The following is a 70,926-nucleotide window of genomic DNA, read 5'->3' on the forward strand; positions in this document are numbered from 1 at the left end:
AGAAAATGAGAGATAATTACAGCTAGAGCTTGGCAATTGCATTTGGTGGAAACGCCATCAGAGTATTTGGAAATGGCTAGAATTCAATTTCAAATGAGGCGCCTTGAACATGAGAAGGAATTGGAACTGTTTGAATTATGATGAAAAGTAGAAATAAAAGAAAAGGAAATGAAGAAGAAAGAAAGAAAAAGAGAGAAGAAAAGAAGAGAGTTTCAACTTCAAAAGTTAGTAATTAGAGAGGAAAGTTGACATGTGGGATATAGTAGGCTGGATAAGGAGGATAGTGAGGATGAGCAACCCCATAGTAGCCAAAGGCCTGATGGAGATCTATTTAAATAAACCCAGGAATTATCTAAATTTGATGAGAAGAATGGGGGAGCCTTTTTAATTTCATTTGAGAAAGTGGCTAAACAAATGCAGTGCCCAGTGACCATGTGGATTTAGTTGATTCAAACAAAGCTGATAGGCATTTGCATCCCTATCGGAGGTGGTATCTGAGGAGGAGGAGGAGGTGAAGAAAGCCATCTGAAGGGCACATGAGCTTGTGCCAGAAGCCGACAGACAGTGTTTCAGGAATCTAAAATAGCGTCCATGGTTAAATGCACATTGAGTTTGAAAGAATCAAACAAAGTAATTTTGAAAAGTGGGGAAGGGTATTAACAACAGAGCAAAGCTAGAGCACTGTTAGAGAGATTCTTGTTTTGGAGAAGTTCAACAATTCACTTCCTGCAGTCATGACAACTCGTGTGGAAGAGCAGAGAGTTACAATGGCAAGATTAGAAGCTGAAATGGTTGATGATAATGATTTGGTTCAGAAATCAAAGGCTGGTTTCTGTGAGGGATTGAGAAGAATGTGCGAGATCTTCTTAAAACATATCCCTGTGAGAGTAAGGTTTATTGGCATAGGCCAGGAGTAGCAGGTAAAGTGGTTACAACATTAAGAGGCACAGGAGCATGTAATTCTTTTATGCTGAAACATGAGCAGCTATGTCATTCAGAAGGACTATTGGAGAGATGAGAAGTGCTCCATTATGTAACGTGTGGTTGGAGTGTCCAGTGGAAACATCAACAGATTTATTCCACAATGGGGAAGGAGGCCTTGAGCTTGGTGTTGGCGTTACAAAATTTCAGCATTTCAATTGCCAATAACATACCTGAGACAAATCTTTATCACTGATCGTGACCCCTTAAAGTTTGTGGAGAAGTTTAGGGAGACGAATACCAGTCTGTTTCGATTGAGCTGATTATTGCTGCTATTCAATTTGAAATTATACCGGTGATAGGGCGAGAAACCTAAGATTTGACACTTTGTTGAGACTTGGATGACGAATGACAAAGGCATTCTGTGGCAGGAGTAAAATGACTGAAATCGAATCGAGTTGTGAAAATTTGTATGCTCAGAGTCAGTGTAATATATATGCATTTCAGTCTACTAATAGAGGAAGATTAGCAGGTCTAAAATTAATCCATTTTTGTATATTGATGGATCACTTTATTAAAGGTGAGTTGTGAGTTTACTATCACTGTAAAGAGGTTATGTTCTCTTAGGTTGTTTTTGAAGAGAGGTTATAAAGGCAGAGGTGCAGAACTGCTGTCTGAACACAGTTTAAGTAAATAACTGAGGAGGCCTTTAGGTTTTATTAAATGGTGGTAACAATCGAAGGGCAATTGCCAGCTCTCCCAGACCAGGTTTTCTCGTTTTGTTTTTATCTGCAGCATTCAGAAGCTGTTGGGGATCGTCGAAGGGTTGGAAGTATCAATACATGATCCCCAGCTGCTTTTCTCTCTGAGATCTCTGTTCATGTTGTTTCCTCCTGGATCAGAAAATTGCATGTAAGAATCTGTATTTGAATATATCTTTGTGCCAAGCAGTGTATAACAAGAAGGTACAGTATCTATTGTTTGTGTAAGTTTTCCAACATATAAGCTATCCCAAAATGTTCTTTTCTTCGATTGGATTTTAAACAAAACGTTTGAATAGATTATATTTTTCTTCATGTCGAGAGGTTTGATCAGTCACAACATATCTGAAACGCAAACTTCACATCTATGTTTAAAATAAGAATAGGTTTGGGTCTAAGCGGCCTTCTTAAAATATTTTGCGGGGATCTGGTCTGGTCCACAACACTTGCAGCCGAGGGGTTTCTGACTGACTCCTGTAATTGAAAATTTAGTGGAGTAGCTGGGGATGGTTTGCTGGAGGATGTGCTATGAGCTGCCTCAGACATTCAGGGACACCTGAGGATTTGGTGAGCCAACTCTGGATAGAGCATGGGGGCTGTAGTTACAACATCTGAGCCTGCAACATGAACAACAAATGAAGCAGAGGCTGCAGAGAAGGGAAACTCTGAAACCACGGAGTGAGTATGTGTGGGGAAAATGATCTGCTGTATCCACCCCAAGTATTCCATGAACAGCTTCCCAAGCTCCACTTAACCCAGGAGCAGATAGTGAGGGTACCCTGACTGAACAAGGAGCTGGTCACAGAGTGGTGTCACCTCCTTTAACACATCCTGCAGCTTCACACCAGGGGGAGGATGGTGCTGCCAGTGCCTATTAGGGTCACTGTTTCATTCAGCTTCTATGATCCATAATTTTCTAGGCAGAACTAGGTGACATATCCATCATTTCCCAGTATCTCAACATTGATGTCACCATTCGGTGATGGAGGGTATATATATGTTGGATGAGGTAAATACATTGTTTCTCCCACAGCAGGGAGCTGCCGGGTGTATTCAGTATAGTGGTATTCCCGATGGTGTGCATGGCATCTGCAGAATACCCATGTCAATGGGGAGAGGTAGAGGAACTGAAGGAGCTCTCTCTCTCTCTCTCTCTCTGTTAATGTTACAGTTTGCCCATGCACAGTATATCATGTTGGTGAATACCCACTGTCCTGGCAGCAGTCATGGTCTCTTCATTCAGAAGCAGTCAGACATTCCCATCGTCATTGGGTCTCCACGTAGAAAGAAATGAATATATCTCAGATCAAGGCCGTCCCCTTGATGTACGTTTCAAAATATCATTCCCACCACCAATCAACCACATCAAAGTATTCCATGTGTACGGAGAGCAATTGGGTCACTTGGAGTGTCTGGGAGCAGATGATCAGGAATGGAGCAAAACCTCCCATGTCTGAACGGGTCTGAGTGAACCCCCTAGTACACAGTATCAATAAGTCCTAAACTCCCTCTCCATTTCAGTAACATATTGCTTTCTGTTATTCCAGTAAATGAAATGACAGGTTATATCATATTGAATTCCACCTGCCAAACTATTATCTATTGCCTTTACCTCTCTGAATTTATTTGCAGACTCTCCACCCTCTCTTGATAATTTATTCTCTTGCTTACCACAGCGACATCACCAAACTCAGCATCTGTATATCTGTTCCATCCTCCTGATCATTAATATAGACTGTAAATAGTTGAGAACCAAGTACTGGTTACTCTGTGACCCTACTGGTTACGTTCTGTCTCACTGATTGAGACTGATTTATCCTGAGTGCCTGCTCCTGTATGATACCCAGTCCTTCCCCATTCATATGCAACACAGTCGAAGGGTTGAAAAAGAACAAGGAGCATCTGTGAGGAATCCAACCCCTCGATGAGGCTGATGTCAACGCGCCCTCTGTTCGACATTCTTGCCATCTCTCTATCCTAAACCTCTGGTCTCTTATTGTAGATTGTGCCACATGAAAAAAAAATCCACTCCATATCTACACATTCAATTATTTTTAGCGTTTCACAGACCTCAATGAGATCTCCTTTCATTCTTATAAACTGGAGAGTATAGCCCTAAACTGCTCAATTTCTCCTCATAAGACAAACACTTCAAATAAGGAATCAATCTGATGAAGCTCTTCTGAATTGCCTCCAATGGAAATACCTCATTCTGCAGGACATCCAAAGTGTACTCCAGTTGCAGCCTCACTAATGCCTTGCATAGCTACACCAACACTCCCTACCTTTCTACTCTATCCTTTTACAAATAAACACTGAAATTATGCTTGCATTTCTCATTACTTGAAGTACCCGCAGGCAGGTTTTCTGTGATATGCAAGCAGACACCCAGATCCCTCTGCACCTAAGCACTTTGAACTTTCTCTCCATTTAGATAATAATTTGTCTTTCTATTATCCTGGCCAACTTGAATAGCCCCATATTTATTCACTTTAATTTTCCTTGCTAAATGTTGGCCCATTCACCCAACCTATCCATATAGTTTTAAATTCTCTTGCATCATCATTCCGAAGTAACTTCCCACCGATGTTAGTGTCATCTCAAAATGTGGCATCGTATTTTCTATCCCATCAACCGAGTACAGTAATACCATCGATCGCAAATGGTTGAAGAATGAGTACTGAAATCAATGGCACCCCACAAATTGCATTTGGCAAAATAAAAGGACACATTTATTCCATGTGACTGCATTTTGTTGATTAACCAATCTTCCATCCGAGCTAATAAATTACCCCTAAACCCATGTTGTCTGATCTTACCATTTACTCTTTGGAGAAGTGACATATCTGATGCCTTCAGGAAGACCAGATATGTTCCATCTCCCACGATCCACCTTGTTTGTGACATCTTCAAATAACTCAAGCAAACAATTCAAACTTGTAAAACCTTTGTAAAACCATGTTGACTCTGACGGATTGTAGTTTAACTTTGCAAATGTCCTGAACAATGGACTCTAACAATTAGCCTTCAATTATAATAGTTTATTGTTACACTTTAGTCCCTAATGTATTCCATTATTATGGGTTCTTCCCTTTCCTCAGCCTTTACATTTTCTTTGAATTCCTGTTTAACAGGCACAAGGCTTTAAAAGGTCTGCTCCAATTGCTGTGAAAGAGCCATGTGTGGCTGAATGGACTCATCATCCTGCTGGTGTACAATATCGATGGGCTGACATCTTTCTGGAATTCCCATTTTGTCATCTCCAAGGCCAGAATGACCTCCGCAAGTTGATGCTTTAGAAGATTGGGAGACTATGGAATCTTCCTGTTGCTGTGTAACATTTTGAGAGGCTGATGCGTCTTCTCATACTTCTCCATAACAGGTGGATATACTGAATGGTCTCCTCATGTATACCGGAGATGGGACCGAGAGATTGATTGGTCTTCTCTTGTTCCCATACAACAGACACGTGTCTAAATTACCTCTTCCTTTCTCATGAAAGAACTCTCAGATAGTTTTTTTTATCCTTATCCAATTCCCTTGCAATACGCTAGTTAGGTCTGAATGGCCTCCTGTTATCCCTGTGTAACAATCTCCAGTCACTGTGTGACCTCTTCCAGTTCCTATGTTACAGACTTGAGGCGGCTGAATGGACTGATCCTGTTGCTGTTTAACAGGATACTGGTGCATCATGGCCTACTGTTATAGGCTCGAGTGGCTGATTGGCCTCCTTCTGTAAATGTATATCAGGCTCCAGGGGCTGAATAGCCTCGTCCTGTTTTGATGTAACCGGCTCGAAGGCCTGAATATTCTCCTGTTGTTCCTGTGTAACAGGCTGGAGAACGGAATGGTTCCTCCACTATCTGCGTAATTCGCTTCATTTGTTGACTCCTTCTGTCATCTATGTTCAAATAAGTTCATCTTTAATTTTTGTAATCTCCAATGGCTACTGGGTCAACCTGTTCATCGTTTCGGTATAAGCTAGCACCTTCATTGAAGGAATCATTTGAGGGAACCATCTCTGAGCTGCTTCCAATGTAACAACATCCTTTCTTCATTGAAGAGATTAAATCTGTACACACTACTCTAGATGTCATCTCACTAAGAACCTGTACAGCAGCAGCAACACTTTACTAGCCTTTTGTAAGGTTCCCACCCAGGTTAGAGCTGTCTCAGCTCTCTGGGGGAAACAAAGCATTGCTGGACGATCAATTTCCTTCTCTATTCCATCAGTATAATGGGAACTCTGGAAAAATTAAAGTTTGAGAAGATCAAAAATGATGTGGCGAGATGATCTCAACTATTAATCTACCCAGAGCCCATGTCGCTCACATTCGACAGAATCGAGTAAGGTGGAGTGCAAAAACAGCAAGGAGGAGCAAACATTGATGGGAGTTATATATCAAAGTGAAAGCTGCAATACAAATATTGGACATGTTATAAAACAGGAAATGAGATATACACATTTGTGGGTACTTCAGTTATAATGTACTGTTTAAATTATATCTAAACTGTGTTAACCCAATTGAATGCTAATGCTGGGTAAACTGGATTTCATAACCACGTGTGAGAAGGTTTACATGAACATTATGTCGAGCACTGAGCTCGAGATCAGGTTATTTAGGAATTGGTGTTGGGTGATCAGAAGAGCTAATTGTAAATTTTGCTGTCAAGGACCTTTTGGGAACAATGACCACAATGTATTAGTTTTCTTTTATGCTGTTTGAGTACACGACAGTTTTTGTTTTATTTGAAGTAACCGTTATAAATCTGAGTCATGCCAGCCATGAAGGTGTGAGGAGAATGTGGGGCCTACAGATGCTGGAGATCAGAGTCGAAGTGTGTGGTGCTGGAAAAGCACAGTCAGGCAGCATACTAAGAGTAGATAAATCGATTTTTCGGGCATAAGCCCTTCATCAGGAATGAAGCTTCTGGGCCAAGGGGGCTGAGAGATAAATGGGAAGGGGGTGCGGCAGGGGAGAGGTAGCTGGGATTGTGATATGTAGATGAAGGTGGGGTTGAAAGTGATAGGTGACGAAGGGAGACAGAATGCCTCATCTACTGCATCCATTAAACCCAATGTGGTCTTCTCTACATTGGTGATGCAGGAGGTCAACTTTTGGATCATTTCAGAGAATATCTCTAGGACAGCCACATTGAATAAATCCATCATCTTGTGGCTGAGCACTTTAACTCCCCCTCCCACTTTGCCAAGTACATGAGGATCCTGGGCCTGCTCCATCGCCAAATCCACGCCACCAGAAGCCTGGAGGAAGAAAGCCTCCTCTTCTGCCTTGGGACCCTCCAACCACAGGGGATCATAATGGATTTCCCCATTTCCCCATTTTCCCTAATCCCACCTTATCCTACTCCAAACTTCCAAATCAGCACCGCCCTTTTGAACATTCCTATGTGGCCACCTTCCTCCCCATCAGTCTGTTCCACCCTCCTTCCTCTCTGACGATCACTTTCAACCCCACCTTCATCACCTATTAGATGAAAGGAGGCAGCTTAGAAAAATGCCAAGTGTTGCAGTAAGCCAGTGGATTCAGAGAAATGTCGGACCCAGCAAAGGATGATCAAGAGACTGAGAAGAAAATCAAAAAGAGAAAAAGCGTGCAAACGAAAAAAAAACATAAAGACTGCTAAAAAGCGTCTATCGATGTATGAAAAAGATAAAAACAAGGTCAATGTGGAGCAGTTGGTGCGTGTTCAGGATAATTTATTGCAGAGAACAGAGAAATGGCAGGGAAAAGAAACCGTTTCTTTGCATCTATCTTCATGGAAGAATGTCCAGAAATTCTTCCAGAAATACCAAGTGACAATGGGACTTGTGTAAGTAACGTCTAAGATCATTCTTGTCAGTGTTGGGGTCATCTTTGAAAAGAAAGCTGGATTGAGTATTTATAAATCTGACAGACTAGATGCACATCATACAAGAATTTCAGAGGAAGCAGCAATAGACATGTTGATTGCATTGCGGATTTTCACTTTATTTTCCGACACATTCCCGAAAGGCATTTAGCCAATCTGGATAAGGCAAAGCTTATAAATATTGTCCAATAGTTTAAGAAAGGATTAATTTGGAGAATGGTGAACTACAGACCAGTTATCTTGTCATCCGCAGTCAGGTATCTCTTGGACTCGATTACAAAGAACATGCTACTATATATTTAGAAGGTAATAACATAACTGGAGAGTGTGAGAATGTACCAATGGAAGGAAAACCAGAAGTGTCAACCATTATTTGGAGTGGTTTGAAGATGATTCTTGTGGACATAGGCAATGAGGAACCATTGGATCACGTATAGTTGGATATTCATGAGCTTTTTTTAAAATAACTCACATAGCAAGTTCATAAGAAAGATTAAAGCGAGAGGTATTGGGAACAACATATGCAAATGGGAAAGTAAAAATTAGGTTTACATTCATGTGAATGTAATTGGAAGATAGAGGATGTCGTGCACCAGTTGCATCGAGCGTTGGTGAGACTAAACTTAGAATATTGTGTATCGTTCAGAGTCCCAATCTAAGAAAGAATATACTGATTACAGAGGAACTGCAAAGGTATTGTCCAGATTTATCCGTAAAATGACAAGATTGTCTGATGGGGAACCTCAGCCTGTAATCTCGAGTTTCAAAACATGAAAGTTGATTGTGGTGAATCTTAGAAACATCGAAAGGACTGAATAACAGAGGGACATGAAGAAGTACAAGTAGACGAGATAAGGGAGAATCCCACGATATTCCACACGGCAAGGAAAACAGAATAATCAGCAAACAGTTAGTGTCCATTAGAAACCAAGTGGCAATCTGTGTGTCAAGCTGCAGAACATTGATGGATTGTTACATGAGACTTTCACAACTATTTTACTTGGAAGAAGGAGGAGGCAGTTACAGAATTCAAGAAGATGGACTGGGAAGCTCTTGAACAGATTGATGTAAAACATGAGAAAGGATTTGAGGCTTTGTTCTGGACAAATTTGGACCAATCTCCATGTCTGAATGAGTTGTATCACAGGCGGCTGTTGGGGTCGAAGGCAGCTGTTGGGGTCGAAGGAGGAAAGACCCTGACTGAATATTTTAATTAGAATCTGACCATAGGGGAGGTGCCAGAGAACTGGAGAACTGCTAATATGATTCCACTTCACAGTAAGGGTGGGAGAGATAGACCAGGGAACTATAGACGAGTGAGTATTAGATCACTGTTCAGGAAACTACTGGAGAATAGGGAATGAAAATATCGAACTCCAATCAGAGCCACAAGGTTTGATCAGGGATAATTATCATGACTTTATCAGAAGGAAGTCACATCCAATGAATTTGATTGAATTAGTTTGAGGAGGTTGATTATTTAGTTTTGTAGGAAGGCCTTTGACAAATTTCCACCTGGGAAACTGAAAAATAAAGTGAAATCTCACAATATGGTGGATAACTTGACAAGTTACAATGAAAATTGTCTTAGTGGCAGGAGACAGAGGGTGGTCGGAGAAGGCTGTTTGTGTGACTGGAGACCAGTAGCACCTGGTGTATCACAGGGATCAGTGCTGTGTCCCTTATTGTGTGTGTTATTCATAACAAAATATAGATGTGAATGTGGAGGGGGCTAGGTGGAGAGGTGGGGGAGGTGTGATAAGTAAGTGTATGTTTGACATAAAGATTGGCTGGGTGGTTCGCAGTGAGGAGGAAGGCCTTAAGTTACAGGAAGATGCAGAAGGAATGGTCAGATGGGCAGATCAATGGCAGATAGAATGTAACCCTGATAAATATGAGGTGATGCACTTTGGGAGAAGGAACCAGGCAGGGGAGGACACAATGAATGGCAGCACACTGGGAAGGTCAGATTTTGCTTCTCCACACATCCCTGAATGTGACTGGACAGGTTCAGGCTTAAAAATGTGTTGCTGGAAAAGCGCAGCAGGTCAGGCAACATCAAAGGAGCGGGAGAATCGATGTTTCGGGCAGATTCCTGAAGAAGGCTTATGCCCGAAACGTTGATTCTGCTACTCCTTTGATGCTGCCTGACCTGCTGCGCTTTTCGAGCAACACATTTTTAAAGGCCTGATCTCCAGCATCTGCAGTCCTCACTTTCTCCTTGTAGAAATTAAGAGCAATACAGGGCTTTGGTTCGGACAAAATGGAATACTGTGTGTAACTCCGGGAACCACGTTCCAGGAAGGATGTGATTGTACTGGAGAGGGTGCAGAGGTGATTCACCAGGATGTTCCCTGGGATGGAGCATATCAGCTATGGAGAGAGGCTGGATAAGCTCGGGTTGTTTCCTTTGGATCAGAGAAAGCTGAGGAGTCAGTGATTCAGAAGGATAAGATTATAAGGGACATGGACAGGGTGGATAGACAGCAGCTGTTCCTTTTAGTGAGAGGGTCAAGAACAAAGGAGCACACTTTTAAAGTGAAGAGTTTGCGGTTCAGAGATGATTTAAACATTTTTTCACCTCGAGGTGTGGGGTTCAGCGATTTTTTCCTGAGAGGGGAATGATCACCTCACAATCGTTAAAAAGCACTTGGACGAGCAATTGGAAGTGTCATAACATTCCAGGCTATGGGCCTGGTGTAGGAAAGTGGGACTAGTATAGATCGTGCTGTATTTCTGTCGGCACAGAGTCTATGCCCCTGTGAGTGTATGGTGTGGAAGGTCAATTATTGAGCAGTTTAAGGCAAGAATTGATGAGTTTCTGAAGAGTTATATTCAAAAGGGTTATATGAGTGAACTGTATTTGCTTGTTAAATTACATCAATGTTAGAAATATGAGAAAACAAGTGCAGTTTCCTTCCTGTTTGAAACCAGAGAATGGAAAATGGGGAACAGGGAAATGGCAGAAGTTTGAAGCCACTACTTTTGTTCTGTCTTCACAAAACTTTCTAACAATACAAGGAAAACCGAGTCTGGTGTGGGAAAATGATAGAGTACATGAAACATAGAACATAGTAGGTAAATGGTTTAGCAGAAATTATTGTGGCTGAAAGTAATGGTCATAGACAACACTAACATAGATTTATGAAATGGGAATTATGCTTGAGAAACAAACTGGGAGACAAATGAAAGAGAAGCAATGATGTAAAACATTATGATTTTTAGAAAAATGTTGGTAAAGCTCCAAGCCCAATTTGCAAAATCAAATCTGAGTGGATTGGAGCGAATATATGGCCATTTTCTTGAATGGGACAGCTGGCAGGGAACAGTGAATCGAAATAAACAGACTCGTCAAGCAACAGCCTGACATTTTCTGAAAGGTTTGGTTCTGTGAGTATGACTATGTCCCAGACACCCCATTACCTTCCCCAGATATCTCCTGTCTCATCAGCAGGACGGACACAGCAGAAGTTGCGGTAGAGTGGGATATAGTCGGAAAGGAATTGCTCTTGGAGTCTTCAACAGTGACTCTGTATCCCATGAAGTCTCATGGCATTAGTTTGCACATGGGAAAGGAAACTTCCTGCTGATTACCATGTACCAGCCTCTCTCAACTGATGAATCAGTACTCCTCCATGCTGACCAACACTTGGAGGAAGCACTGAGGGTAGCACGTACGCAAGATGGACTCTGGGTGGGGAAATTCAATGTTCACCACCAACAGTATCTCAGCTACAGCATTACAGATCGAGCTGGCCGGGTCCTAAAGGATATAACTGGCGGCAGGTGGTGAAGGAACCAACAAGAGGAAAATACATACTTGACCACAGGCTTACTAATCTGCCAGTTGCAGAAGTATCTGTCCATGACAGTATCGGTAAGAGTGACCACCGCATAGTCATTGTGGAGACAAAGTCACACCTGCATATTGAGAATAACCACCACCATTTTGGGTGGTACTATCACGGTGTTTAATAGGGCAGACTTCGAACAGATCTAGCAGCTCACATCTGGATGTCCATAAGGTGTTGTGGGTCATCAATTGCAGTGGAATTGTACTCCCACATAACCTCATGGCCTGGCATATCCCCCTCGCAACCATTGCCATCAATCCAGAGGATCAACATTGGTTCAGTGGAGTGTGCAGGATGGCAGGAGCAGCACCAGGCAAACCTGACAATGAGGTGTCAGCCTGGTGAAGCCAGCAATCAGGACTACTTGTGCGCCAAACAGCATAAGCAGTAAGTGATAGATAGAGCTAAGTGATCCCACAAGCAATGGTTCAGATCTAAGCTCTGCAGCCCTTCTTCATCTTGTCGAGAAACGTTGGGGGCAATTAAACAATTCACTGGAGGAAGAGATTCCACAAATAACCCTTTCCTCCATGATGGAAGAGCCCAGCCCTTCAGTGTATAAGATAAGGCTGATTCATTCGCAACAATCTTCAGTCAGAAGTGCTGAGTGGATGATCCATTTCAGCCCCCTCCAGTGGTCCTCAGCAATTCAGTTACCAGTCATCAACCAATTTGGTTCAGTCCACACGATATCCAGAAACGATTGGAGATACTGGATACTCCATAGGGTCCATACTCTGACAACATTCTGGCAATAGTACTGAACATTTATTCTCCATAACTTGCCATTCCCCGAGCCAAACTGTTTCAATACAGTTACAACAATGGCTTTTCCTCATTATGTGGAAAATTACCCTAAGTATCTCCTGTATATAAAAAGGAGAACAAATCCACTCCGGCCAATTACCACCCCATCAGTCTCCTCTCGATCATCAGTAAAGTGGTGGAAGGTGTCAGTGCTTTTAAGCAGCATCTGCTCAGCAATACCCTGGTCAATGACGCCCAGTTTGGGCTCCACCAGGGCCACTCAGCTCCTGACCTCATTACCGTGGTTCAAACATGGACAAAAGAGCTGAATTCCAGAGATAGGGTGAGAGTTACAGCCCTTTATGTCAAGGCTGTATTCGACCCTGTGTGGTATCAAGGGGCCTTAGCAACACTGGAATCAATGGGTATCAGAGGGAAACTCCCCGCTGGTTAGAATCATACCTGACACGTAGGAAGGTGGTCATGGTTGATAAAGGTCAGTCAAGTCAGCTCCGAATCTGTAGGAGTCCCTCGAACAGTGACCGAAAACTTCTTCAGGGCTGCTTCATCAATGACCTTCCCTCCATTTTAAGGTCAGAAGTGGGGATGTTCACCAATGATTGTACAATGTTCTGCAACATTTGTGGCTCCTCAGATACTGAAGCAGTCCATGTTCAAACACGACAAGATCTGAACAGTATCCAGGCTGACAAGTGGCAAGTATTATTCAGGCCACACGAATGCCAGACCATGACCATCACCAATAAAATACAATCTTACCTGCCCCTTTCCATTCAATTGTGTTGCTATCACTGAATCCCCAGTATCAAATTCCTGGTGGGTAATCATTGCTCAGAAACTCACTGGTCTCGCCACATGAACACAGTAACTATCAGAGCAGGTCAGAAGCTCGGAATACTGCGGCGAGTAACTCACGTCCTGACTTCCAAAAGTCTGTCCATCGTCTACAATGCATAAGTCAGAAGTGTAATAGGAGACTCCCAATTTGCCTGGTTGAGTGCAGCCCCAACAACACTCAAGAACCTTAATACCATCCAGGACAAAGCAGCCAGTTTGTCTGTCCCTTCATCCACAATGCTCCACCATCAACACTCAGCATCAGCAGCAGCAGTGTTTTACTATCTACATGCTGCCATGAAATGATTCACCAAAGATGTTCAGATACCATCTTCCCAACTCACGACCATGTCTATGTAGAAGGACAAGGGCTACAGATTTATGGGAATACCATCATCTTCAGGTTCCACTCCAAGCCATTCACCATCCTGACTTGGAAATATATCACCGCTCCTTCACAGTCACTGGGTCAGAATCCTGGGATTCCCTCCCTAATGACATTGGAGGTCAACCATAGCAGATGGACTGCAGCGTTCAACAAGGCAGCTCACCAGCACCTTCTCAAGGGCAATGAGGAGCAGGAAATAAATGCTGGCCCAGCCAGTGACTCCCAGATTCACGAAATAAATAAATAGAAATTAACAGAGGAAGTTTGCTGAGGTGTCACAGGGATCGGTGCTTGGGGCCCAGCTGTTCACAACGCCCTTTAAACATTTGGTTACTGGAATCAGATACAATATATCCCAGCCTGCTGACAGCACTAACGGATGTGGGATTGTGAGTGGGTGAGGAGGTTATAAAAAAGCACCGAGAAGACTAAGACAAGTGGAGTGAATGGGTAAATACGTGACAGATGGAGAACAATGTGGATAGAGGTGACGGTGTGCTCTTTGGTGGAAACGATAAATTGGCAGCCTACCATTTGAAAGGGATTGGTTGAAACATGTTGATCTACAAAGGGGCGTATGTTCCTGTTTGTTGTTTCCTTCTGCATAAACCTCTGAGTCCCCTGCAGTGCAATGAGTTCTGTAACCAGAAGTCAATACTGGGCATGGAGACTGGCACACTGCCCAGTGTATACAGACCCACCAAGTGGGGAGCTGTAACATTAAAAAGGATCCGCATCTCCCTGTACACCAGTCGCTGAAAGTAATATTGCAGAAACAGAAAGCAGTGAGGAAGATAAATGAAGTGTTGACCTTCATTTCAGGGGGATGTGAGTCCAGAAGTAAGGGTGTCTTACTGCAGCTGTACAGGGCCTGGTGAGATATCATCCCGAACATTGTGCAGTATTGTGTGTAGTTTTGGTCTCCTTACCTAATAAAGGGCAAACCTGACATTGATGGAGAGCAGTGAAGGATGACCAGACTGATCTCTGGGATGACGGGCTTGTTGTGGGAGCAGGGATTGGGGAGACTGGCTAAGTATTCCACGGTGTTTAGGAAATGAGTGGAGATCACAGTGAAATATACAAAACTCTGACAGGGTGAGTCAGATTGGAAGCAGGTCACTCTGCATTGAGATGAGAATAAATGTCTGCACTCGCAGGCTGGTGAACCTGGAGAATTCGCTCGCACCTGGAAACCGAGACATTGATTATAGATAAGGATTTAGAGACAGTAAAGGGATGGTGGGAGAGCAGGAGTACGGTGTGGAAATGAAGGGCCAACTATCATTACAATGAATTGGGTAGCAAACTCGATAGACCAAATGTACTACTGCACCGCCTATTTTATAGCTTCCCAAGGTTACTCACATTAACGGATATGTATATCGTGTGGGGTAAGTGCATTGAGGAGATTTTTTCCATGAACTAGCATGGGGAAAGCTCAATGTGTTGAATGACGTACTCCTTTCCCGCTGTTTCTGTGCAGTCTGTGGGAAAGCTCTGTAAATGCTGTCGCAAGCTCTCAGATGTTAGGAAGGAGGTTTCTGAAGAGTCGACAGGACTGTGTTCCGATTCCCTTTTCCGACACTGATGCAGAGGCCGGGTGTTCTGTCCGGTTTCATCCTTTCAGTCCTCGGAGTAGTTTGATACAAATGACTGCCCTTGCTTGGGGTTCAGAGACGATTGAAATGTTTATCACATGTCAGGGTCTTTGGAGTCAGTTTTAGTCCAGCCCAGGAAATCATTGGAGATTCACTTCCTAAAAGTACATTGGAGAAGGAAATTCTGTTTATATCGATATTGGCTTCAAAGTCACTATTCCTGACACCAGATTTTAGATCTCGATATTTTATTAATTGTTTTTAACTTCCACCAGCTGCCAGAGCATGAGCCTGGTCTGGATTAGTAATTCAGTGACATTACCACAACAGCACCATCTCCACATGGGGACCTATTAGAAACCACACTCAGCTGGTTATTTCTCTGCTGTTTGCCAGCTCTGTCAAAAAGAACTCCCACCAATTTGACTGTCGTGATGGGTCTGAGGGGGTGGTAATTGATCAGGTTGGAATTATTCCCCTCTTAGGGAGCGGGACACAGCTGAGTAATTTTCCACACTGCCAGGGAGATGTCGGAGTTGGAACTGGAATGAAACAGTTTCCCCAGGGACACAGCTTGTTGTGCAGCACAAGTCTTCAGTCCTATTGGAGAAATGGTGTCAGGGCCCATTGCCTGTGTCATATCTACTCTGTTCAGCTGTTTCTTCATGTCACGTGCAGCAATTGAAATCGGTTGAAGACTGACATCTGTGATTCTGTGGGCACCATGATGAGGGTGAGGTGTATAATCGACTCAATACTTCTGGCAGAGGATGCTGCAGATGAAACATCCTTCTCTTTTACACTGATGTGCAGGTCTGTTCCATTATTTAGGATGGGAATGTTTGTGGAGCCCTCTCCTCCAGTCATTTGTTTAATCGTCCATCACCATTTTATAACTGAACGTGACAGGACTGCAGGGCTTCGTTGAGATCTGTTGGTCAAGTCTGGTAGCTTTAATGAGTTAGCATCAGGTTAAAGTTCATGTGAATCTGACTCTGACATGTTCATCCACACTCGTCACTGAGCCATAGATGGTGTTGATGGTAATGACAGACGGGAGTGTTACCCTGGCAAAAAGTTACAGGTTGTGGTTGAATGAAGGTCTGCTTCTCCTGCTGCTGTGGTCTACAGCACTACATGAATATGCAGTTTCGAGCTGCAATATCTGCAATGCAATTCTGCTGTCTGTTCCCCAAGTCTCACTGAGACCCATTCACCCATCAGCCCTGCACTCAGTGACCTAACCTGGTTTCTGATGTGGAAATACTTTCATTTTCAAACTCTCATTCTGCTGAGGGTCTGTCTCCCCGGGTCTTGCTTCCAATCTGACACATTCCACAAAAGCATTTAACTGATCTTAATGCAAATGTTTAATTCACCTGAATACTTTTCCTTGAGAAATACCATCTTCTGTGTTTAAAGTGAATGTGTTTCCTCTGTTTCTCTCCCTGACGATGATTAAGAGCTCTGTAGTGTCAGTGATGCCAGCGTTATGTAGTTTCAGAGGCAACGAATTCTCTGGATTCCCAATCATCTTCACCACATTGTATGTTTTATCTTTTGGTTTGATGCCTTATCACTCATGGCTGCCTTGTTCTCCCATGGGTATGTTTCATCTTCTTGGGGTTGCATTTCTGGTATTATCTTTCGAATTATCCCCAGAACCTCCTCCCGTTGCTGCTCCATGGTCTTTCCTGCTCAGCTCCCCTTCCAATTAACTCTGGCCAGCTCCTCCCGCATGTCTTTGTAGTTACATTGCTTAATTATAACCACATTACATCTTGAAGAGAGCGTTAGATATAAACTGAAAGAAGGGGTTTTGGGAGATGGGACACGAAGAATAATTGGTGGATTTCTTAACTAGATGCAAAGGGAGAACGAGAGAGAGGATATAGATCTGGAGATGTGGAAAATGAGAAAACTACATGATCGAAAGAAGTAGATGAACATTCCCCAATGGTTTGGCAATGCCTGTGTGCTGTGGTCCTTGGTACAGTGCGTGTACAACAGAGTAATATGTTCAAATGCTGAGTCTGATGCCAGAATATTTATCTCCCATGATATGACAGACACTCGCTTTGGAAAGAACCCAACAGGCCAATATATTGAAGGGGATTAACTGAAATAACTTGGGACACTAGAATCAAAAATTTGGAGCACTCATCCTGGTAAGATTGAGAGAGTAGAGTAGGGAATTCCAGAAAAGGAGGGAACGTTGAGAGGATCAAATCATGTTTTAATGTTTTATCAATTTTATACATCATGTGCATCATTTTTCGTTAACTGTGTTTCTGTTGTTCATTTACAATGTGTTGTGCACGTGTGAAAAATGCTACTTAACTTCACACAAACATTGATTAAACAGTGTGTATAAAATCACTTTTCAAACATTGAAACTGTCCTGTTGTCGTGTTATGAGGATACATGAACACCAACTGGCCACCAAAAGACATGACGCACGATCACTATGTTCCATACATACAGACAAAGAAAGGCACCACTTTGACTGGGACAAAGCACACACACATACTAAGACATGCAAGGACCTTCTTAGAGGAATGACGTTCTAACCAGAAGTCCATCAATAGACACATCAATTTAGATCCTGTCTACATTTTCTTGTTAAAATAACCGGAAATGACATCACCCACTTTAAGAAACCAACACCTCTAAATAGAGAGGTGGGACATACCACCAGAGCGTCAGCAGATACTCTCACTGATGATGTCACCTAGTCATGGTGACGAAACTTCTGAAAACAAACCTTCAAGCTCAGCGAGCTAACTTGCACAGATATGAATTGTTATTTGTTGTTTATTAGTGGAATTTAGGAGTTCTCTGTCGCTCACGTTTTAACAGATTATGATGTGAGGTGAGCTTTTCTAGGTGTGTGATTTTAATTAACAGAGGGGTGCGACATTGATGTCATGACAGTTTGGGGCCTTGCCGTGTGGCACTTGGACCGACTTGAACAAATTTGAGATACAACAGGTCCCAGCAAATTCCAACTCATTGGAATTAGTGACTTTGATCTTCAAATAAAACCAGTGGGAAAATTCGTTTAATTTTGTTACTTGTGGTTAAGTAAATCAAAAGTGAGGGAAATGGCTTTTAACATTACTAAAGAGGTTCCCAAATTTTCCAAGGAAGTTTAGAAAGACAGAAGGAGGACATTTTTTAGAATTAGCAAATAGGTTGGAATTGGGTTTAACCAGGGAGAAAAGGGAAGCTGAAATTGTAATGGAGTTGGTTAAGCACTTTGATGTATCAGAGAAATAGGGAACTGCAGTGGAGTTATAAAAACTTAAATTGCAAATGTGGCAACTGGAGATAGAAAATAACTAAAGGGAAGGAAATAGAGAGAAGAAAGAGAAAGAGAAGAAAAAGAAAGAGAGAGAGGATTTGAAATGCAGAAGTTGGGAATTAGACAAGCAAGTTAAGTTAACAGGATGGAGATGAAGGGAGAACATAGGGATGTATACAACTATGTTAATAACTTGCCATATTTCGGTGACAAAAATGTCAAAACCTTTTTTATTTCATTTGAAAAAATGGCTAGGCAGATGACGTGTCCAGTGAACTTGTGGCTAATGCTAGTTCAGACTAAGCTGGTGGGCACAGCTGGTGAGGTATGTGCAGCGCTATCAGATGAGGGATCAAGAGATTATCAAGATGTTAAATTGGCTATTTTGATTGGTTATGAATTGGTACTAGCAGCATATAGACAGAAGTTCAGAAAAATAGAGACGGAACCATGTCAGACTTATATTGAGTTTGAAAGAAGTAACCAGTCATTTTGACAAGTGGGTGCTGGCCTTAAAAATGGATAAGACCTGTGAGGCTTGAAGGGAGATTAATTTGCTGGAGAAGTTAAAAGACTTACTTCCAGAGATAGTAAGAATTCATGTGAATGTACCGAAAGTTCAAGAAGTGAGAAGCACGGCAGAAAGGGCAGGTAAATATGCACTGTGGCATGAGATGATATTTAGCTTCTGGCAGGAGTTGCATCCTGTGAGGGATAGAAATTGGGAGAAGGGAAGATCACACATTACAAAGCGAACAGTAGCGCACAATACTTTACCACAGGTGAAAGAAGAAGCCCAAGGGGGTTGAAAGGTGGTGAAAGGCCTCAGGTGTTCTCACTATAAGGGAGTGTAACACATAAAATTACAATGCTGGTGGTTTAAGAAGGGCACTGGGAAAAGGTGGTTCCACTGCACTAAGCGGGGACACACCGTGATGGGAGTTGAATGAAGGCACTTTGGGGAAAGCTGTGGCAGAAGAGGTTAAGCCCAGTGGCATTAGTGAAACTGGTAAAGGAGACCCCAAGTAGAGCCGAAGAGCTGCAGGAGAGTGCACAGCCTAGGCAAGGGCTGGGTATGGAGGCAGTGCCTGATCTCTGAAAGAATTCATCTCTGTAGATAAAGTTTACTCAGAAACAACAGGGGGAGAAGAACAAGAAGTTATAATTTTGTGAGGTACGGGATCTGCTCAGTCTCTAATAGTTGAGAAGTGAGGCGCCAGAAAAGCACAACAGATCAGGCAGCATCCAAACAGCAGGACAATCGAATATCAGGCAGAAACCCATCGTCAGGAATGTGGTTGGGGGACAATGGGACTGAAAGATAAATACGAGGGGAGTAGCTGTGCTGGTGGGAGGGTCACTGGGAAGGCAATAAGAAGATGTAGGTGGGAGTAATAGTGATATGTTGGAGGGTAGGGTGGAGTCGATAGGGGGAAAGGAAGATGGTTAGTTAGGGCAGTCCAAGAGGGCAGTGCTAGTTTGAACGTTTGGATCTGGGAGAGGTTGGTGGAGGGGAGATTTGGAATTTGGTGAAGTCAACTTTGATGCTGTACAGTTTGAGGGTTCCAGCTGTCCTCCCACCGATAGGTGTCCTATCACCCTCCTATCGGACCTATCACCATCACATCCCACCTGCATCTACCTATTGCCTTCCAAGCTCCCTTCCACACAGCTCCACCCCACCCTTCTATTTATTTCTCAACCTCCTTCCTCCTCCCTTACCCCCCACTTTCCTGATGAAGGATTTATACCTGAAACGTTAGCTCTCCTGCCCCTCGGATGCTGCCGACGTGTTGTGCTTTTTCCAGCCCCACACTTTACAACTCTCACCTCCAGCATCTGCAGCCCTCACTTTCTCTCACCCTCTAATAGTAAGAGATGAAAGATTTTTTCACTCTTTCTGGCATGATAATCAAGAGCGTGTTAATTTATGGAATGGGGACAGAAATTAATCATTCCCTTGTGTTACATCAGGATGGAATGCCAAATCAAGATTAGGGAAGTAACAGTGACAGTGAGTAACAGAGTATCAGTTCCAGGAATACAGTTTGTTCTTGTGAACGATTTAGCAGGAGGCGAGGAGTGAGACGCACCCCTTGTGGTGGAGAAGCGAACAGAAGTCTACGGAATTGGGGTGTTAAAAGACAAATACCGAGGAATCTTTCCAGAGTGTGTAGTAACAAGATCCCACTGTCATAAGTTACAGCAGGAAGTAAAACCGAAAGAAAAAGACAAATGAGTTGATGTGCAGTGAACTGACCCCCTGTTTGATGTAACGGTGCAGGATAAACCTGAACAGGCAGAGGATCAGGCAGAGGGGTTTTATCCAGAAAGGCTCAAGGACATACAACAGATATATACACACACACAGAAAAGGAATCAGAATATATTGTTGAATGTTATAAACTTAAAGATAGAATCATAAAATTAAAATGGAGCCCCCGATAGGTTACTGCAGAAGGGAAATGGGCCGAAGTACACCAGAATGTGTTAGCAGTAACGTACAGTGTTATGGCTAGCACATAAACTAATTGCAGGCGGTCACTTAGGTGTACAGAAGACTCAGGCTAAGGTACAGAAGCATTTCCACTGGCCTGGAATGCACAAGGACGTGTTTTTTTTGTACATGATATACATCCCAAATGGTAGGTAAGTAACAGGCAGGAATAAAACCAGCACCTTTCGTGCCAATTACTGCATTCGAAGAACATTTCACGTGGGTTATGATTAATTGTGTAGCTCCACTTCCTAACATAGAAGTGGAAAACTATATTTGCTGACCATAATGAATATGTCCACCAGATTTCCAGACGAAATTCCATTACGGAATGTTAAGATAAAAATGGAGGTGGAGGGGTTGGTAGCTTTCTTTACTCGCTGTGGGCTAGGCAGTAAGATTGAGTCAGACGAAAGATCTCATTTTACCGCTCAGCTGTTTAAGGAAGTCATGGATAGCTTCAACATGCCGCAGTTTAAATCAAGTGCGTCCCATCCTGAATCCCAGGGAGTCTTTGAAAGTTAGCATCAGACGCTGAAGACCATGTTAACAGCGTACTGTTATGATGACCCGAATGATTGGAATAAAGGTGTCCCATTATATTGTTGCCATTAGAGATGCCCGAAATAAATCTACTCACTTTACTTCCTTTGAGTTAATATTCGTACATGAAGTGAGAGGTCCGTTGAAATTAATAAAATATAAATTGACAGGACCAAAGTCGGAAATCTCACACTTGGATTCTGTGTGTGAGGTGAAGGAGAGAGTAAATGGAGTAGGTGAGTTTGCTAAATACTATATCTGAATAGTATCTGAAGAGCACAACATAGAGTGAAGCAGGTGGCAGTTAAAAACTCTGAAACTTTGAGGATATCCCGTGGGGATGACGTATTAGTATTGCCACCAGGGGTAGGTAATTACTTCAAAGCCAGGTTTAGCGGCCCCTTTCAAATTAAAAAAAATGTGGAGTCAGTTCAGCGATCTAGTAAAGATACTGGAGATGACAAAAATTTAATCGAGTATTTTATATGGATGAATAATGCTCCAGACACATTTATGACTCAGGAACAGAGCTGTGGCCAGATGAACAAATTGTGTAGTTTATCTGTATGATGTGGTGATATTTAGCAAGTGATTAAAAGCTCACATGTTACAGTTGACAGATCATGTTGAACAAGAAGCAAACTTGGTAATAAACTTAAAGAAAACAGAATTCGCGAAGGCAGAGGTGACGTTCTTGGGACATTACATTGGACATGGGAGGTTGACCCCATGGAACACAAAGTCGAAGGGCTTTGAGGGATTTCCACAACCATCCTCGAAGAAAGAAATGCTTCGATTTTTGGAACTGAGTGGATTCTATCAGAAGTTTGTTCCAAACTTCAGCACCACTGATGGATTTACTAAAGAAGAACACAGAATTGTGATGGACAGAACAATGCCAGGAGGCATTTGAGAATTTTAAAGCAGGATTAATCACCCGTTTTAGCTACACCAAATATTCTGAAACCCATTGAAAATTGTGTTTGATGCTCGGGATATCGGGGTCAGAGATGTATTGATACAGAAAGATGAGGATGGAACTGAATGGCTATTTGGCTACTTGTCGAAAAAACTCAATATCCACTAGAACAAAGATACAAAATCTCCATTATTGAACAAGAATGATTATGTTTCGCACTGGCCTGACAATAATTTAACGTGTATATGACAAACAAATTGTCGGAGATGGTTTTGGACAATGACAAATCTCTCGCATTTTTGGAATATTTAAAGACCAGAATATGAGACTATTTCATTGGAGTTTTACCTTCCTGACTTTAAACTTACAAAAGGTACATGCTGCGGCTCCTACAATGTGATAGCAGATGTGTTATCGCGGATTTAAAGGAAAAAGTGTAGATAAGATTTACCTTATTCCAGTGTTATAATGGTGTGCAGAATTAATATGAATGATATAACTGAGATAAATACTTTTGTATTTCATAAAATTGGGATTTAAAATTAGAGGAGAAGAAATGTAGTCATCTTTTCATTCTGCTGGTTCACTTTATTTTCTGAAGCGGGGAGATGTTGTGAAGCCAAAAATATGTAGAGTACTTTAAAACAGAACGGGTTTTGCCGAATAGAAATTAAAGCCACAGATGCTAGCTAAAGGTCAAACTGTTCCACATGTTACCATTAGCTGAGAAATGGATAACTGAGTTTTGGTTGCTGTTTTGACAGCCATTCAAATGCAACCAAAGAGTTTAAATAACGCTCAGTAAACCAGAAGCCAATGGAATTTGAATATTATTATTTGGACACCTGGTAAGCAACCAAATTATGGGAATTACTATATCATGGGGAGTATACATACCCAGCATTTTGAACACTGGAGGGAGAGCTATTGCCATCCAACAGCAGAGCAACTGCTGTAGAGCTGCAGTGCTAACTGGCCATCCCAAACACTCTCTATCAAAGACACATGTTTATCTAAACCTACATGCAATAATAAAATGACCCGGGGAGATCAGCAGCTGAATGAGTGAGCACAGTGGGGAAGATAGAGACTGTGTGCTCTCGAGATTGTAATGTTTTATATGTGGGCTGTTGGAACAGCATATATTTACAGAGTTGGAGTCAGATATTAAGTAGCTAAGAAAAGAGGGGCTTGTATTTGTCAATAGTTGTTGTTTATTGTTCACTATTAAAGTTAAGAAACAAACTTGTTAATTTTTGTTTAAATAGTGGAATATAGGAGATCGGTGTCACTCATATTTTAACAGATTACGAGGTGAGGCGAGCTTTTGTGGGTGTTTGGTTTCTATTAACAGAGGGGTTCATCTTCACCTTGTAAATGTCCATCCACATTAGCCCCATTTCCCTGCAGTTGGCCCATATCCTTCCAGTCCTTTCCTATCGACATTTTTATCCAAATGCATTGAAATGTTGTTAATGTTGTTAATGTACACCCCCCGCCGCCCCACCACCAACTACATCTGCTGGCAGCTCATCCATGTTCCAGCACTCTGTGTAAAGAAGTGACCACTCAGGTTCCCTTTTATTCCTTCCCCTCTAACCTTAAACTGATCCCCTCTAATCCTCGATTCTGTACACCTTTGAAAAAGACTGAGAGCATTAACTCTATCCATACCCCTCATGATTTTATACAGCTCTATAAGGACTCCCTCAGTCTCTTACACGCTAAAGAAAAGGTCCTAGCTTGTCCAACCTCTCCCTATAACTTAGACCATTGGGTCCTGGCAACGTCTTTGTCAATTTCTTCTGCACTCTTTCTAATTTCATAACATCCTCCCTATAACAAGGTTATAAAAACTGAATACAATACTCCAAGTGCGGCCTTACCAAAGTCCTGTGTAACTGCAACATAAATTCCCAACTTCTATCCTCAGTGTCCTGACTGATGAAGGCCAATGTGCCAAAAGCCTTCTTCACTGCCCTGTCAACCTGTGACTCTACTCTTAGAGAACCGTGCCCGTGAAAACCAAGGTCTCTCTGCACACTGCACCCCTTAAGACCCTCCCATTCACCGTGAAACTCCTACCTTGATTTGAGTTTCCAAAATGCAAGACCTCACACATCTATATTAAATTCCATTTGCCATTTCTCGGCCCACTTCCCCACCTGATTAAGGTCCTGCTGCAATTTCTGATAAACTTCCTCACTGATCACGCTACCACTTATTTTAGTATCATCTGCAAACTTACTAATCATGCCTTGTACATTCTCAACCAAATCATAGATAACAAACAGCAATGGACACAGCCTTCAGTCTGACCATCATCCTTCCACTAAACCCTCTGCTTCTGATCATCAACCCAACTGTGTATCCGATTGGACAGTTCCCCCAGCATTCCACGTGATGGAACCTTCCAGAGCAGCCTGCCATGTGGAACCTTATCAAAGGCCTTACTGAAATACATAGAGACTAAATTTACAGCTCTGTCCTCGTAAACCTTCTTGGTCACTTCATCAAAGAACTCTAACAAATTTGGGAAGCATGATCTCCCACTCACAAGTCTATGCTGACTGCTCCGAATCAAACCCTGTGTAAGTAATGGGTGCAGTCAATGGTATGCTGTCCTTCATTGTAAGATGATTCGAGTACGTGAGTAAAGCCATCTTCCTGCTGTTGTAGAGCCTTGTTGAGAGAGCATTTGGGGCACTCTCTACAGATTTGATCTCCTTTGTAAGGAATGATCTCCTTCCCACAGATACAGATGGCAGTATCATGAGGGTAGAGTGAAGAACCTGAGAGTTTAATCTGCAGAGCTGTAAAATCTGAAATGGTGACGCTGAAACACGAGGTGTAGCAGGTATATTTCCAAAAGACACATTGATAGGGTGAGAAATTCCATACTTTACTCAGGATTGATTGATCTGATTTATTGTCACGTGTACCTCAGTACAGGGAAACACTTTATTTATGAGCAGTGGAGGCAGATCATAGTAAGCAAGGCCAGGCAGATCATAGTTTGGAAATAGACTTGGACAGAGTAAGGCACACAGGTTACACTGAACAGGACGTGCACTCGACAAGATCAACATGAGAAAGATCAGCGTTATTTGAACACAGAGAGTCGATTCATCAGTCTAACGTGACTTTCCTAATAGTTTATATGCCTAAATTAACTCTCCCCATGTTATTGTGCTGTTGGCGTGTGAACCCGCACTGAACGCCATGTTGTTCACAATCCCTAACATCAGCCATAATACCTTCGATCTGAAACAGGTAACCATTCCCACCAGCTTCCACCCTGCATAGAAAAAGGCTGGCTTCTCAGAGATGGAAGGTGCCTTCTTGAGACTTCACACAAGACATAATCCTTCCCTCCTCAACACTAGAAAACCACGTTAAAGTCCCACGTGTGTATCATGAGCAACGGAGCCAGGAGGAACAACGTGGAGCAGTCTGTCTGTGCAGCCTCTGCCCCACTTGTTCATCATGTTAGACCATCAATCTGGAGACAGTGAGGACTGCCGATGCTGGAGATTGTAGTAGACAGTAGATTGCTGGAAAAGTACAGGTGGTCAGGCAGCTCCGAGGAGCAGGAGAATCCACGTTTTGGGCATAAGCCATTCATCAGGAATCAGCATCAATTACCTCATTCTGTCCCTTTGCAAGTGCGTTGATGGGGGAATGGCCTCCTCCTGTTCCTGTGTAAGAGACTGAAGGAGCTGAATGGCCTCATCCTGTTGCTGTGGAAGTGGCTTTAGGGGCTGAATGGCCTCCTCCTGTTCCTGTGTAAGAGACTCAAGGGACTGACTGGCTTCTTCCTCTTCCGATTGGACAGGACCAAGGGCCTGATTGGGTTACCCCTGGTTCCTGTTTGACAGCTCAATGTACTGACAAGTGTGATGGTGCTGCAGGCTTTGAGAGGTTATTTTGTCCTGGTTTCTTTTCAGAGAGAGATTGAATGATCGTTACCAAACTGGTTAGTTAAGACCACTGAGTAAACAGCTAGGGAGGTCTTGGGTTTATTTTAATGCAGCCTGAATGGGTGTGGCCACCTCTCACAGGTTAGGATCTCTGGGTTTTGGTTTCTCAGTAACATCAGAAACTATTGGGGTCTGCACAGAGTTGGAATCTTCAGTGACTATCACCTGGGTGCTACTCTCTCTGAATTTTCTCTTGGTGCTGTTTTTAATTCCCGGATTAGAGAAATGTTTGTGACGATCTGTGTCTGAATTTTCCTTTCTGCCAGAGGCTGTGTTTTTGGGATTTTCCTATATTGGTACAGTTCATTCGTAATAGTTCCTTGATTTGTTATTCTGTTAACTTGTCTAATGGAATTATGATTTTCTAAATTCCTCTTTCTTTGCTTTCATTTTATCTTTCCCGTTTCAATAAATAGTGTTTAGCTTCACACCGAGTAGTTTGACCTGTCACATTGCATCTGGAACAGTAACTTTATATTCCCTTTAAAATAAAAAAAATAGAGTCTAGGTGACCGCCTTCAAATATTTTCGAGGGGCTCTGGTGTGGTCCATCACACTAGACTCCTTCTCTTCCTGAGTAATAGACTGGAGGCACTGAATGGGCTGTCCCTGTTCTTCTCCAATAGTGTCAATGGGCTGAATGCTTCCTCATATTCCTGTGAATCCAGCGTGAGGTGCTGAATGAACTCTTATTTCACTGTGGAAATGTGCAGTGTCAGGCAGTGCTGGTAGATGAATGTTACGGACCATTTAATGGCACAAGTCTCAATGGAGTCTGGGTCTTGCTGCACATGGACACAGACCAGCTCAGGAGCTGAGGGGGTATCAAAATGTTCTGAACATTGTGGAATGTTCGGTGACCATCCCCAGTTCTGATCTTATGTTGCGGAGGGTGGGGGTGGGGAGACATTGATGAAGCAGCTGAAGATGTTTGTGAAGGGGAAGCTACCCTGAGGATCTCCCACAAAGGTGACCCAGGACTGAGATGGTGAACATCTTCCTTTGTGCCATGTTTAACCCCAAACACTGGAGAGGTTACTCTGATTCCCATTAAGTTCAGTTTTGTTCAGCTCCTTGATGTCAACAGAACTCAATCACTGCCTTGATATTAGGGCAGGTCATTTTTACCTGAACCCTTGTTTCAACCTCTTTTGTCCATATCAATAGGCCATGATATAGGAGCAGCAAGTGTTTTCTTCAAACAGGTGGGATTGAATGTCAGGATTTCTCTCCTCAAGGGTGTTCGGGGAGTGAGATGTCTGAACGTATTTGAAGAGGAGGGAGATGGATATTGACCTGTCAGAGAGTTCAGGGCGATGAGGAATTGGGTATGAAAGAGGATTTGAGACCAAGAGCAGATCAGTCATGATCTTAGTGAAGGGCAAGGCAGGCTTGGGGAGTGAACGATCTGTTCCTGTTCCTGATGTTCTCACATTCTGTTATTGGAAAGTTAGTGGGTGTTATTTTCATGAATGTGCAATTACTGAATATTGCAGTCAGGGAGACCAGAGGATTTTGTGAGCCAACTCTGGTTGAGGTATGGGGGCTGTATTCACAGTGAATCTGGATCTACAACATGACCAACAAATGAAGCACAAGTTGCAGAGAGGGGAAGCTCTGTGAAGAGAGATGAGAGGCCTCTTTCATACCTGTGCCTGGATTTTCCAATTACACTTCCCAAATCACTTCAAAGCATGTGTGACAGTATTGAGAGGCTGAATGGTCTCCTCTGTTTCTGTGCACCAGATTATAGGCCTCCAACTGTCCCTGTCTAGCAGGTATGAGGGACTGAATGGAACACAGGAACATGGGACTGAGGAACAGGAGTGAGATACTTTGAGCCTTCTCCACCAGGCACTAAGATTGTGGCTGATCAGGTTGGGGTCTCAGCCCCACTTTCCTGTCTATATCCCAATATCCGTGACTCACTTCTCTGTCAAATATTTAACTGATGCAGCTTTCAATCAATGTGAACATAGAGGCACAATAAACTTCCACTGAAGAGAATTCCCACTTGAAAGGTCCTTTAAGAATTATTCAACATCCTTCTTATAGAACCAGAGAGTCATGCAGAATGGAAACAGACCCGTTAGTCCGATCTGTTCACTCCGATCAGATATCAAATCTGATCCAGTCCCATTTGCCAGCATTTGGTAAATATCCCTCCTCTTTCAGATACTTTTTAAATGTGCGATTGTAACCGCCTTCAGCACTTCCTCTGACAGCACTTTCTGTACACACACCACTCTCTGTGTCAAACATTTATCTTCAGGTCCCTTCTAAATCATTCGCCCTCTCCCCTTCAACTAATGCCCTCTTTTCTGGACTCCGCTATCCTGGGGAGCAGAACGTGGCTGTTCAGAATATCCATGCCCCTGATGGTTTTATTAACCTCTATAATGTCACCCTTCAGCCTCTGACACTCCAGGAGAAAGCACCTCAACCTAATCAACCTCTCCTTAAAGCTCAAACCTCCAGTCCTGGAACATCTGGGTAAGTTATTTCTGCAAAAAAACCGAGTTGTACGCAGTATTCTTAAAGTGGCCTCACAACGTCCCGTACAGATACAACATCCCACCACAATTCCTATACTCAATACTCTGACTGATTAAGGCAAATGTGCCAAATGTGTTCTGCACCACTCTGTCTACCTGCGAGTCCACATTCAAGGAACAATATACCTGCAGTCCTATGTCCCTTTGTTCTACAACAAACCCCAGGACCTTATCATTATGTGTATAATTCCTGCCCTGGTGTGCGTTCACAAAATGCAAAACCTCGTATTTATCTAAATTGAACTTGCCCCTTTGTCCCATCTAATTGTGGTCTTGTTGTACTCTGAGATAACCTACTACACCACCTTTCTGATGTCATCTATAAATTTACTAACTATGGCCCCAATATTCACATCTAAATCCTTTACATAAATGATGAAATGCAGTGAACTCAGTACTGATTCTTGCAGCACATTGCTGCTCACAAGCCTCCAGGCTGAAACATATCCCTCTTCCTTCAAGCCAATTGTGACTAGCTTCCTCTGTATCTGATGTGACTGAAACGTACTAATCTGTCTACCAATCAGAATGAAATACTAGCTATGAAGAGAGGCTGAGTAAGTTCGGTTTATTTTCACTAGATAAAAGGAGATTGAGGGGGGACCTGATTGAGGTTTACAAAATCGTGAAGGGTGTAGCCAGGGTGGATAGAGACGGGCTTTTTCCCAGGGTTAAGGATTCCATAACGAGAGGTCGTGCTTTCAAAGTGAGAGGAGGAAAGTTTAAGGGGGATACACGCGGTAAGTACGTCACACAGAGGGTGGTGGGCATTTGGAACACATTGCCTGCAGAGGTGGGAGGGGCAGGCACGGTCGATTCATTTAAGATGCATCTGGACAGATGTATGAGTAGGTGGGGAGTAGAGGGATACAGATGGTTAGGAATAGACCGACAGATTTAGACAGTACATTTGGATCGGCTCAGGCTTGGAGGGCGAAGGGCCTGTTCCTGGGCTGTAAGTTTTCTTTGTTCTTTGTTGTTTAAATGAAGTCCACATAGACAATGTCTACCAAACTGGCTTCATTAATCTTCTTTGTCGCCTCTTCAAAAAACGCAACCATATTAATGAGACATGATTTCCCATGCAGAAAGCTCCGTTGTCTACCCCGATCAGCCCTTTCCTTCCCAAATGTATGTAAATGCTATCCCTCAGAATCCCCTCCAACAAATTACCCACCACTGACATCAGGCTCACCCGTCTATAGTTCCCCGACTTTTTGGGTCACTGTTTCCTTTTCTAGTCCCACTCCTCCACTGCTCACAACAAATATTAAATGTAACCAAGTTGGTGATATGGCCGATGATATCGGTCTCAGACTGGGTCAGGGTCAGTTTTAGGAACAAGTCAGGCTAGTTTCTTTAATCTGCTAAAACAACACGTTTATGATCCAGAGCAATGTTACTCAAACTATGATGGAAAGATGAATGGCAAACTGTTTGGGTATTGCAAATATATAATCAATGGCTTGGAAAGGGTGGACGCTAAGAAATTGTTTCCTTTACACCTTAGAATGAGAAGGGGTAAATTCAGAACAGAAATGCGGAAACATTTCTTCAGTAAGAGAGTGGTGGGCCTGTGGAATTCATTACCACAGAGTGCAGTGGAGGCTGGGATGCTAAATGTCTTCAAGGCAGAGATTGATAAATTCTTGATGTCACAAGGAATTAAGGGCTTCGGGGAGAATGCGGGTAAGTGGAGTTGAAATGCCCATCAGCCATGTTTAAATGGCTGAGTGGACTCGATGGGCCGAATGGCCTTACTTCCACTCCTATGTCTTATGGTCTAATATTTCCCTTTCTAAACACAAACACACAAACACACATGCAAACACACACACACAAAAACACACACAGATTAACAAAATTTCTGCAAATTAATTTGAAAGAACTTTGTCTAGATATTATTGGAACTCATGACAAAAGTAAAAATTGAGATTGTCCAAAACGTTATTCTGCTTCTGAAGATATTGTACACACACAGCTGCTAGCAATGGGATTTCATCCTGGGAGAGTTGGATTTGGCTGAATTCCCTTTGCTTTAGGCAGTGAGGAGATTCCAGTGAATTCTGGTCAGGGAGCACCCAAAGGGCAGCACGGTGGGCAGCACTGCTGCTTCACAGCAGCAGGGGCTTGGGTTCGATTCCAGCCTTGGGTGACTGTCTGTGTGGAGTTTGCACATTCTCCCCTTATCTGTGTGAGCTTTTAATGGGTGATCTAGTTTCCTCCCACAAACTGTGTAGGTTCGGTGGATTGTCATGTTAAATTGTCGGGAGTGTTCATGGAATTCTAGGTTAGGTGCATTAGTCAGGGGCAAATAGAGGGAAATGGGTTGGGAAGGTTGGTATTGACTTGTTAGGCCGAAGGGCCTGTTTCAACACTGCAGTGATTCTATAAAAGTAACGATGACTGTAGAATTTTTTTTTTTTAGCTTGCACACATTGCTGTGATGAGGAACAATGAAGGAGAGAGTGTGATAGGCAATTCCTTCTCAGGCAGGTTACATTTTCTCCCTCTCTGAGCTGAATCGCACAGTAATGTCATCCTCTCCCAAACTGGACCATGTGAGGTCTCCTTGTACATTGTCCAAACTGTGTCTCCATCACATTCCCTGTTCCATGTAGGTGTATCATTGCTGCTGTCATAGACAGAGCCATACCCTTAGCAGAAAATGGTCTCGACTGATTTGAAATATGTTTACATGGCCCTGCGTCATTAAAAAATTAAAATATTTAATTTATTCAGAATACCTGTGTTAAAATGACTGCATTTTTTAACAAATGCAGAAATTTCGGGAAAAGATCGCCAGGTCTGTCAGTACCCAGATGCCTTTTACATGCTGTAGTTGTACCAGCCTCCACCACTTCCTCTGGCAGCTCATTCTATATGCACACCACCCTCTGTGTGAAATGGTTTCCTTTAGGCCTCATCAAAATCTTTCCCCTCTCACTTTCAAACAATGCCCTCTAGTTTTGGACGCTCCTAACCTGGGGATAAACCCTGACATACTCACCCTATCCATGGCCATTTTGATTTTATAAACCACTACTGCTGCGAAATGTGACTCCAATGATCACGAGTAGCTGTACTTTCAGTCATCCCGGGCCTAAATTCTGAAATTCAATACTGACACCGCTCCCTTATCCATCAAGTCACAATTCTAAATCCATTTTAATCAGTTTGTTCAGATTTATCATGAGAAACTTCTGTGGGATTTACACCGAGACCTTTGTGCCCAGAGGGAGGGACTAGCATCACTCAACAATACCCATAAAGCTGTAACAGTATTCTCCTCTGTGTTTGTTCATCAGACTGTCCTGACATGATGTGACATACCTCTGCAACAGGCAGGACTTAAATCCAGGCCTTATAGTCCAGAACTAGGAACACTACCACACAAGTTCAGGAATTGGAATCAAATACAGAGCTCTGGCTCAGAGACAGGGACACTACCCACCACACTACCATACCCAGATTTTGGGTCATATTTTAGTGCCCACTTTCAGTTCGGTGTGGATTTATTATAATCAGGTTCCCATTACTGAACTACACAAAACCCTTTGTATTGTTAAACAAATGCAAGGTATTTGTCTCAACTGTAGGATATTGAGTGACGTGCTATGCAATTGATTAATTGCTAGTATCTGTAGTCTGCAATATTTCGGAAAGAAATCCTGCAGAAACACTCTGCCCAATGAAGGGTCTCAAATGGATATTTATTACTGAACAGCAGAGACGAAGGAAGAGCTTAATTTCTGACCCCAAAACACCGATCACTATTACCCAACTCTCACGTGCGACTGCCCTTTTCCTAAAACCATGAAATGACACCAGGCCGGTGATTACTGTCCAGCCTCTCCTCCCCACTGACTGTGTCTGCAATCTGTCCCTCCTCCCCCAAACCACACAAGGCAAACCAAGCTCAGGGTCTTTGTGAAAATCAAGGCCGGAGTGTGCAGGCCGTCTGGAGAGGGATGGGCATTTTAAAATTGAAGGGGGAGGGGAGGTGGCAGTAATATCACACAACGGGCAGAGGGGTGGCTGATGGAGTTTAGTTTGGATTAATGTGCGGTATTGGATTTGGTAAATCAAACAACAGCAGGACCTATACAATTAAAAGTAGAGCCTTTGGCAGTGTTGTAGAATAGACACCTAGGCCGTCAGGTATAATTTTTTAAAATTTGCATCTCATAGAGATAGTACGGTTAAGAAGGTGTTTAACACACTTTTCTTCATTGGTCAGACCCTTTGAGTATCGGAATGGGGATGTCATGTTGTGGTTGTACAGGACATTGGTGAGACCTCTTCTGGAATACTGTGTCCAGTCTGGTCACCCTGCCCGCTCATTCCATAGGCACACCACCCTCTGGGTGTAAAAGCTGCCCTTTAGGTCGCTTTAATGTTTCCCCTCTCACCTTAAACCTCTGCCCTCTAGTTTTGGTCTACCCTACCCTTAGAAAATACCTTGACTATTCACTTTGATATTATTGACCTTGATATTATTAAGCTGGAGAGGATTGAGAACAGATGAACTTGGATGTTGTTGGGAATGCAGGGAGTGAGCGATAAGGAGAGGCTGGGTATGCTGGGACTTTTTTCACTGGAGAGGATGAGGTTAAGGGATAACTTCACAGAAGTTTACAAAATAATGAGGGGTACAGATAAGCTGAAGGGCTGATGTCTTTTCCCTAGAGTTGGGCATTGAAAACTGAGGGATATTTTAAGGTGCGAGGAAAAAGATTTACAAAAGTCATAAGAGTTAATTATTTTAGACAGAAGCTGGCTTGTGTGTGGAACGAACTTGCAGAGCAAGTGGTGAAAGCAGGGACAGTTACAACGTTTAAAGGACATTTAGATCAGTACATGTATAAGACATCAGTTTGGATGGTGCTGTGAGCAGCTGCTCTCTCCCTCCCCCTCTCTGAATGAATCCCTGTTGGTTTTCACCCTCTGCCAATGCCTTGCAGTGGCGAGGGGAGGCCAGCAGAGGGTGGCATTGCATCACTTTAAGCACCACAGAGACTGCAAGACCTGCCCCACACAGAGACACACAGATACACTGACAGGAATTGTTAGGACATGGCGTGAAGCTCATCTGGTAAGTTAAATGAAACATAAAGAAATGCTCAATTTGCCTCGTAAACTATTAAAATATGAGAGACAGAGAACTCCCAAATTCCACTGTTTAAATAAAAACATCAATTTATTTTTTTATTTTGAAAGTGAACACTTTACATCAAAAATTCATAATTCTGGGACCCTCTTTCACTGAACTGCTTATTACCCGAGTAGAAAGTGAAGACTGCAGATGCTGGAGATCAGAGCTGAAAATGTGTTGCTGGAAAAGCGCAGCAGGTCAGGCAGCAACCAACGAACAGGAGAATAGACGTTTCAGGCATAAGCCCTTCTTCAGGAATGAGGAAAGTGTGTCCAGCAGGCTAAGATAAAAGGTAGGGAGGAGGGACTTGGGGGACGGGCGTTGGAAATGCGATAGGTGGAGGGAGGTCAAGGTGAGGGTGATAGGCCAGAGTCGGGTGGGGGCGGAGAGGTCAGGAAGAAGATTGCAGGTTAGGAAGGCGGTGCTGAGTTCGAGGGATTTGACTGAGACAAGGTGGAGGGAGGGGAAATGAGGAAACTGGAGAAATCTGAGTTCATCCCTTGTGGTTGGAGTGTTCCCAGGCAGAAGATGAGGCGCTCTTCCTCCAACCGTCGTGTTGCCATGGTCTGGCGATGGAGGAGTCCAAGGTCCTTGTTGGAGTGGGAGGGGGAGTTGAATGTTGAGCCACAGGGTGGTTGGGTTGGTTGGTCCGGGTGTCCCAGAGGTGTTCTCTGAAACATTCCCCAAGTAGGCGGCCTGTCTCCCCAATATAGAGGAGGCCCCATCGGGTGTAGCGGATACAATAGATGATGTGTGTGGAGGTGCACAGATACACACATGGGGATGGTAAGGACACAGCGTGAAGCTCATCTGGGAACTTCAATGACACAAAGAAATGCTCAATTCACCTCGTAAACTGTTAAAATATGAGGGACAGATCCGCCAACTCCACTGGTTAAATAAAAACATCAATTTATTTTTTTCACTCTGAAAGTGAACATTTTCCATCAACTATTCACAACTCAGGGACCCTCTTTCTCTTAACTGCTTATTACCCGACTCCAGCTCTATAGCAATATACTGTTTCTGGGTCTGCCATCCTCTCACATCAGAGGTGCTAGGCAGCTCTCAGTTCAGAAGAGCATTCCCTCTCTCTTAAAGGTACAGGACACACTTTCAACTTCATCACATTAAACCCTGATGAAGTGGATAAGTGGGACCTAACCGGATTTCTCTTGCTCTGTGGTTTGTCAATAATTCATCTACTCTGTCTGATATGTGTCAGGCCTTCTGTTGCTCCATTGACAGCATGTCATTATTCGACTCTGTCCGTGGGAATATATCAGTATTTCACATGCTCACACTCGTGTATGTGGGGCAGGATTTCAGTTGTTTCATGGGGACTGTGACACTATAACAATCTCAATGTTTGTAGATGGCACCGAACCTGGAAGAACTCTGAAGTCTATGGAGGAGAGTGTGGAACTCTAACAGGACAGTGACACGTTGGTGTAGTGTTCAGGTGTAAGGCAGATGGTGATCAGTGCAGAGCAGTGTGAGGTGATGTACTGTGGTAGGAATAACATTGAAAGGCAGTTTGAAACAGGCTGTACCATTATAAAGGGACTGCAGGAGCAGAGAGCGCTGGGTGTATATGAGCACAGATTGTTGAAGATATCAGGACAAGTGGGGAGAGCAGTAACTATCACAGATTAGTTTCAGTATCTGAGCTGTTTACAGGGGGAGGTGTAGGAGGCAGTCTCTGTGCTCCCTTCCTGGGAGGTGGTGGTGACGATGTGTTGTGAGCCCACCCTCCTGCCCACCGAGACCGTGGGGATTCCATTTGTATCAGCTCGACACAAAAGGGAGATGGCATCAGAGCCACAGCTTCTAAGTTGTGCCGGGGGGAAACGGAGCTGCCAGTGGGTTTAAAGTGAGAATTGCCCTTCACTGAACATTGCTCCTTACTCGGTCGGTGGGACGTGGATGTTTCAGAATCTCCACACGAGGCGTCCCGGTCTTCTCCGACTCGTACCAGGGTCCTCCCCACATGGCGGGGGGAGGGGGGTGAGGGAACGGATATCGGGCACTCCACCACCCGGATAGGCCCTCCCTGTCCTATTCCAGGCTGTTTCTCCTGGAATGGGAGAAAGGGAGGGAGGGAGTGAGGGTGGGAGTGGGTGTCCCTGCTGTTAGTGCTGGTTTAGGTGAAGGGGACGGGGACATGGTGAGGGGTCCGGAGGGAATCAGTCCACAGTGTTGTATCCATGCAGTGTTATTAACGTGGGGGGGTAAAGTGGAGGCAGGAGGAAGACAGGGGGAGAGAGAGAGGGAGAGAGAGAGAGAGAGGGATAGAGAGTGGGAGAGAGAGGGAGAGAGAGATCACGGCGGGGTGGGATGGTGCTTTACCTGTTATACGGTGAGTGTGAGGGAGCAGAGAGAATACAGTGACCCTTACCCTGACAGAGTAGGGAAGGTTATTGATGCTTGTCCTGTATTGCTGGGCATTTCCTCAGACCCCAGATACTGCACTGAGCTGGGTGGTGAGCTCAGACCATGATCAGTGGGTCAAGTGGTGTGGACCCTCTGGGAAGAGAATGGTCCCCCTCTGTACTAGCCCATCCACCAGGACCTCCGTGCCCCTATCGACAAACCGCAGTGTAATTGCCCCTTATCCCCCATGCTCAGGGTATAACTGCGCAGGGCAGCTCCTAACTGAGAAAGCGCAACCGTGTGCTCATTGGCCTTTTAAAGGTGGTCCCAGTGTCAGGGAACAATGAATATCCAGGGGCACCCGGGGAGATGGTGAGTACCTCCAGCCATGATGGGTGAGAGAATCGGGCTGGTATTGAATGAGACGGACACCATGGGGTGGGCTGGGTAGTTCATGAGGTGAGTTTGATCCGATAGCACCAGGAAACTAGCTCAGCCTCGTGCAGATAATCGTTCTGTCAGACGAAGGGAAAATGTCACTGAGACAGTTTTTTGTTTGATTCAGCCCAGTGATTCATAGATTCTGTTGAAACAACTCCCATTTCCAAAGCTGTCGTACAAATGCTCAAATATCCCATTTTCCCATCTTTCCTGGGAAGACAGGCTCTTGTTACAGGATGTTATTGAAGTGTCGACATTTCAGTATTCTGCAACCTGGGAACACATCCTTCCATGACACTGTCTCTCAGTCTCCCCCTCTCTGTCTATACCCCAAACCCCTCCCATGTGGTGATATTTAAACTGATTCCCCCGCTTGGTCTCTCTGGCAGTGAGGTTCATACCCACAAAACCCCCTTGTCAGGGCAACAATGGGGATATGGAGCTGTAAATGGGTGACGCTGTACATCCAGTCAGTTCCAGAACGGGCTGCAAGTTTCCCCACACTGGGCAGGGATCTAACACAGTGTTACTGAGCAATGCACTGGGGTGGGGTACACAGTCCTACATGCTGGGAGGGTAACTGCTCTTGGGTTACAGATCAATGCACTGGGGTGGGGTACACAGTCCTACATGCTGGGAGGGTAACTGCTCTTGGGTTACAGATCAATGCACTGGGGTGGGATACACAGTCCTACATGCTGGGAGGGTAACTGCTCTTGGGTTACAGATCAATGTACTGGGGTGGGGTACACAGTCCTACATGCTGGGAGGGTAACTGCTCTTGGGTTACAGATCAATGTACTGGGGTGGTGTACACAGTCCTACATGCTGGGAGGGTAACTGCTCCTGGGTTACAGATCAATGCACTGGGATGAGGTACACAGTCCTACATGCTGGGGGGGGTAACTGCTCCTGGGTTACAGATCAATGTACTGGGGTGGGGTACACAGTCCTACATGCTGCAGGGGGGGGGGCGGGGGAATGGCTTCCGGTTTACAGGGGGAGAGGTGATAGGTCAGAGAGGAGGGTGGGGTGGATGGGGGTAAGGTGATGGGCAGGTCAAGGTGTTCCCCAGAACATTCCGTCCCCAACATTTTATAACTGACATTCCCCGGAACGTTCTGTCCCTGACATTCTATAACTGCCATTCCCCGGAACGTTCTGTCCCCAACATTCTATAACTGACATTCCCCGGAACGTTCTGTCCCTGACATTCTATAACTGACATTCCCCGGAACGTTCTGTCCCCGACATTCTATAACTGACATTCCCCGGAACGTTCTATCCCCGACATTCTATAACTGACATTCCCCGGAACGTTCTGTCCCCGACATTCTATAACTGACATTCCCCGGAACGTTCTGTCCCCGACATTCTATAACTGACATTCCCCGGAACGTTCCGTCCCCGACATTCTATAACTGACATTCCCCGGAATATTCTGTCCCCGACATTCTATAACTGACATTCCCCGGAATATTCTGTCCCCGACATTCTATAACTGACATTCCCCGGAATATTCTGTCCCCGACATTCTATAACTGACATTCCCCGGAATATTCTGTCCCCGACATTCTATAACTGACATTCCCCGGAATATTCCGTCCCCGACATTCTATAACTGACATTCCCCGGAATATTCCGTCCCCGACATTCTATAACTGACATTCCCCGGAATATTCCGTCCCCGACATTCTATAACTGACATTCCCCGGAATATTCCGTCCCCGACATTCTATAACTGACATTCCCCGGAATATTCTGTCCCCGACATTCTATAACTGACATTCCCCGGAATATTCTGTCCCCGACATTCTATAACTGACATTCCCCGGAACGTTCTGTCCCCGACATTCTATAACTGACATTCCCCGGAACGTTCTGTCCCCGACATTCTATAACTGACATTCCCCGGAACGTTCTGTCCCCGACATTCTATAACTGACATTCCCCGGAACGTTCTGTCCCCGACATTCTATAACTGACATTCCCCGGAATATTCTGTCCCCGACATTCTATAACTGACATTCCCCGGAATATTCTGTCCCCGACATTCTATAACTGACATTCCCCGGAACGTTCTGTCCCTGACATTCTATAACTGACATTCCCCGGAACGTTCTGTCCCCGACATTCTATAACTGACATTCCCCGGAATATTCTGTCCCCGACATTCTATAACTGACATTCCCCGGAACGTTCCGTCCCCAACATTCTATAACTGACATTCCCCGGAACGTTCTGTCCCTGACATTCTATAACTGACATTCCCCGGAACGTTCTGTCCCTGACATTCTATAACTGACATTCCCCGGAACGTTCTGTCCCTGACATTCTATAACTGACATTCCCCGGAACGTTCTGTCCCTGACATTCTATAACTGACATTCCCCGGAACGTTCTGTCCCCAACATTCTATAACTGACATTCCCCGGGACGTTCTGTCCCTGACATTCTATAACTGACATTCCCCGGGACGTTCTGTCCCTGACATTCTATAACTGACATTCCCCGGGACGTTCTGTCCCTGACATTCTATAACTGACATTCCCCGGAACGTTCTGTCCCTGACATTGTGTGTGAACGGCCGGACGTCAGTGAATTGAACAAACGATAAGATCCCGAGGGAAGAGATCCCGTTCCAGGGAGAAGGAGACACTGTTCCGAAGGCCCCTCAGGCAGTTAAAGGGGGGAATACGTTTTCCCCGCGTTTACATTTCTCCACGACACAGGATCGACCACAACTTAGACCAAAATACAGGAATTACCTAACTCCGTTTGTCTTCAGGAAACTGGGAGAGAATCCTTCAGGACAGCAACATTCCCACCCTCCGTATTAGGAACTGGGAAGGAGTGACCTGTGTCTGCTCTCGAGTGATCGAGTGTGTGGGAATGTTCTAGAAACCATCTGTCCTGATGGATGTGTCTCTGTGTGTTTGGGGAGGGAGGGTTTCTTGTGGTTTATGTCACATTTTTGTGAGTAATTCCGACCTTCCCATTTGTTATTCCAGCTCCAATTATTTTAATAAATCCCTGAATACAGGGACACATTTGAAAATCTCACTGGGTCCCCGATCAAACGGGTCCCTTTGCCTCCAGGCTGATGGATAATGGGTTTGTTTTCCTTCCTCACAGTTAACGTAGTGACCATCTACGTCCTGCTTCATAAAGATTGTGGATTGTCTCCATGTGTCAGACGTTACCTGGGGGCCATGGCATCGGCGGATCTCCTGGTCATTATCCTCGACCTGATCCTGAGACACATTCCTAATGTTTATCGGGAACAGTTTTATTTCCTGATGGACTCCGTCCCTGTGTGTAATATCCACGCCGTCCTGCTTTATGCAGCCACTGACTGCTCTGTCTGGTTCACCGTCACTTTCACCTTTGATCGGTTTGTGGCCATTTGTTGCCAGAAGCTGAAAAGTAAATATTGCAGTGAGAAAACGGCGGCTGTGGTTCTGGGAGCAGTGACTGTGCTGAGCTGTTTAAAGAACATTTCCTGGTATTTTATGCTCACGGCTCGGTATTGGCTGATGAACCGCCCCTGGTTTTGTGATGTAACAGACGCTGTTCTATTCTCCAGTGTCTGGGTCACAATCGAGTTCCTCCACCACATTCTAACCCCGTGTGTCCCATTTCTCCTGATTCTGCTGCTCAATGTTCTCACCGTCAGACACATTTTAGTGACCAGCAGAGCCCGCAGGAGACTCCGCGCTCACACCAATGGGGACGCTCAGTCTGACACTGAAATGAGGAACCGAAAAAAATCCATCATTTTACTGTTTGTGATCTCGGCCAATTTCATCCTGTTATGGTCAACGTTAATGTTGTATTCTATATGGAGCCGGATGTGGGATATTGGGTATCGGTCTGTGTATCTCCATGAGTTTGTGCAGGAATTGGGCTTCATGCTGCAGCTCCTCAGTTGCTGCACAAACACCGCGATTTATGCCGTGACCCAGACTAAGTTCAGGCAGCAGCTGAAGAATGTGCTGAAATATCCCTTCACCCAAATCCATCCATCCATCAAATTCCCTCATTAATCAATCCATCCGGGATTTTCTCATTTCAGTTCAGTGTTTCAGCGATGGAGCAGCCTGTCGCTATGGTAACAGACTGAGGGTAGCGCTGGTTTGTCCATCCTTATCCCACAGGAGGGTTACAGGGAAACATTTCAATGTTTCTCACAACTCAGGGGCCAGTGAGAAAAGGCACCATCCCACTGACTGTATCCATCACCTCCATTTGTAACCAATAAAAATGTTGATTAAATCGTGCCGAGCAGCAGAGTGACCGATGTTGTTGTGTGTCTTTGTGTTGGAGAAGCTGAGCTGGAGAGAGACAGACTCAGCCCCAAGTCCTGGTCCTCAGGGAAGGAGAGGGTACCGCGCCCTAAGCTCAGGAGCTGGGTTTAACTCCCTCTGTCCCTCCCACTCCAACCTGGCCTCCCCATTTCCTCTCTTCCTCCTCAATTCTCTCCCTCTCTCTCTTCCATCACCTCTCCTCTTCATTCTCCCTCATCCCCCTCTCTCACACACCCCCAAAACAGGTTTCTCCACCTGCCTCCATTCTTCCCTCTCCCCCTCCCCCCACTCTCTCTCTCTTGCCGCCTCTGTCTCCCTTCTGCAACTCCATCTCTACCACATTCCCCCCTCCATCCCATATCCCATCCCCACCATCGCACACTCAGCCTCACCACCAATACCCCAGTCTCTGGGTCAGAGGGGAAGGGAAGGACCAGGGAGACAGTGTGTGGCAGATAGACAGGGAGTGAGGGAGAGAGATTCAGCCGAATAGAAACGGAAGGAGGTGGAGAGAGAGAGAGAGTCACCGAGGAAGGGGGATCGAGAGTGGGAGAAGGTGGAGAGAGAGTGAAGGGCAGGGAGTGAGAGGGGCAAGAGAGAGATCGGGTGAGGAAAAGAAAGAGAGATACACGGGAGGAGACAATGAGAGTGAGGGTTGGGAGAGAGAGAGAGAGTGGGCGAGAGAAAGTGTGAGACTGAGAGAGGGGTGAGGGAGGGGGCAAGAGAGAAAGGGAGAGAGAGAGGGGTGAGGGAGGGGGCAAGAGAGAAAGGGAGAGAGAGAGATTGGACGAGAGAGAGAGCAAGGGCGGGAGAGAGAGAGAGCGAGGGCGGGAGAGAGAAATGGTGAGAGAGAGCAAGGGCAAGAAGGAGACGGGAGTGTGTGGGGGGATGGTCGAGAGAGAGATGGGCAAGAGAGAGAGAGGGTGAGAGCGAGCGTGAGGGGCAAGAGAGAATAAGACAGAGAGAGAGAGGGAGGGAGGGAGGAAATGGGTGAGAGAGAGAGAGGGAGAGAGTGAGCAAAAGAAAGATCGAGGGGGTGAGAGAGAGAGAGAGACGGGCGAGAGAGAGCGACAGGGAGAGGGGTGACAGAGGAGAAGAGGTTGCGAGAGCGAGAGAGAGGGGAAGAGAGAGCGGGAATGAGGGAGAGAGTTTGTGAGAGACGGGGGGAGAGTGAGAGAGAGGGGGCTAGCGAGTGACAGAGATGAGAGAGAGGGGGTGTGAAAGAGAGAGATAGAGAGAGACAGAGAGAGAGGGGGTAGAGAGAGAGAGGAGGCGGGAGTGGGAGGGACGGTCGAGAGAGACAGAGAGAGAGGGAGAGCGAGAAAGAGAGAGAGAGAGAGAGAGATGAGAGAGGGCGACGGGGTTGAGAGAGGAAGAGAGGGTGCGAGAGCGAGACTGAGATGGGATGAGAGCGCAAAGGAGGGAGAGTTGTGTCGAGAGAGAGAGAGGGCAAGAGTGATAGAGGGGAGTGAGAGATGGCGACAGGGAGAGGATGACAGAGAGAGGAGCCATAATGAGAGAAAGAGTCGCAGAGAGATGAAGAAAGGAGGTGAGCAAGGGGGAGAGAGTGTGCACGAGAGAGACAGCGAGAGAAAGAGTGGGCGAGAGAGAGAGAGGTCAAAATGGAGGGAGAGAGGGGCCAGATACGAGAGAGAGTGCGAGAGAGAGGGAGAGAGATGGTCGAGAGAGAGAGGATTGGTAGAGAGAGAGAGAAGGGGGCGGGATAGAGAGAGAGGGCTACAGAGAAAGAGAGGGGGGGGAGTGAGAGAGAGAGGCCGCGAGAGAGGGAGAGGGAGCGAGAGATAGGGGAGAGCGAGATGGAGGAATGGGGCAAGTGAGAGGTAGAGAGATGACAGAGAGAGAGAGGAGGCAAGAGACGGAGGGAAGGCCATAAGAGACAGAGAGAGAGAGACAGACAGAGACAGAGAAAGAGGGGTGAGGCAAGAGTGAATGAGGAAGACATTAGTGAGAGAGAGAGAACAGACAGGGGCCAAATAAAGAGAGGTGCGAGAGAGAGAGGGGCGAGAGATAGAGAGGGGGGGTAATAGACAGAGGGATAAAGAGAGAGAGGGAGAGAGCGAGAGAGGGAGAACTAGAGAGAGAACGAGAGAGAGAGAACGAGAGAGAAAGAGAACGAAAGAGAACGAGAGAGAACAAGAGAGAGGGAGAAAGGTGCAAGAGAGAGGGAAAGAGGGGGCAGATATGAGAGAGAGAGTGCGAGAGCAAGAGAGAGGAGAGAGCAAGGGAGGGAGACAGGGAGATAGGGAGAGAGTGAGCGGAAGAGAGGGGCGAGAGAGGGGCGACAGAGAGAGAGAGAGAGCGAGGGGGAGAGAATGATGGGGAGAGAGAGAGGGAGAGAGAGGGGAGAGACTGCGAGGGGGGAAGGGAGAGGGGTACAGAGAGAGAGAGCACGAGCAAGTGAGAGAGGGAGAGCGAGAAACAGAGACGCGGAGAGCAAGAGAGAGGAGGGCAGAGCGAGAGATGTGAGCAAGCTAGAGACAGAGAGATGAGAGAGAGAGTTGCGAGAGAGAGAGGAGGTGAGGGAGGGAGGACTGAGAGAGATAAGGAGAGAGAGAGAGCAACAGACAGACATAGAGAGAGATAGAGTAAGAGTGAGAAAGAAGAGGTGAGAGAGGGAGGGAGGACTGAGAGAGAGGAAGAGAGAGAGAGACAGACAGAGCACGAGTGAGTGAGCGAGAGAGAGAGTGAGATGAGCGAGAGAGGGAGAGTGAGTGAGAGATAGGAAGAGTAAGAGAGAGAGAATGCGAGTGTGGGAGGGGGACAGAGAGAGCGATAGAGAGAGAGAAAGTGGGAGAGAGAGGGACAGCAAAAGAGAGGGGAGGTGAACGAGAGACAGATGGATGAAAGAGAGGGGCACGAGAGAGACAGTGGAGGCAAGAGAGGGATGGAGAGCTGAGAGAGAGAGACAGACAGTGTGACAGAGAGAGGCAATGAGAGGGGGAGAGATATGAGACGATGGGGGGAGAGAGAGGAAACGATGGGCGAGAGAGAGGAGAAAGAGAGGGAGAGAGAGGAGATGATGGGAGAGAGAGAGACGCTCGATGGGAGAGAGAGAGAGAGAGGACGAGAGAGGGAGAGACAGGGGATGATGGGGAGAGAGAGGGGACTATGGGGGGTGAGAGAGGGGGAGAGAGTGGAGACGAGAGGGGGAGAGAGGGGGGGAAAGAGCGGGGATGAGAGAGGGGAGAGAGAGGTGATGAGATGGGGAGAGAGAGGGGACGAGAGAGGTGAGAGTGAGGTGAGAGAGAGGCGACGTAAAGGGAGGAATGAGGGGACGAGAGAGGGGACGAGAGATGGAGAGAGAGGGGGAACGAGAGAGGGAGAGAGAGGGGGTGAGAGAGGGAGAGTGAGGGAACAAGAGACGGAGAGAGAGGGGAAGACAGAGGGGGAGAGAGATTATGAGAGGGGGCGAGGGAAAGAGAGGAGGGGAGAGAGGGGACAAGAGGAGAGAGAGGGGACGATGGGGGAGGGGGGTGAGCGGGGGAGAGAGGGGGAGAGAGAGAGTTAGAGAGGTGGGACAAGAGGAGGAGAGAAAGGACGAGTGTGGAGAGAGAAGGGACGAGAGAAGGGACGAGAGAGGGGAGGAGAGAGGGGAGGAGAGAGGGGAGGAGAGAGGGAGAGGGACGAGAGCGGAGAGAGTGGGGACGGGGGTGAGAGAGAAGGGATGATAGGGGGAGAGAGAGGGGACGATGGGGGGAGAGAGGTGGAGTGAGAGGGGGAGAGGGGGGGGAGAGAGAATGTAAGAGAGATGGGACAAGAGGGGGAGACAGACAGGATGAGGGGGAGAGAGAGGGGACGAGAGACGTAGAGAGAGAGGACGAGAGAGGGAGGGGAGACAGGGGTGAGAGAGAAGGTACGAGAGGGAGAGAGAGAGGGGACGATGGGAGGAGAGATAGGGCATGAGAGGGGGAGAGAGGTGATGAGAGAGGGAGAGAGAGTGGACGATGGGGGTAGAGAGAGGGGAGAGAGAGGAGGAGAGAGGGGGCAGAGAGGGGATGATGGGGGTAGAGAGAGGGGACAAGGGAGGGAGAAAGGGGGAGGGAGAGGGGACGAGAGAGTTGATAGGGCCAAGAGAGAGACGGAGAGAGGGGAAGAGAGAGGGGAGAGAGGTGATGAGAGGGGGTAGTGAGGGGACGAGAGGGAGGAAAGAGAGGGGACAAGAGAAGGAGAGAGAGGGGACGATGGGGGAGAGTGGAGGAGTGAGAGGCGGAGAGAGGGGGAGGGAGAGGGCAACAGAAGTGGGACAAGAGGGGGAGAGAGAGAGGAGGAGGGCGGAGAGAGAGGATTGAGAGAGGGAGAGAGGGGAGGGAGAGAGAGGGGAGGAGAGAGGGAGGGAGAGGGGGCGAGAGAGGGAGAGAGAGGGAACAAGAGAGGTGATAACGCCGAGAGAGAGACGGAGAGAGGGGAAGAGAGAGGGGAGAGAGGTGATGAGAGGGAGTAGTGAGCGGATGAGAGGGTTAGAGATAGGGGACGATGGGGGGAGAGGGGGGCAGTGAGGGGGGAGAGAGGGGCGAGAGAGAGGCCAAGAGAGGTGGGACAAGAGGGGGAGAGCGAGAGGACGAGGGTGGAGAGAGAAGGGACGAGAGAGGGAAACAGAGGGGAGGGAAGAGGGAGAGAGAGGGGACGAGAGGGGAGGGGGGATGGGGGTGAGAGAGAAGGGTCGATGGGGGGAGAGAGAGGGGACGAGAGGGGGAAAAGAGAGGTCGAGAGAGGGAGAGAGATGGGAGGATGGGGGAGAGAGAGAGGGGATGATTGGGGGGAGAGAGAGGGGACGAGAGGTGGAGAGAGCGTGGACGATGGGGGTGACGGGGAGAGAGAGGGAGACTGCGGGGCTGAGAGAGGGAGAGAGAGAGGGGGAGGGAGAGGGGAGAGAGATTGGATGCGAGGGGAAGAGAGCGGACGAGGGAGGGGAGAGAGAGGTGACGTGAGGGGGAGAGAGAGTGGACGAGAGAGAGAGGGGAAGAGAGAGGGGGAGAGACGTGATGAGACAGGGGAGCGTGAGGACGAGAGGGGGGAGAGAGAGGGGACGAGAGAGGTGAGAGTGAGGGGAGAGAGAGGTGACAAGAGGGGTGGAATGAGGGGACGAGAGGGGGGAGAGAGGGGACGAGAGAGTGAGAGAGAGGGGGAACGAGAGAGGGAGAGAGAGGGGGCTAGAGAGGGAGAGAGAGGGAACAAGAGACGGAGAGAGAGGTGACGACAGAGGGGGAGAGAGATTATGAGAGGGGGCGAGGGGAAGAGAGGAGGGGAGAGAGGGGACAAGAGGAGAGAGAGGGGACGATGGGGGAGAGGGGTGAGCGGGGGAGAGAGGGGGAGAGAGAGGACGACTGTGGAGAGAGAGGGGACGAGAGAGGGAGAGAGAGGGGAGGAGAGAGAGGGGAGGAGAGAGGGAGAGAGGGGACGAGAGCGGAGAGAGTGGAGACGGGGGTGAGAGAGAAGGGATGATGGGGGAGAGAGAGGGGACGATAGGGAAGAGAGGGGACGATGGGGTTAGAGAGAGGGGAGAGAGAGGGGGAGAGAGGGGACAGAGAGGGGATAATGAGGGAGAGAGAGGGGATGAGAGAGGGAGAGAGGGAGAGAGAGAGAGGGGATGACAGAGGTGGGGGGGGAGAGAGAGAGAGGGAGAGAGGGGAGAGAGGTGATGAGAGGGGCGAGTGAGGGGACGAGAGGGGGAGAGAGAGGAGACATGGAGTGAGAGGGGGAGGGGGGAGAGAGAGTGCAAGAGAGATGGGACAAGAGGGGGAGACAGACAGGATGAGGGGGAGAGAGAGGGGACGAGAGAGGGAGGGGGTGACGGTGGTGAGGGAGAAGGTACAAGAGGGGGAGAGAGAGGGGAGAGAAAGGGGGAGAGGGGGCAGAAAGGGGATGATGGGGGTAGAGAGAGGGTACAAGAAAGGGAGAAAGGGGGAGAGAGAGGGGACGAGAGAGGTTAGAGGGAGGGGAGAGAGAGGGAGAGAGGGGAGAGAGGTGATTAGAGGGGGTAGTGAGGGGACGAGAGGGGGAGAGGGGGACGATGGGGGAGAGGGGGGCAGTGAGGGGGGAGAGAGGGGCGAGAGAGAGGCCAAGAGAGGTGGGACAAGAGGGGGAGAGCGAGAGGACGTGGGTGGAGAGAGAAGGGACGAGAGAGGGAAACAGAGGGGAGGGAGAGAGAGGGGAGGAGAGAGGGAGAGAGGGAACGAGAGGGGAGAGAGTGGGGATGGGGGTGAGAGAGAAGGGATGATAGGGGGAGAGAGCGCGGGCGATGGGGAAGAGAGGGGGAAGATGGGGGTAGAGAGAGGGGAGAGAGAGGGGGAGAGAGGGGGCAGAGAGAGGATGATGGGGAGAGAGAGGGGACGAGAGAGGGAGAGAGAGAGAGGGAACGAGAGAGGTGAGAGGGAGGGGAGAGAGAGGGAGAGAGGTGATGAGAGGGGGGAGTGAGGGGACGAGAGGGGGAGAAAGAGGAGACGATGGGGGGAGAGAGGTGGAGTGAGAGGGGGAGAGAGGGGGAGAGAGAGTGTAAGAGATATGGGACAAGAGGGGGAGTCAGAAAGGATGAGGGGGGGAATGAGAGGGGATGAGAGAGGTAGAGAGAGGGGACAAGAGATGGAGGGGGGGACGGGGGTGAGAGAGAAGGTACGAGAGGGGGAGAGAGAGGGGACGATGGGGAGGGATAGGAGAGAGATGAGAGGGAGAGAAGGGGGACGATGGGGGGAGAGAGAGGGCGCCAGAGGGGGAGAGAGGGGGACGAATGGGCGGGAGAGACGGGTCGATGGGGGCACAGGGGGAGAGAGAGGGAGAGAGAGAGGGGCCCATGGGGGGGAGAGAGAGGGGACAAGAGAGGAGAGAGAGAGGGGAGAGAGAGGTGACGAGGGGGGGAGAGAGAGGGAGAGAGGTGATGAGAGGGGGGAGAGAGGGGACAAGAGGGGGGGAGGTGGGGATGAGAGGGGGGAGAGAGAGGGAAAGAGTGTGGACGAGACGGGGGAGGTAGCGGACGAGAGTGGGGGAGAGAGGGGACGAGAGAGGGAGAGAGAGGGGAGAGAGAGGGGAGAGAGAGGTGAGACAGAGTGGTGAGAGAGGTGACAAGAGGGGCAGAATGAGGGGAAGAGGGGGGAGAGAGGGGACGAGAGAGGGAGAGAGAGGGGATGATGGGGGAAGAGGGAAGTGAGAGGGGGAGAGCGCGGGGAGAGAGAGGGTAAGAGAGGTGGGACAAGAGGGGGAGAGAGATGGGACGAGTGTGGAGAGAGATGGGATGAGATATGGAGAGAAGGGGGAGGGAGAGAGGGGGGAGGAGAGAGGGGGAGAGAGGGGAGGGAGAGAGAGGGGAGGAGAGAGGGAGAGAGAGGGGAGGGAGGGGGGAGAGACGGAGAGAGGGGACAACAAGGACAGAGTGGGGATGTTGGTGAGAGAGAAGGGACGATAGGGGGTTTGAGAGGGGACGATGGGGGAGACAGAAGGCATGAGGGGGGAGAGAGGTGATGAGAGAGGGAGAGAGAGTGGACGATGGGGGTAGAGAGAGGGGAGAGAGGGGAGAGAGGGGACTGAGAGGGGATGATGGTGGTAGAGAGAGGGGACAAGGGAGGGAGAAAGGGGGAGGGAGAGGGGACGAGATTGGTGATAATGCCGAGAGAGAGACAGAGAGAGGGGAAGAGAGAGGGGAAAGAGGTGATGAGAGGGGGTAGTGAGGGGACGAGAGGGGGAGAGAGAGGGGACGATGGGGGGAGAGGGGGCAGTGAGGGGGGAGAGAGGGGCGAGAGAGAGGCCAAGAGAGGTGGGACACGAGGGGGAGAGCGAGAGGACGAGGGTGGAGGGAGAAGGGATGAGAGAGGGAAACAGAGGGGAGGGAGACAGAGGGGAGGGGAGAGGGAGAGAGAGGGGGACGAGAGGGGAGGGGGGAAGGGGGTGAGAGAGAAGGGATGATGGGGGGGAGAGATGGGACGAGAGGTGGAGAGAGCGGGGGACGATGGGGGTGACGGGGAGAGACAGTGAGACTGAGTGGATGAGAGAGGGAGAGAGAGAGGGAGAGGGAGAGGGGACGAGAGAGGGGAGAGAGAGGTGACGTGAGGGGGAGAGACAGTGGACGAGAGAGAGAGGGGATGAGAGAGGGGGAGAGAGGTGATGATACAGGGGAGCGTGGGGACGAGAGGGGGGAGAGAGAGGGGACGAGAGAAGGACAGAGAGGGGATGATGGGGGAGAGTGGAGGAGTGAGAGGCGGAGAGAGGGGGAGGGACAGGGTAACAGAAGTGGGACAAGAGGGGGAGAGGGAGAGGAGGAGGGTGGAGAGAGAGGATTGAGAGAGGGAGAGAGAGGGGATGATGGGGGAGAGTGGAGGAGTGAGAGGCGGAGAGAGGGGGAGGGACATGGTAACAGAAGTGGGACAAGAGGGGGAGAGGGAGAGGAGGAGGGTGGAGAGAGAGGGGAGGAGAAGGGGAGAGAGAGGGGATGATGTGGAAGAGAGAGGGGATGAGAGAGGGAAAAGAGAGGGGAGGATGGGGGTGATGGGGAGAGAGAGGGGAAGAAAGAGGGAGAGAGGGGTAGGAAGAGGGGACGAGAGAGGGGAGAGAGGGGATGAGAGGGGGAGAGAGAGGAGACGAGAGATAGAGAGGGGGGAAGTTGTGGGGGAGAGAGGTGATGAGAGGGGGAGCGAGGGGAAGAGAGGAGGGGAGAGAGGGGACGATGGGGGGATAGTGGGGAAGTGAGAAGGGGAGAGTGGAGGGACAGAGAGGGTACGAGAGGTGGGACAAGAGGGGGAGAGTGTGAGGACGAGGGTGGAGAGAGAGGGTCAAGAGAGGGAGAGAAAGATGAGGGAGAGAGAGGTGAGGAGAGAGGAGAGAGTGAACGGGTGTGAGAGAGAAGGGACGATAGGGGGAGAGAGAGAGGGGACGAGAGTGGGAGAGAGAGGGGAGGATGGGATAGAGACAAGGGATGATGGGGGAGAGAGAGGGGATGAGAGGGGAAGAGCCCAGGGACGATGGGGGTGACGGGGAGAGAGAAGGAGAGAGCGGGGACGAGAGTGGGGAGAGAGAGGGGATGAGAGGGGGAGAGAGAGGACGGAGAGGGGAGAGAGGTGACATGAGGAGGAGAGAGAGGGGACGAGAGAGAGGGGGGGGAAGAGAGAGGGGAGCAGGTGATGAGAGGAGGAGATAGCAGACGAGAGGGGGAAAGAGAGGGGACGAGAGAAGGAGAGAGAGGGGATGATGGGGAAGAGAGGGGGTGAGAGGGGTAGAGAGGGGTGAGAGAGAGGGTAATAGATGTGGGACAAGAGGGGAGAGAGAGAGGACGAGTGTGGAGAGAGAGGGGTCGATGGGGGGAGGAGGGGGGGAGTGAGAAGGGGCGAGAGGGGGGAGAGAGAGGGTAAGAGAGGTGGGACAAGAGGGGGAGAGAGAGAGGACGAGTGTGGAGAGAGATGGGACGAGAGAGGGAGGGGGGGAGAGAGACGGGAGTAGAGAGGGGGAGAGAGGGGAGGGAGAGGGAGGGGAGGAGATAGGGAGAGAGAAGGGACAAGGGGGCAGAGAGGGGGAATGGGGGTGTGAGAGAATGGACAATAGGGGATGAGAGAGGGGATGATAGGGAAAGAGAGGGCATGACAGGGGGAGAGAGGTGATGAGAGAGGGAGTGAGAGTGGACGATGGGGGTAGAGAGAGGAGAGAGAGAGGGGGAGAGAGGGGGCAGAGAGGGATGATGGCAGAAGAGAGAGAGGGGACGAGAGAGGGAGAAAGGGGGAGAGAGAGGGGACGACAGAGGTGATAGGGAGGAGAGAGAGATGGAGAGAGAGGAAGAGAGAGGGGAGAGAGGTGATGAGAGGGGGTAGTGAGGGACGAGAGGGGGAGAGAGAGTGGACGATGGGCGGAGGGGGGCAGTGAGTGGGGAGAGAGGGCAAGAGAGGTGGGACAAGAGGAGGAGAGAGAGAGAGGATGAGGGTGGAGAGAAAAGGGACGAGAGAGAGAAAGAGAGGGGAGGGAGAGAAAGGGGAGGAGAGAGGGAGAGAGGGGATGGGGATGAGAGAGAAGGGTCGCTGAGGGGAGAGAGAGGGGACGAGAGGTTGAGAGAGGGAGGTTTTTTTTTAGATTAGACTTACAGTGTGGAAACAGGCCCTCCGGCCCAACAAGTCCACACCGACCCGCCGAAGCGCAGCCCACCCATTCCCCTACATTTACCCCTTACCTAACACTACGGGCAATTTAGCATGGCCAATTCACCTGACCTGCACATCTTTGGACTGTGGGAGGAAACCGGAGCACCCGGAGGAAACCCACGCAGACACGGGGAGAACGTGCAAACTCCACACAGTCAGTCGCCTGAGGTGGGAATTGAACCCGGGTCTCTGTCGATGTGAGGCAGCAGTGCTAACCACTGTGCCACCGTGAGAGGGAGAGAGATGGGAGGATGGGGGGAGAGAGAGGGGATGATGGGGGCAGAGAGAGTGGACGAAAGGTGGAGAGAGCAGGGACGATGGGGGTGACGGGGAGGGAGAGGGAGACAGAGGGAACGGGAGAGGCAGAGAGGGGGGAGGGAGAGGGGACGAGAGAGGGGAGAGAGATTGGATGAGGGCGGTGAGAAGGGACGAGAGAGGGGAGAGAGAGTTGACGTGATCGGAGAGAGAGTGGTCGAGAGAGAGAGGGGAAGAGATCGGGGGAGAGAGGTGATGAGAGGGCGAAGCGAGGGGACGGGGGGAGAGAGAGAGGGGACGAGAGAAGGAGAGAGAGGGGACGATGGGGGAAGATTGGAGGAGTGAGAGGCAGAGAGATGGAGGAGGGAGAGTGTAACAGAAGTGTGACAAGAGGGGGAGAGAGAGAGAGAGGACCAGGGTGGAGAGAGAGGATTGAGAGAGGGAGAGAGGTGATGAGAGAGAGAGAGAGGGAAGAGAGTGGGGAGCAGGTGATGAGAGGGGGAGCTAGTGGACGAGAGGGGGAGAGAGAGTGGACGAGAGAAGGATAGGGGGGAGAGAGGGGGAGAGAGAGGGGCGATGTGGGGAGAGAGGGGAGAGAGTGTGGAGAGTGAGGGGAGAGAGAGGGAGAGAGGGGAGAGAGAGCGAGAGAGAGGAGCCAATGGGGGGAGAGAGAGGGAGAGAGAGGGGACGACTGGGGGAAAGAGAGGGCACGATGTGAAGAGAGAGGGTACGAATTACGGGGAGAGAGGGGACAATGGGGGGAGACAGAGGGAGAGAGAGGGCACAATGGGGGAGAGAGAGGGCATGATGGGGGAGAGAAGGCACGAGAGAAGTGGAGAGAGGGGACGAGAGGGTGAGAGAGAGGGGACAATGTGGGGAGAGAGAGGGGAGAGAGGGGACGATGGGCGATAGAGAGACGGAGAGAGAGGGGTCGATGGAGGAGAGAGAGGGGAGGCAGAGGGGAGAGAGAGAGGGAGAGAGACTGAATGATGTGGAGAGAGAGAGGGGGGAGAGAGAGTGGAGAGAGAGGGGATGATGGGGGAGAGAGAGGACGATGGGCGGGGAGAGAGGGGGAGAGTGAGGGAGATAGAGGAGAGAGAGGGAGAGAGAGGGGATAATTGGGGAGAGAGAGGGCATGATGGGGGAGAGAATGAGGGGAGACAGAGGGGACGATGGGGGAGAGAGGGGTCCGAGAGGGAGAGAGAGAGAGAGGACGAAGGGGTAGAGAGGGGTGACGAGAGAGGTAGAGAGGACACGTGAATGGGACAGAGAGGGGAGGGAGAGAGGGGAGAGAGGGTGAGAGAGGGGGGGGGCAATGGCGGGGGACAGAGAGGACGAGAGGGGGAAAGAGAGGGAGAGAGAGAGGGGAGAATGGGGAGAGAGAGGGGGAGAGAGCGGGGAAGAGAGAGGGTTTAGAGAAGGAGAGAGAGGGGGAGAGCGAGGGGATGAGAGTAGGGAGAGAGGGACGAGAGGGGGAGAGAGAGGTGACGATGGGGGAGAGAGGGGGATGATGTGGAGAGAGGGGGGACGAATGATGGGGAGAGGGGACGAGAGCATGAGAGAGAGGGAACGATGGGGGAGAGTGAGGGAGAGAGAGTGGACGAGAGGGGGAGGGAGGGGACGAGAGCGGGAGAGAGAGAGGGGACGAGAAAGGGGGGAGAGAGAGGGGACGAGAGGTGGAAAGAGAGGGGATGAGAGAGGGAGAGAAAGGGAGAGAGTGAGGGCAGAGAGATGGGAGAGAGGGGGGACGATGGGGAGAGAGGGGAACGAGAGGGGAGAGGGAGGGGAGGATGGGGGAGAGGAAGAGAGAGGGGGAGAGAGGGGACGATGGGGTTGAGACAGGGGACGAGAGAGGGAGAGAGGGGACGATGGAGGAGAGAGATGGAGAGAGACGGAGAGAGAAGGAAGAGAGGAGAAAGAGGGGACAACGTGGGAGAGATAGGGACAAGAGGGTGAGAGAGTGGGGATAAGAGAGGGAGAGAGAGGGGACGAATGAGGGTGAGAGAGGGGACGATGGGGGCGAGTGAGGGAGAGAGGGGGCGAGAGCGGGTATGAGAGAGGAAGAGAGAGGGGACGTTTGGGGGGGAGAGAGGGGACGAGAGTGGGGGAGAGATAGGGTGACGAGAGAAGGAGAGAGAGGGAAAGAAAGGGGACGATACGGGGAGAGAGAGGGGACGATGCGGGGAGAGAGAGTGAGAGAGAGTGGGAGAGACAGGGGATGAGAGAGGGAGAGAGGGGGGGATGACGGAGAGAGCGAGAGAGAGAGAGAGGACAATGGGGGGAGAGAGAGGGAGGGAGAGGGAAAGGGGGACGATATGGGGAGAGAGAGGGGACGAGGGAGGAAGAGAGAGGGGACAAGAGGGGAGAGAGAGGGACGAAGGAGGGAGAGAGAGGGGACGAGAGGGGGAGAGAGAGGGGATGAGGAGGGACAGAGAGGGGACAATGGTGGGAGAGAGAGGGGACAAGGGAGGCAGAGAAATGGAGAGAGAGGTAGAGAAAGGGGACGATACAGGGAGAGAGAGAGAGGGAATGATGGGGGTGAGAGAGGGAGAGAGAGGGGACGAGAGGGGAGATGAGACAGTGTGAGGGAGAGGGGACAATGAGGGGGAGTAAGGGGGAGCAAGAGAGGGGGAGATGGCGTGAGAGCAGATGAGCAAAAGAGGGAGAGAATGACACAGGAAGAGCAAGAGAGAGATAGAGCAAGAGCGAGAGAGAGCGACAGACGGGGATAAGTGAGAGAGAGGGGAGTAAGCGAAAGAGAGTGCAAGTGAGAGCGAAGGGCTGGAGAGAGTGAGGGTGGTGCAGGAGAGAGTTGGAGAGAGTGGGCGAGAGTGAGTGAGGGGGCAGCGGGAGAGTGTGGGTGAGAGTGAGAGAGCGGGCGAGGGTGAGAGTGGGAGAGAGTGAGAGTGGGTGAGAGAGAGAGTGGGCGCGAGAGAGAGAGTGGGCGAGAGAGAGAGAGTGGGCGAGAGAGCGTGTGAGAGAGAGAGACAGAGGGCGAGAGAGAGAGTGGGAGAGAGTAAGGGAGTGGGCGACAGAGGGTGTCAGCGAGAGAGAGTGGGGGTGAGAGAGAGTGGGAGAAAGAGAGAGAGAGTGGGCGAGGGAGAGAGAATGGGCGAGTGAGAGTGGGCGGGAGAGAGAGAGTGGGCGAGAGAGAGAGAGTGGGCGAGAGTAAGCGAGTGGGCGAGAGAGACAGTGGGCGAGAGAGAGAGTGGGAGAGAGTAAGGGAGTGGGCGACAGAGGGTGTCAGCGAGAGAGAGTGGGGGTGAGAGAGAGTGGGAGAAAGAGAGAGAGAGTGGGCGAGGGAGAGAGAATGGGCGAGTGAGAGTGGGCGAGAGAGAGAGAGTGGGAGAGAGTAAGCGAGTGGGCGAGAGAGACAGTGGGCGAGAGAGAGAGTGGGCGAGAGAGGGAGAATGGTTGAGAGAGAGAGAGTGGGCGACAGAGGGTGTCAGCGAGAGAGAGTGGGGGTGAGAGAGAGTGGGCGAAAGAGAGAGAGAGTGGGCGAGGGAGAGAGAGTGGGCGAGTGAGAGTGGGCGGGAGAGAGAGAGTGGGCGAGAGAGAGTGGGCGAGGGAGAGAGAATGGGCGAGTGAGAGTGGGCGGGAGAGAGAGAGTGGGCGAGAGAGAGAGAGTGGGAGAGAGTAAGCGAGTGGGCGAGAGAGACAGTGGGCGAGAGAGAGAGTGGGCGAGAGAGGGAGAATGGTTGAGAGAGAGAGAGTGGGCGACAGAGGGTGTCAGCGAGAGAGAGTGGGGGTGAGAGAGAGTGGGCGAAAGAGAGAGAGAGTGGGCGAGGGAGAGAGAATGGGCGAGTGAGAGTGGGCGGGAGAGAGAGAGTGGGCGAGAGAGAGAGAGTGGGCGAGGGAGAGAGAGTGGGCGAGGGAGAGAGAGTGGGCGAGGGAGAGAGAATGGGCGAGTGAGAGTGGGCGAGAGAGAGAGAGTGGGCGAGGGAGAGAGAGTGGGCGAGAGAGAGAGAGTGGGCGAGGGAGAGAGAATGGGCGAGTGAGAGTGAGCGGGAGAGAGAGAATGGGCGAGAGAGAGAGAGTGGGCGAGGGAGAGAGAGTGGGCGAGTGAGAGTGGGCGGGAGAGAGAGAGTGGGCGAGAGAGAGGGAGTGGGTGAGAGAGAGAGAGTGGGTGAGAGAGAGAGTGGCCGAGAGAGAGAGTGGGCGAGAGGGAGAGAGTGGGTGAGAGAGAGAGTGGCCGAGAGAGAGAGTGGGCGAGAGAGAGAGAGTGGGCGAGAGAGAGAGAGTGGGCGAGAGAGAGAGAGTGGGTGAGAGAGAGAGTGGGCGAGAGAGAGAGAGTGGGTGAGAGAGAGAGTGGCCGAGAGAGAGAGTGGGCGAGAGAGAGAGAGTGGGTGAGAGAGAGAGTGGCCTAGAGAGAGAGTGGGCGAGAGAGAGAGAAAGGGTGAGAGCTTGAGTGGGCGAGAGATGAGTGGGAGAGAGAGAGAGAGAGAGAGAGAGTGAGTGCGTGACGGAGAGAGAATGGGCGGGTTAGAGTGTGCGGAAGAGAGAGATTGGGCAAGACAGACTGAGTGGGCGAGAGTGAGAGAGTGGGCGAGAGAGAGTGGGCAAGAGAGAGAGTGGGCAATAGAGAGAGTGGGGGAGAGAGAGCGGGCGAGGGAGAGACTGAGCGAGAGAGAGAGTGGGCGAGAGAGAGTGGGCAAGAGAGAGAGTGGGCAATAGAGAGAGTGGGGGAGAGAGAGCGGGCGAGGGAGAGACTGAGCGAGAGAGAGAGTGGGCGAGAGAGAGAGAGTGGGCGAGAGAGAGAGAGTGGGCGAGAGAGAGTGGGCGAGAGTGAGAGTGGGTGAGAGAGAGAGACAGTTGGAGAGAAAGAGGACGAGAGGGAGACTGGGCGAGAGACAGTGGGTGAGAGAGAGAGTGGGCGAGAGAGAGAGTGGGCGAGAGAGAGAGTGGGCAAGAGAGAGAGTGGGAGAGAGTGAGACAGGGGGCAAGAGAGAGAATGGCTGTGATAGAGAGTGGTGAGAGAGAGACAGTGGGCGAGAGTGAGAGAGGGGATGAGAGAGGGAGTGGGCGAGAGAAAGCGTGTGAGTGAGAAAGTGGGAGTGAGAGAGTGGGTGAGAGAAATAGTGGGAGTGAGAGAGTGGGGTGAGAGAGAGTGGAGAGTGAGGGAGTGGGCGAGAGAGAGATTGGGGTGAGAGAGTGTGGGCAAGGGAGATAGTGGGCGAGAGAGAGAGTGGGCGAGAGCAGGTGTGGGCGAGAGAGTGTGCACGTGAGAGTGAGAGAGGGGGCAGAGAGAGATAGTGCACGAGAAAGAGAGTGGGCGAGAGAGAGGGAGAGAGAGAATAGACGAGAGAAAGACTGGGCGAAAGAGTGAATGGGTGAGAGAGAGAGTGAGGGTGAGTGAGAGTGTGGGGGAGAGAGAGGGTGGGCAAGAGAGAGAGTGGGCGAGAGTGAGGGTGGGGGAGAGAGAGATAGTGGAAGAGAGAGAGAGTGGGTGAGAGAGAAACTGGGCGAGTTAGGAGTTGGTGAGAGAGAGAGTGGGAGAGAAAGAGTGGGCGATAGAGACAGAGTGGGCGAGAGTCGGTGAGAGAGAGTGGTGAGAGAAAGAGTGGGCGAGAGAGAGAGTGGGCAAGAGAGAGAGAGGGTGAGAGAGTGTGGGCGAGAGAGAGTGTGGGCGATAGAGAAAGAGTAGGCGAGAGAAAGAGTGGGCGACAGACAGTGGGTCAGAGAGAGTGAAGGCGAGAGAGAGAGTGGGCGAGAGAGTGTGCGTCAGAGAGTGGGCGAGAGTCAGTGGGCGAGAGAAAGAGTGGAAGTGAGAGAGTGGGGGTGAGACAGAGTGGGCGAGAGAGAGTGTGGGCGACAGTGAGTGAGGGGGCAGAGGGAGAATGGGCGAGAGAGAGTGGGTGAGAGAGAGGGGGCAGAGGGAGATAGTGGGCAAGAGTGAGAGAGTGGGCAAAGGGAGTGGGCGAGAGAGAGTGTGGGTGAGAGAGAGACTGCGCAAAAGAGAGATTGGGTGAGAGAGATGTGCGAGAGAGAGAAAGAGTGGGCGAAAGAGAGTGGGCGAGAGAGAGATTGTCGAGAGAGAGTGTGAGTGGGCGAGAGAGAGAGTCTGGGCGAGAGAGAGAGTGGGCAAGAGAGAGAGTGGGTGAGAGAGAGAGTGGAAGAGAGAGAGAGAGTGGGTGAGAGAGAAACTGGGCGTGTTAGGAGTTGGTGAGAGAGAGAGTGGGAGAGAGACAGAGTGGGCGATAGAGATAGAGTGGGCGAGAGTCGGTGAGAGAGAGTGGTGAGATAAAGAGTGGGCAAGAGAGAGAGTGGGCGAGAGAGAGAGGGTGAGAGAGTGTGGGCGAGAGAGAGTGTGGGCGATAGAGAAAGAGTAGGCGAGAGAAAGAGTGGGCGACAGAGAGTGGGTCAGAGAGAGTGAAGGCGAGAGAGAGAGTGGAAATGAGAGAGTGGGGGTGAGACAAAGCGGGCAAGAGAGAGTGTGGGAGATAGTGAGTGAGGGGGCAGAGGGAGAGTGGGTGAGAGAGAGTGGATGAGAGAGAGGGGGCAGAGGGAGATAGTAGGCGAGAGAGAGAGTGGGCAAAGGGAGTGGGCGAAAGAGAGTGTGGGTGAGAGAGAGTGTGGGCGAGACAGAGAGTGGGTGAGAGTGAGACTGAGCGAGAGTGAGAGAGTGGGCGAGAGAAAGTGGGGGAGAGAGTGAGAGTGTGGGCGAGAGAGAGTGGGCGAGAGAGAGTGGGAGAGAGTGAGAGAGTGGGAGAGAGAGAGTGGGCGAGAGAGAGTGTGGGCGAGAGAGAGAGTGGGAGAGAGAGGGGGCAGAGGGAGATAGTAGGCGAGAGAGAGAGTGGGCAAAGGGAGTGGGCGAAAGAGAGTGTGGGTGAGAGAGAGTGTGGGCGAGACAGAGAGTGGGTGAGAGTGAGACTGAGCGAGAGTGAGAGAGTGGGCGAGAGAAAGTGGGGGAGAGAGTGAGAGTGTGGGCGAGAGAGAGTGGGCGAGAGAGAGTGGGAGAGAGTCGAGAGAGTGGGGGAGAGAGAGTGGGCGAGAGAGAGTGTGGGCGAGAGAGAGAGTGGGAGAGAGAGAGGGCGAGAGAGAGTGGGCGAAAGAAAGTGTGGGCAATAGAGAAAGAGTAGGTGAGAGAGAGAGTGGGCGAGAGAGGGAGGTGGGTGTGAGAGAGAGAAAGGGCGAGAGTGAGAGAGTGGGTGAGAGAGTGAGAGGGCTAGAGTGAGAGATTGGGCGAGAGAGAGTGTGGGTGAGAGAGAGAGTGGGTGAGAGAGAGAGAAAGGGCGAGAGTGAGAGAGTGGGTGAGAGAGAGAGAAAGGGCGAGAGTGAGAGAGTGGGTGAGAGAGTGAGAGGGCTAGAGAGAGAGTGGGTGAGAGAGTGTGCGACAGAGAGTGGGTGAGACAGAATGGGCGAGAGAGAGAGTTGGCGAGAGAGAGGGGGCAGAGGGAGATAGTGGGCGAGAGAGAGAGTGGGCAAGAGGGAGTGGGTGAGAGAGAGTGTGGGCGAGAGAGAGAAAGAGTGGGCGAAAGAGAGTGGGCGAGAGATAGAGTGAGTGGGCGAGAGAGAGTGTGGGTGAGAGTGAGAATGAGTGGGCGAGAGAGAGAGTGTGGGTGAGAGTGAGAGTGAGTGGGCGAGAGAGAGAGTGTGGGTGAGAGTGAGAGTGAGTGGGCGAGAGAGAGAGTGTGGGTGAGAGTGAGAGTGAGTGGGCGAGAGAGAGAGTGTGGGTGAGAGTGAGAGTGAGTGGGCGAGAGAGAGAGTGTGGGTGAGAGTGAGAGGGGGAAGAGGGACATAGTGGGCGAGAGAGAGAATGGGCGAGAGAGAGAGAGTGGGCGAGAGAGAGAGCAGTGGGCGAGAGAGAGAGTGGGCGAGAGAGAGAGTGGGCAAGAGAGAGAGTGGGCGAGACAGAGAGTGGGTGAGAGAGATCCTGGGCGAGGGAGAGTAGGCGGGAGAGAGAGTGGGCAAGAGAGAGAGTCGGTGAGAGAGAGAGTGGGCGAGAGAGAGAGTGGGCAAGAGAGTGTGTGGGCGAGAGGGAGAGAGTGGGTGTGAGAGAGTGGGCGAGAGAGTGAGTGGGTGAGAGAGAGTGGGCAAGAGAGAGCGTGGGCAAGAGAGAGAGTGAGTGAGAGAGAGAGTGGGCGAGAGAGAGAGTGTGGGTGAGAGTGAGAGTGAGTGGGCGAGAGAAAGAGTGTGGGTGAGAGTGAGAGTGAGTGGGCGAGAGAGAGAGTGTGGGTGAGAGTGAGAGGGGGAAGAGGGACATAGTGGGCGAGAGAGAGAATGGGCGAGAGAGAGAGAGTGGGCGAGAGAGAGAGAGTGGGCGAGAGAGAGAGTGTGGGTGAGAGTGAGAGTGAGTGGGCGAGAGAGAGAGTGTGGGTGAGAGTGAGAGTGAGTGGGCGAGAGAGAGAGTGTGGGTGAGAGTGAGAGTGAGTGGGCGAGAGAGAGAGTGTGGGTGAGAGTGAGAGTGAGTGGGCGAGAGAGAGAGTGTGGGTGAGAGTGAGAGTGAGTGGGCGAGAGAGAGAGTGTGGGTGAGAGTGAGAGGGGGAAGAGGGACATAGTGGGCGAGAGAGAGAATGGGCGAGAGAGAGAGAGTGGGCGAGAGAGAGAGAGTGGGCGAGAGAGAGAGTGTGGGTGAGAGTGAGAGTGAGTGGGCGAGAGAGAGAGTGTGGGTGAGAGTGAGAGTGAGTGGGCGAGAGAGAGAGTGTGGGTGAGAGTGAGAGTGAGTGGGCGAGGAGAGAGAGTATGGGTGAGAGTGAGAGGGGGAAGAGGGACATAGTGGGCGAGAGAGAGAGTGGGCGAGAGAGAGAGAGTGGGCGAGAGAGAGAGTGTGGTTGAGAGTGAGAGGGGGAAGAGGGACATAGTGGGCGAGACAGAGAGTTGGCGAGAGAGAGTGGGCGAGAATGAGAGATTGGGCGAGAGAGAGAGTGGGCAGGAGAGAGTGTGAGCGAGACAGAGAGTGGGTGAGAGAGTGAGAGGGCTAGAGTGAGAGAGTGGGCGAGAGAGAGTGTGGGTGAGAGAGAGAGTGGGTGAGAGAGAGAGAAAGGGCGAGAGTGAGAGAGTGGGTGAGCGTGAAACTGGGCCAAAGAAAGAGTGGGTGAGAGAGAGTGGGCGAGAGTGAGACTGGGCGAGAGAGAGTGAGTGGGCGAGACAGAGAGTGGGCGAGACCGAGAGTGGAAGAGAATGAGAGAGTGGGCGAGAGAGAGAGTGGTAGAGAATGAGAGAGTGGGCGTGGGAGAGAGTGGGCGAGAGAGAGAGTAGGAGAGAGTAAGAGAGTGGGCGAGAGAGAGAGTGGGCGAGCGTGAGACTGGACGAGAGTGTGAGTGGGCGAGACAGAGAGTGGGCGAGACCGAGAGTGGAAGAGAATGAGAGAGTGGGCGAGAGAGAGAGTGGTAGAGAATGAGAGAGTGGGCGTGGGAGAGAGTGGGCGAGAGAGAGAGTAGGAACGAGTAAGAGAGTGGGCGAGAGAGAGTGTGGGTGAGAGAGAAAGCGGGCGAGAGAGAGAGTGGGCGAGACACAGTGTGGGTGAGAGAGAGACCGGACCAAAGAGAGAGTGGGCGAGAGTGTGACTGGGCGAGAGTGAGAGAGTGGGCGAGAGAGAGTGTGGGAGAGAGTGAGAGAGTGGGCGAGATATAGAGTGGGTGAGCGAAAGAGTGAGAGAGAGAGAGTGAGAGAGTGGGTGAAAGATAGTGTGGCCGAGAGAGAGTGGGCAAGAGGGAGTGGGTGAGAGAGAGACTGGACGAAAGATTAGGTGAGAGAGAGTGGGCGAGAGAGAGAAAGAGTGGGCGATAGAGAGAGTGTGGGTGAGAGTGAGAGGGGGGAAGAGGGACATAGTGGGCGAGAGAGAGAGTGGGCGAGAGAGAGTGGGCGAGAGAGAGAGAGTGGGAGAGAGAGTGGTCATGAGAGAGTGTTGGAGAGACAGAGAGTGGGTGAGAGAGATAGTGGGCGAGAGAGAGAGTGGGCAGGAGAGAGAGTGGGCAGGAGAGAGATAGTGGGCGAGAGAGAGTGGATGAGAGAGAGAGTGGGTGAGAGAGAGAGTGGGCGAGAGAGAGAGTGGGCAAGAGAGAGTGTGGGCGAGACAGAGAGTGGGTGAGAGAGATCCTGGGCGAGGGAGAGTAGGCGGGAGAGAGAGTGGGCAAGAGAGAGAGTCGGTGAGAGAGAGAGTGGGCGAGGGAGAGTGGGCGTGAGAGAGAGAGTGTGTGAGAGAGAGAGTGGGCAAGAGAGAGTGTGTGAGAGAGAGAGTGAGCGAGGGAGAGTGGGCGTGAGAGAGAGATTGGACAAGAGAGAGAGTGGGTGAGAGAGAGAGTGGGTGAGAGAGAGAGTGGGCAAGAGAGAGTGTGGGCGAGAGGGAGAGAGTGGGTGTGAGAGAGTGGGCGAGAGAGTGAGTGGGTGAGAGAGAGTGGGCAAGAGAGAGCGTGGGCAAGAGAGAGAGTGAGTGAGAGAGAGAGTGGGCGAGAGAGAGAGTGGGCGTGAGAGAGAGTGGGTGAGAGAGAGAGTTAGCGAGAGAGAGAAAGTGGGCGAGAGAGAGAGTCGGCGAGAGAGAGTGGGCAAGAGAGAGAGTGGGCGAGAGAGAGAGTGGGCGAGAGGGAGAGTGGGTGAGAGAGTGTGTGAGAGAGAGAGTGAGCGAGAGAGAGAGAGTGGGTGTGAGAGAGAGAGTGGGCGAGAGAGAGAGAGTGGGCGACAGAGAGAGTGGGCGAGAGAGAGAGGGTGGGCGAGAGAGAGAGTGGGCGAGAGAGAGAGTGGGTGAGAGAGTGTGTGAAAAGAGAGAGTGAGTGAGAGAGAGAGTGGGTGTGAGAGAGAGAGTGGGTGTGAGAGAGAGTGGGTGTGAGAGAGAGTGGATGAGAGAGAGTGGGTGAGAGAGAGAGAGTGGGCGAGAGAGAGAGTGGGCAAGAGAGAGTGGGCGAGAGGGAGAGTGGATGAGAGAGAGTGGGTGAGAGAGAGAGAGTGGGTGAGAGAGAGTGGGCGAGAGAGAGAGTGGGCGAGAGGGAGAGTGGATGAGAGAGAGTGGGTGAGAGAGAGAGAGTGGGCGAGAGAGAGAGTGGGCAAGAGAGAGAGGTGAGAGAGCGCGAGAGGGGTGAGAGAGAGAGGGGAGAGAGACATGGGTGTGAGAGGGGTCAGAGAGAAAGGGTGAGATAGTGAGGGTGTGAGAGGGAAGGGGTGTGAGAGAGAGACAGGGCGTGAGAGAGAGGGAGTGAGAGTGAGAGGGGTGTGAGAGTGAGAGGGTGTGAGAGAGAGAGGGACTGAGAAAGAGGGAGTGAGAGTGAGCGCGAGAGGGGTGAGAGAGGGAGAGGGTGTGTGAGAGAGAGGGAGCGAGAGAGAGGGTGGGTGAGAGAGAGAGTGGTTGAGAGAGAGTGGGCGAGAGAGAGAGTGAGAGGGGGGCAGAAGTAGAGAGTGGGCGTGAAAGAGATTGGGCGAGATGGAGTGGGAGAGTGTAGGGGGCAAGGGAGAGAGAACGTGTGAGAGAGGGAGGTGAGAGAGAGAATGAGGGTGAGAGAGCGCGAGAGGGGTGAGAGAGAGAATGTTAAGAGCGAGAAGGTGTGAGGAAGAGAAGGGGGTGAGAGAGAGGGGATGAGAGAGAGGGGATGAGAGAGAGAGAGGGTGAGAGAGAGAGGGGTGAGGGAGTGTCATGAAAGAGAGGGGTAGAGAGAGAGGGAGAGAGAGAGGGGTGTAAGGAAGAGGGGTGAGAGAGGGGCGTGTGAGAGAGACAGGGGTGAGACAGAGAAGGCTGAGGGGGGGTGAGAGAGAGAGGGTGAGAGAGAGAAGGAGTGAGAGAGAGGGGGGTGAGAGAGGGAGAGAGAGGGGTGAGAGAGAGAGGGTGAGATATAGAGTGTGGGTGAGATAGAGTGGTGAGAGAGATAGAGAGGGGTGTAAGAGAGAGGGGTGTAAAGAGAGAGGGGTGAGAGTGCGGGATGAGAGAGAGGGGAAGGGAGAGAGAGGGAGAAAGAAGGAGAGAGAGAGTAATGTAAGAGAGAGGGGTGAGAGTATGAGCGGGCTGAGAGAGGGAAGAGAGAGAGGGAGGAGTGTAAGAGAGAGGGGGTAAAAGAGGGATGATAGAGAGCGGAGTGAGAGAGATAAGTGAGAGGGAGAGAGAGGCGTGAGAGAGAGAGACGGGGTGAGACAGAGGGGTCGAGAGAGAGGCAGTGTGTTAGAGAGGGCAGTGAAAGAGAGAGGGTGAGAGAGAGAGGAGTGAGAGAGAGAAGGGTGAGAGAGAGGGAGAGGTGTGAGAGAGAGAAAGGTGAGAGCGAGAGAGAGAATGTGTGTGTGTGAGAGAGAGGTGAGAGAGAGGGTTGAGAGAGAGAGGTGTAAGAGAGAGAGGCTGAGAGAGAGGGGTGAGAGGGAGATAGGGGTGAGAGAGAGGGGCGTGAGAGAGAGAGACAGAGAGAAGGGCTGAGACAGAGAGGGTGAGAGAGAGGGGTGAGACTGTGAGAGGGTGAGAGAGAGAGAGAGGAGTGAGAGACAGAGAGGGAGCGAGAGAGAGAGTCGGGTGAGGGAGAGAGAGGGCTGAGAGAGGGGTGAACGAGAGAGAGAGGGGTGAGAGAGAGCGGGTGTGTGAGAGAGAGAAAGGATGAGAGAGAGGGGAGTGAGAGAGAGGAGGTGAGACAGACATGGGGTGAGAGAGAGAGGGATGAGAGAGGTGTGATGAGTGAGAGAGCGTGTTGAGAGAGAGGCGATGAGAGAGAGAGAGAGGGAGAGAGAGGGACGGGGTGAGAGAGTCAGGGGTGAGAGACGGGGGAGAGAGAGAAAGGTGGCGAGAGAGACAGGGGGCGGGATTGAGGGAGTGTGTGAGAGACGGGGTGAAAGAAAGAGAGGGTGAGAGAGAGGGGTGAGAGAGAGGGGTCAGCTAGAGCATGGAGTGAGAGAGAAAGGGGCGAGAGAGAGAGGGGTGAGAGAAAAGGGTGAGAGAGAGAGGGGTCGAGAGTGAGGGAGTGTGTGAGAGAGGGGCGTGAATGAGAGGTGAGAGAGAGGTGTGAGAGAGAGATGGGTGTGAGAGAGAGAGGGGAGAGAGAGGGGTGAGAGAGAGGGATGCGGGTGGGAGAGAGAGGGGTTGACAGAGAGAAAGGGTGGGAGAGAGAGGAGGTGAGACAGACAGGTGGTGTGAGTGGGGCGTGAGTGAGAGGGTGAGTGAGAGTGGTTAGACAGAGAGAGGGGTGAGAGAGAGAGGGGATGAGTGAGAGAGGGTGTTGAGAGAGAGGTGGCGAGAGAGACGGGGGTGAGATTGAGGGAGTGTGTGAGAGATGAGTTGAAAGACAGAGAGGGGTGAGTGAGAGCATGGGGTGCGAGAGAGAGGGGTGCGAGAGAGAGGGTTGAGAGAGAGAGGGGTGAGAGAGAGAGGGGTGAGATAGAGAGGGGTGAGAGAGGTGGGTGAGAGAGAGGGGTTTGAGACGATGAGGGTTGAGAGAGAGGTGTGAGAGAGAGTGAGAGAAAGAGGTTTTGAGAAAGGGGTGAGAGAGAGGGGTTTGAGAGAGAGTGGAGGATGAGAAATGGGTGAGACAGATAGAGAGAGGTTTAAGAGACAGGGGAGAGAGAGTGGGATGAGAGAGCAGGGTAAAGAGAGAGGGGAAGAGAGACTGAGTGGTGTAAGAGAGAGGGGTGAGAGTATGTGAGGGCTGAGAGAGGGGTGAGAGAGAGGGAGGAGTGTAAGAGAGAGAGGGGTAAGAGAGGGATGAGAGAGAGGAGTCAGAGAGAGAAGGGTGAGAGCGAGAGAGAGAGAGGGTGAGAGAGAGGGGTAAGAGAGAGGGTTGAGAGAGAGAGGGGTGAGTGAGAGAGGGTGTTGAGAGAGAGACGGCAAGAGAGATAAGGGGGCGAGATTGAGGGCGTGTGTGAGAGACGGGTGAAAGACAGAGAGGGTAAGAGAAAAGGGTGAATTCTAGGGGTGAGCGAGAGCATGGGTTGAGAGAGAGAGAGAGGGGTGAGAGAGGAGGCGAGAGAGAGGAGTCAAAGATAGAAGGGTGAGAGCGAGAGAGAGAAAGGGTGGGAGAGAGAGGAGGTGAGACAGACAGGTGGTGTGAGTGGAGGGTGAGAGAGAGTGTGAGAGAGGGGGGTGAGACAGAGAGAGGGGTGAGAGAGAGAGAGGGGATGAGCGAGAGAGGGTGTTGAGAGAGAGGTGGCGAGAGAGACAGGGGGTGAGATTGAGGGAGTGTGTGAGAGATGGGTGAAAGAAAGAGAGGGTGAGAGAGAGGAATGAGAGGAGTCAGACAGAGAAGGGTGAGAGCGAGAGAGAGAGAGGGTTGAGAGAGAGAGGGGTGAGTGAGAGAGGGTGTTGAGAGAGAGGCGGCGAGGGAGATGGGGAGGAGATTGAGGGAGTGTGTGAGAGACGGGTGAAAGACAGAGAGGGTGAGGTAGAGGGGTGAGAGAGAGGGGCATGAGTGAGAGAGAGAGGGTGAGAAAGATAAGGGGATGAGAGAGAGATGGGGTGTGAGCGGTTGAGAGAGAGCGGGTGAGAGTGTGAGATAGAGTGTGGGTGAGAGAGACCGTGGGGTAAGCGTGGGAGAGAGGGTGAGGTGGTGAGAGAGAGAGGTTGAGAGAACGAGAGAGGGGGTGTGAGATAGAGGGGTGAGAGATAGTGGGGTTTGAGAGAGAGTGAGAGAGAGGGATGAGTGAGATAGTGAGTTGAGATAGAGAGAACGGGTGAGAAGAGAGGTGAGGGAGAGAGGAGGTGAGAGAGAGAGAATGTGTATGCGAGATGGTGTTGAGAGAGAGGGGGTGAGAGAGCGAGACAAGGTGAGACAGGGGTGAGAGAGAGGGGGTGAGAGAGAGGAGGGGAGACAGACTGGAGGTAAGAGAGAGGGGGTGAGAGAGGGGGTGAGAGAGAGGGTAGAGAGAGGGTGAGACAGGCGGGGAGAGAGAGGGGTGTGAGAGAGAGGGGAGATGAGTGAGAGACGGTGTTGAGAGAGGGGAGGTGAGAGAGAGGGGGAGAGAGTAATGGGGTGAGAGAGTGACGGGGGTGAGAAACAGGGAGAGATGGGGAGGAGAGAGAGCGGTGTAAGAGAGAGAGGGATGAGAATAGGAGAGGGCTTAGAGAGGGGTGAGAGAGAGAGGGAGGAGTGTAAGAGAGAGGGGGGTAAGAGAGGGATGAGAGAGAGGGTTAGAGAAGAGGGGAGAGAGAGCTGAGAGAGAGAGGCTGAGAGAGACGGGAGAGAGAGAGAGATGGGGTGCGAGAGAGAGGGCGAGAGAGAGGCAGTGTGTGAGCGAGGGCGGTGAAAGAGAGAGAGGGGCTGAGAGACAAGGGAGAGATAGAGGGGGTAGAGAGAGGAGGGACACAGAGAGAGGGAGAGAAAGAGAGGGTCGAGAGAGAGGGGCGAGAGTGTGAGGGGGACAGAAAGAGGTGGTGCGAGAAACAGGGGGCGAGAGGGAGGGAGTGTGTGAGAGACGGGGAGAAAGAGAGAGAGTGAGGGAGAGCGGTGAGTGAGAGGGGAGAGAGAGCATGGCATGAGAGAGGGGTGAGAGAGAGGGAGTGTGTGAGAGAGGGGAGTGAAAGAGAGAGAGGGTGAGTGAGAGAGGGTGAGAGAGAGAGGTGGCTGAGAGAGAGAAGGGTGGGAGAGAGAGAGAGGGATGAGAGAGCGAGGGGGTGAAAGAGAGGGAGTGTGTGAGAGGTGGGTTGAAAGGGAGAGAGTGTGAGAGAGAGGGGTTGAGGGAGAGAAGGGTGAGAGCGAGAGAGAGAGTGGATGAGAGAGAGAGAGGGATGCGAGAGGGAGGGTGTGAGAGGGGGTGAGAGAGAGAGTGGGTGAGAGAGAGAGGGGATGAGAGACAGAGAGGGGGAGAGAGAGAGGGGTGAGAAAGAGAGGGGTGAAAGAGAGAGAGGGGTGAGAGAGAGCGGGGTGAGAGAGAGAGGGTAAGAGAGAGAGATTGAGGGATGAGAGAGAGGGTTGAGAGAGAGAGGGGTGAGTGAGATAGTGAAGTGAGATAGAGTGAACGGGTGAGAGAGAGAGAGAGAGGTGTGAGAGAGAGAGGGAATGAGTGAGAGAGGGTATTGCGAGAGAGGCAGTGAGAGAGAGGGACATGGGAGAGAGGAGGTGAGAGATACGGGGGTGGGAGAGGGGGATGAGAGATAGAGAGGGGTGAGATAGAGAGGGGTGAGAGAGTGAGGGGGGTGAGGGAGAGAAGGGTGAGAGCGAGAAAGAGAGTGGGTGAGAGAGAGAGGGATGAGAGAGAGGGTGTGAGAGAGGCTTAAGAGAGTGAGGGGGTGAGAGGGGGGTGAGAGAGAGAGCAGTGAGAGAGAGAGAGGGATGAGAGACTGAGAGGGAGTGAGAGAGAGAGAGTCGGGTGAGGTAGAGAGAGGGGAGAGAGAGGTGTGAGAAAGAGAGGGGTGAAAGAGAGTGAGGGGTGAGAGAGAGAGACGGGGTGAAAGAGAGAGAGGGTAAGAGGGACAGATAGAGGGATGAGAGAGAGGGTTGAGAGAGAGAGGGGTGAGTGAGATAGTGAAGTGAGATAGAGAGAACGGGTGAGAGAGAGAGGTGTGAGAGAGAGGAGGTGAGTGAGAGAGGGTGTTGCGAGAGAGACAGTGAGAGAGAGAGAGGTGTATGAAAGAGAGAGGAGGTGAGACAGACGGGGGTGAGAAAGAGGGGGTGAGAGATAGAGAGGGGTGGAGAGAGAGGAGCTGAGACAGACAGGGGGTGAGAGAGACGGGGTGAGAGAGAAGGGATGAGAGAGAGGGTGAGAGAGAGTGGTGAGACAGAGAGAGGGGTGAGAGAGAGGGGGATGAGTGAGAGAGGGTGTTGGGAGCGAGGCGGTGAGAGAGAGAGTGGGAGAGACAGTGACGGGGTGAGATAGTGAGGGGGTGTGAGATAGAGGGGCTGAGAGACAGGGAGAGAGATAGAGGGAGAGAGAGAGGAGGGAGAGAGTGAGGGGGAGAGAGAAAGGCGCGAGAGAGGGGGGCGAGAGAGAGAGAGAGACGGCGAGAGAGACGGAGGTGAGAGGGACTGTGTGAGAGACGGTGTGAAAGAGAGAGAGGGTGAGGGAGGGGGTGAGAGAGGGGGTGAGCGAGAGGTTGGGGTGAGAGAGAGAGAGGGTGAGAGACAGGGGTGAGAGAGAGGGGGTGAGAGATGGGTGAGCGAGAGAGAGACGGCGATAGAGACAGGGGGCGAGAGAGAGGGGAGTGTGTGAGAGACGGGGTGAAAGAGAGAGAGGGTGAGGGAGAGGGGTGAAAGAGAGGGGTGAGCGAGAGGATAGGGTGAGAGAGTGGGGGTGAGAGAGAGAGTAGTGAGGGAGAGAGGGGAGAGAGAGTGACGTGGTGAGAGAGTCAGGGGGTGAGAGACAGGGGGAGAGATAGAGGGCGAGAGAGGGGGGAGAGAGAGGGGGAGAGAGAGAGGGTGGAGAGTGTGACGGGGAAGAGAGAGAGGCGAGAGAGAGAGGAGGCGAGAGAGAAAGGGGCGACAGAGACGGGGCGAGAGAGAGGGAGTGTGTGAGAGACGGGGTGAAAGCGATAGAGGGTTAGAGAGGGGTGAGAGAGAGAGGGGTGAGCGAGAGCATGGGGTGAGAGAGAGGGGGGAAGAGAGAGAGGGAGATGAGAGAGACGCAGTGCGTGGGGGGGGTGAAAAAGAGAGAGTTTGAGAGGGAGAGGGGTGAGAGAGAGGGGTGAGAGAGAGGGGTGAAAGAGAGGGGTGTGAGAGAGAGAGGTTGAGTGGGAGAGAGGTGAGAGAGAGGGGCGAGAGAGAGGGGATGAGAGAGAGGGGGGCGAGAGAGTGACGGGGTGAGTGAGGGGGTTAGAGAGAGAGGGTTTGAGAGAATGGGCAGAGATAGAGGGGGAGAGAGAGGGGGGAGAGAGAGAGGCGGGTTGAGTGAGAGAGTGTGTTGAGAGAGAGGCAGTGAGAGAGAGAGGGGTTGGGATAGAGAGGAGGTGAGGCAGACACGGGGTGAGAGAGAGGGGTGAGAGAGAGGGTGAGAGAGAGTGGTGAGAGAGAGTGAGGTAAGAGAGAGGGGTGAGAGAGGGCTGAGAGAGAGAGATGGGTGAGAAGAGGGGTAAGAGAGAGAGATGTAAGAGAGAGGGGTGAAAGCGAGAGAGAGAGAGGGTGAGAGAGAGGGGTGAGAGGGAGATGGGTGAGAGAGAGAGAGGGCTGAGAGAGAGTGGGTGAGAGTGAGTGGTGAGAGAGATTGTGAGCGAGAGAGAACGTGAGTGAGAGAGTGTGAGCAAGAGACGGAGGGAGTGAGGAAGAGAGGGGGTGAGAGAGAGAGCGGCGTGTCAGGGAGAGTTTCTGAGAGTTGGGTGAGAGAAAGGGGGTAAGAGAGAGGCGGGAAAGAGAGGGGGGGAAGAGAGAGGGGTGAGAGAGGGGGTTGAGAGGGGTGAGAGAGAGCGGAAGAGAGAGAGAGTGGATGGGATGGGGAGAGAGGCGCGAGAGAAGGGGAGAGAGAGGGGTGAGAGAGAGGGATGAGAGAAAGGGATGAGAGAGTGGGGTGAAAGACCGGTGAGAGAGAGGGGAGTGAGAGGGGGGAGAGACAAGAGGGAGAGAGGAGTGTGAGAGAAATGGGGTGAGATGGGTGGAGAGAGAGGGGAGAGAGAGGGGGGAGAGAGAGGAGGAGAGAGGGAGAGAGAGAGCGGGAGAGGGGGGAGACAGAAGGGGAGAGCGGGGGTCAGAGAGAGGGGGAGAGAGGGAGGGGTGAGGGAGGGGGAGAGATGTGGCGAGAGAGAGTGGGGAGAGAGGGGGGAGAGGGGGGGAGAGAGAGGTGGAGAGAAAGGGGAGGGAGGGGTGAGAGTGAGGAATGATAGAGGGGTGAGAGAGGGGGGAGAGGGGGAGGAGGGGTTGAGAGAAGGGGAGAGAGGGGGGAGAGAGAGAGGGGGTTGAGAGGGATGAAACAGCGGGAGACATATGGGGAAGGGGATGGGGAGAGAGGGGGTAGAGAAGGGGTAGAGAGAGGAGTAGAGGGAGAGGGGTGGCAGAGAGAGGGGTGACAGAGAGGGGTGAGAGAGCGGTGAGAGAGTGGTGAGAGAGAGGGGAGTGAGAGAGGGGAATGAGAGAGGGGAGAAACGGGAGGAGAGAGGAGTGTGAGAGAAGGGTGAATGAGAGGGGGATGGGAGAGATGGTGTGAGAGAAATGGGGTGAGATGGGTGGAGAGAGGGAGGAGAGAGAGAGGAAAGAGAGGAGGGAGAGAGGGGAGAGGTGGGGTAGAGAGAGGAGGAGAAAGAGGGAGAGAGAGAGCGGGAGAGACGGGGAGACAAAGGAGGGAGAGCGGGGGGCTTAGATAGAGGGGAGAGACGGGAGGAGAGAGGGTGTGAGAGAAGGGTGAGAGAGAGTGGGAGGGGAGAGAGAGTGTGAGAGAAATGGGGTGAGATGGGTGGAGAAAGGGGAAAGAGAGGAGGGAGAGAGGGCAGTGGTGGGGGAGAGAGAGGAAGAGAGAGGGAGAGAGAGGGGGAGAGAGAGGGGAGAGAGAGGGGGGAGATGGGAGAGCGAGGGGCAGAGACAGTGGGGGGAGAGAGGGGGAGAGAGAGGGGGAGAGAGGTGTAAGAGAGAGGAATGAGAGAGAGGTGAGAGAGAGGGGAGAAGGGGAGTGAGGTGGGCGAGAGAGATGGGGGAGTGTGAGGGGTGAGAGAG

This window comes from Chiloscyllium punctatum, chromosome 34 (assembly GCF_047496795.1).
Source record: "Chiloscyllium punctatum isolate Juve2018m chromosome 34, sChiPun1.3, whole genome shotgun sequence".
Taxonomy (NCBI): Eukaryota; Metazoa; Chordata; class Chondrichthyes; order Orectolobiformes; family Hemiscylliidae; genus Chiloscyllium; species Chiloscyllium punctatum.